The sequence below is a fragment of the Xenopus tropicalis genome, chromosome 7 (genome assembly GCF_000004195.4).
Source record: "Xenopus tropicalis strain Nigerian chromosome 7, UCB_Xtro_10.0, whole genome shotgun sequence".
Taxonomy (NCBI): Eukaryota; Metazoa; Chordata; class Amphibia; order Anura; family Pipidae; genus Xenopus; species Xenopus tropicalis.
In genome coordinates, this window is record NC_030683.2 from 69868943 (window position 1) to 69941031 (window position 72089).

Genomic DNA, 72089 nt, shown 5'->3' on the forward strand with positions numbered 1-72089 from the left:
ACCTCAACAACTTTTAGATGTTGTGTATTTTTGCATTAATTTTTTTTTTATGAAAAATCTGGTTTTTAGAGCAAAAAAATATGAACATTAGTGTAGGGCCCCTTAGGGTTAATATGTCCCTATGACTTCCTTGTTACCAGGCAAAAGCCATTGTATCTATTTTTCATATATACATGATGTACCTAATTGGCCCATAGGTTAGACCACTCCCTACTACACTTTAATATAGTGTTTGAGAAGGGGTGGATCTTTCTTCTTGGCCTTTAGCAGTTGACCTGGGTTGATATGCTCCAGGAAGCCTGGGATCCACACAGCCCAGAAGTGTTCAGCCCTAAGGGTTTAGGGACTTCTCTAAGTCATCACCCATGAGAAGTCGGGGAGCAGGAACCCTGTGAACAAGGTTATCTAGAGCAGGTTATTTCTTTTATAGCACTTTCTAGGAAAGTGAGTCAGTCAGTATTTAGCTAGAAAGAGCGGCTTATTGTTTCCAACCAGGAGAGGATAAAGGAGCAGTCTTCTAAAGGCTTTGCTGCTTTAGTAAAGGGACCGCAATAATGACAAGGGTATAAAGCTATATTCTATCCCTTATCCACGTCTGCTGTAGGGAATCCCTGAAGATATTCTATACTGCCCTTGCTACTCCCCATGGTGGTGCATCAGTGCTCTGGCAATATCATCCTTTGTACCTGCTCATTATTTGCTATACCTCTATCAAATTGTAAGTATTAGCAACCCTGAAATCTGATAATTTGTCTTGGACAAATTAAATGTGACTTCAGTTTTGTTGCAAGGAGCTCCTGATGTCCTTATTATCTTTCATTTTATCCATACACGTACATCTGGCAGTGGGGAGTTGTAGTTTGACCACACCATTCCTAACATTATCCTTCCCCTTAGGCCCGTCCTGTGAAAAAGGAGTCCATTGTACCCCATGCTCTATCGCTAGCTGGATTTTGTCTTTTATAGCAAAAAAAAGGGGTTACATTAGTATATGTGCCCCATACTGAAAGCAGTTTAGCAATATAAAAACTGTATTAAATGCTTCCAGCACTAGATGCAGAAATAAAAAAAAGAAGCCAGTCCTACAAAAGCCAAGTACGATTTTTAGTACTGGGGGGGTCATTAATCAACACTGGGCAAATTCACTTATTGGTTGCTATAGGTTACTGTCCATGGGTAAATCTTGCCAGTGACAAATGAGCTGGGGATACCTATTGTTTAAAGAACAAAACTCTGATATTGCTGAGCTACAGCTCCCAGCATGCTTTAAGCCATGATAAATTTGGTCAACAATGGTAGGCCATGTAGTCCAGCAGCAACTAAGTAAATTGCAATTGAGCAACAGTGTTTAGATTATTTTAATGCGCATACAACAACAACAGTTTCATGGAACTATTTCATTTATCTAAAAATTTGACAGATTAACATGACAGCCAACATTCTCTCAATGTTATGAAGCACTGATTAGAATAAACTGTTTCTTGTATTTATTCTGCGATGCTGATTATCGTGATTTTTAAACAGTGCATTTTGAGTAGAGTATTACAAATAAAATGCCTGAGTGTGCAATATTCTTTTAGCACAAGCACATTTTTTCATAATAGATATCTGGAACTGAACAGTGATCGTTAAATGACCCCATTGAAAATAGCTGTATTTCCTTTGCAGAAATAATTCTATACCTTAAAAAAGCACTCACCATAATAATAGTGTTTTATTTAGAAAGATAAATAAAACACTGTTCTATCTGAATGATAGGGATGAGGTCTGGAAAAGTTTTAGTTACATGTATTAAATTATCTGATTTATAATCTAAAATTGTGAATAGTTTTTCCATTTAGCAAAGCCAACTATCGATAGGAAATCAAGATTTAACCTTTTTCTGATTCATAAGATAAATGAAACCCATAACTCAAAAATGCAGTTGACTACATATCCTCCAAGTACGGTAAGAAAATCTTCTGCAGTATGCAAGCGTGGAGGAATGACAAGGAATCTGAATGGCCAGCAGCCAGATTACACTGGTTTATGTTTAAATATTGGCAGATCAGATGTAGCTGTGATTGGGTGAGAAGCAATGAGTCAAGGTGAGGGAAAGCTGGGCTGGGGGTGGAGAAGGATAGGGATGTGATGTCACTAGAGAAGCAGTTCACTCCCTATCTTCTGAGCAGGTAGAAACATGAGGCAGAGCTCTCTATGTAATATAATGTTATTAGCTGCAGTATATACACATGAATGTCTCATTAAACTGCTGGCTTTGGGGATAGAACTACTGTATTTGGGCAGGCTGCTTGGTAGTTTCTTGCTGTTTATTTGCAGTTTTACAGCAGTTAATCTCACTGTAGTCACTCAGGCAGCATGGAAGATTTTCAGTTAGGCTCGTTGTGGCGGTAGGACCTTGCCAGACTACTGTGCAGGAAATTTTAGAAGAGGGAGAAAGGAGGTTCTCTCCTTCCACTGCACAGTGGGTTGATTGATACAGACGCTACTACTTCTTGTGCTAGGTGACAGCCTGCTTGGATTTCCTATCATCGATGCACTACAGATTCAGGCAGCAGGGCTGCTGAACCTCTATTATGGTGGGAGATGCAGCTCCTGCTGGTAGCAGAGTTTGGGGCCATCCTTTCTGTAGGTAGAGGCAGCCTAATACTCAGCGGTGGATAATAATGACATAGTGCTGATCTCAAGTCTACAGAAAGGAATGACAGAGCATAGTAGCGATCTCTTATGGAATTCTGGCTTTAAGTATTGTATAATGACATAGTGCTGATCTCAAGTCTTCAGAGAGGAATGACAGAGCATAGTAGCAATCTCTTATGGAATTCTGGCCACAGTTGGTAGCTCAGATTACACATTCCAAAGGGAGGGGGAAGTGATTTCTTATGCATTCTTATGGGAGGGGGGGCAGGAGAAGGGAGGGGGAGAGAGGAGAGAACTTAGAGACTCGTACCCCAAACTTGAAGGACCCCTAAAAGAGAGAAAGTCTAATACCGAAGAACATGTTCCCAAAAAAGGACACAAGAAATCCTATGTTTCTTTTGATAGTGGACTCATCAGCGTACTTATGGCTGTATTTACATAGACCTTTCTGATAAAACTTACTTAGTTTTTACCTCTTCTTCTCCTTTAACAACCACAGATCACTTTTGATTTTGTGTATCCTTATTACTGTCGTCATACAGTTCTAGCTCTGTATACTGATTATTCAGACACTATGACTGGCAATTAGAACAATCTAAGTTTGGTGACTGAGATAAAAGACTGTAATAAACTGACCAAGGCCACAAGGAACAAAGGGAATTGTCATCACAGGTTAAACAATCTGAGCCCTAACCTCTCACCAAAGGTAAATGTTCATTATTTATATACTGCTGACATGTTACACAGAGGTTTAGTAATTGTTCATTATTCACTTCAGTCCCGGAGGAGCTTACAATCTAAGGTCTCAATCATATTTACACAACACACACGTGCCACAAGTTAGTCTTCATCAGGAGCCAATTAATTTGCCTGTATGCTTTTCGATTGCAGGAGGAAACCTGAGTACCAAGAGGAAACCTAAGCAGTGCCTGCCATTATTTGAAAATGAGACCTTTTTTCTGAGAGAAAGACTTTAGTTTCCTTTTTTTGTGGTAACAAATTTTGCAAAGATTAGGACACATTGGGATAGGATCAAAATCTGCATCTCACATTGAGCTGGGTCAGCACCAAAACATCTGGGGAAGATCTAGATCTGCCAACAAAAGCAGAGAGCAGTGTTAGAAACAGCGTGTCTATGTAATTTGTCCCATATGCTGCCAGACGAAAGATATTCTGTCCATGGATCTGTCAGATGTAATGAAATATATTTTACAACATCTTAGGAGGGTTAAAGGACAAAGATTCAGACCAAAGGTCTTAACCATTTAAATGATGTAGAGCAAGGTCCCTTAGTGGATTTACCAGCTGGACTACAACTCCCAATCCTCAAACGACTTTGCATCCTGTTTCTGATATCAAGACATATAATTTTCAGAAAACAACTCCAGCAAGATATACTGTATACTGGATGGATGGCTGTAAGAGCAGTACAAACTGTTCTTACAGCTCTCTTTCTCTACTTCATGAGTAAACTGCCATGTTTTACCCATTTTGCTTTAGACTGATTTTGTTTAACCCTGCTTATAAAAAAGCTTTGGTCTAGCACCAAAGGTGTGCTCTTTTTGTGCTGTACAGCCTCTACATGTAGCGTAGTAAAGACTTTGTAATTCCACTGCAATAAAGACTGTAAAATAAACATGGATACTTGGATAAATAACATACAAAGAGATCAGATTTATCAACAGATTTAGCATTCTGACTTTAGTGGTTTTAGAGTTTTTTGGAACCCTGAAAAAACTAATTGCCACAAAACCCACAAATGTCTAGTCATTTATTAAAAGATCCAAAAACAAAAAGCATGAACAAATTAAAATGCGGAACGAAAACCACAATTTTTTTGTGGTTTTTATCTTTTTCTATGAATTTTCATGGACTTACAAATAAAAAGATGTCCAAAAACCTCTAAAACCACAAATTAAATAAAGCTTATTATATTTGCCTAGGACAGCTCCTGTTGACTTCTACATAACATCAACAGCTTTAGATAGCATGTTTTCATTTTTTTGCGATTTTGATGCATAAGAAATGGCAAAAAATTGTGTTTTTTTAACAGGAAAAAAACATGAATGTTTAAATTCCCCCCAAGGGAAACAGCACTGGAAAGCCTTGCAGATTCTTAATTAGAAGTAGATTAGTCTTGTACCACAGAATACACCCTGATCAGTTATGGAAATGTTCTTGATAGTGTTCTTCCCTCATATTGCCTTTTGCTTTAACGATAATGGGGAGTCAAAATTATATTGCAGTTAAAGCTCTAAATGTTAGCTCTGCAATAGCAATGTCACTGTCCTGCCTTGTTAGAGAAGCTCCTTCCCACATCAACCATTCGCAAAATGTTGCCAGTTTCTCCCAAATACAGCACCTAGACAGCTACATGACCTTTATAAAGGCACTCTGTGACCTCATTCTTTCCATATAAGTATATGCAGAGAGTTACCTTGAACAAAACATGGCCAATAAAAAGGCTATAACTGCAAATAACTTACAAAGGAATAAGACAAAGCTCTAATTTTCAGAGAATCATTGAAACATGATTCTCTTTTGGCAATATCCATCATTTTAGAATTAGACTCTGTTGTTATATGTTTCTGGGATACTTAGTTATGTGTAATCAGGCAATAATAGAAACCTTCAACACTGTATCCACCTTGGAAGGTCATATGACTATACTCACTGGGAGAAAAAATAACAAATACATATATGAAGTGCAGATTTACATTCTAACTTGAAAGTATTTACAACAGCTACTATCACCCCTGAACATATTAATAATAATAATAATAATAATAATAAACAGCCCATAAACGCTGTTTCATATAAATAAAGCTTTTCACCAAAATTCTAATAGTGTGTGTTTGAGGTTAAGGGTTTTGTCCTGCCCTTACTGAGAAAAATTCCTGTAAGAGTAAATTCCAACTAGGGGCTGGGTTGGAATAAATGTAATTATTCAGCCCTGTGCAGCCTGAGGGCTGATTAATTACATAAACAGCCTGTAACTGGTCACGTTAGAGGGTTGCCATACCATGACAGCATCACTGGCTTGTAGGCTGATAGGCAGACTAAATGCAAAACATATCCTATTCCTATATGCACCTACAAATATATTTTTGCTCCAATTATTGGCAAGCAGTTTTCTGATTAATTTTACTCATTGCTCTCTATTATAATGAAAAAATGTAATCTGTAAAATATGCAATATGATGAAATTGATGCCCCTTTACAAGGGCAGAGAAGAAAAATAAATATTTCATGCAAACTGCAAAAAAAACAAATTTGTAAAACTGTTTCCGAATCAAGACAGATTAAATATGTGATGATATCCATTATTCGCTTTTATGAAAAGAAAATACATTAGGGGTCAATTACAATGGAAAAAGCAGGGTGTAATTTACAATCTGGGGCAATCTGTCATGTTTTTGTACCCTGCCTTCCCTCTAGATGAATTGCCACAGGTCTTTGTTTCACAGCCACACTCCCATGAATACAGTGCTATATTCATTAGGGGTGGGCACAGAGAGGCGCACCCATAACTTGCACATCATTCAGACAAATTAGGGACCATTGAAGGCACAGGCTGCATCAGGGTGCTGTACTTACCCCATTTCCTATGTCAAAAACACACCCCTTCTGTCTGAGATCTTTGTAAATGACCCCAATGAACCAAAATCCAGTAGATGTAAAATGAAAACAAATAAAAGGGACTGACAATTAAAAACAAAAGATATAAAAAAAAAAAAAAGTATGGAGTGGTGACTCAGATTCATATGATGATTTTTTTTCTGCAAACAAAGGAATATTGATGTTTTATTTCTGGTTTCAACAAAATGATTTACATTTCTAACAACCACAGAGAGCTGGGGTAAACACTGTGTAATATGAGCTACATTCACGTGAGCAAGCTTTTATTCTTTTGTGGATATCAGCTGGATTTTAAAACAAACCCAAGCTAAATGTGAAGGGTGATAGAAAGGGTATTGCTAAAAAAAGATTTAAACATGCACACAGCAGTGTGTCGGTGTTGGAGTGAATATAAAATGCTCCTTTATTGCTGTTAGTACCACCATACTGGTACTTGAAATATAGTAAAAGAGCACTACATGCTTTTTCAGACTGCTAATAACTTCATTACCAGTGTGTATATCCACTATATTTATCATAGTTGTATCTAGAAACAAAAGCACTGGATCATTTCTAGGTTTGAGTGTTTCTCTCATTACTTTTTTAGCTTGGTATACTTCAGTTGCTATAGCATTTTTACAAAAATGGACATAAAAGCTGCCATTTAATAGACGTATTATGGATTGAAATGCTTGATACAATAAATTTTAAGCTAGGGGCATATTTATTATGCTGTGTAAAAAACGGCAAGAAAATTCGCCACACATCGCCAGGCTTCGCCATGTAAAAACGGCATAATTTTTTTACACGTTTTTTCTTCCACTGAACTTATGGAAAATAATGGCGTAATATCCGGCAATCAGACGGCGATCTTTTTCATTTATTTTGCACAGCTTTTTACTCCGTTTTTTCGGCGAATTAGTTTTACACAGCATAATAAATACGCCAAGTGTTTCTATAAGAGTTCATTGTATTCTGATTACTAAGAGGAATAATGAATGAAATATAGATCTCCATTCTCCTGCCATTGGGACAAAAAGAACACTTATCGCTATGTGTTATTCCCATTAAATGTAAAAATCTTGTTATTTATTTTGTTTGCTTTAGCCGTTTCCTAGGATAAATGTAACCAACTAGCCAAGAAGCAATGGCTTAGTTGGAAGCCCTATAAAATGTAATGTATAAATGATCAAGCATTATTAGGAGCAAAATCATGACCCTTAAGGTACATATACTGAGCCCTTCTGCTATTACCATTGTAGCGTATAAGCAGCTTGTACAGTATGTACAAAACTTCCTAGCACCTTGCCTACCATGGTACTCCCTAGCTTGCACATTCTAAATGATGTGCCTGTCATGGACGTTTTATACCAGGGATCCTCAACCTTTTATACCTGTGAGCCAAATTCAGATGGAAAAAGTTTTGGGAAGCAACACAAGCATGAAAAATGTTCGTGGAGGTGCCAATGTGAGCTATAATTGGCTATTTGATAGCCCCTATGTTGACCGGTAGCCTTTAGAAGGCTCTATTTGGCAATTACATTGGGTTTTAATGCAATCAAATCTTGTCTCCTAACCAGAAATTCAAAAATAAGCACCTGCTTTGAGGCTGATGGGAGCAACATCCAAAGGGTTGTCAAGCAGCATGTTGCTCACAAGTCACTTGTTGGGGATCACTGTTTTAGACAATGCCCATATGCCACCAAATTCTTTCCCCCAGCGGATTGTAGCACCTCCAAAGGCAGGCAACATTGCATACAAATTGACACACATGCAGTGTTATTTCCCAGAATTCCAGTGTAATCGTTGACACTAATTTGGGACACTAAGGGAACTTAGGCTTGAACAATCACAAATCTGCCCCTAAATCACCTTTTGATTGCGTGTTGGATGTTATATCTATTATTAGAGTATAATGAAGGTATAGAGGTTACACATAAGATTCTGGCAGCCATAAATACACTTCAAAATAATATGCAAGGCTGCCTGGTGGGCCAATATTCTGCTATTCCAACCAACATTTTCTTTATGGTGTGGCAATGCAAATGATTTAACTGTTGGAAACAGAATAGCAATAATTACACATGAATAAATTAATACTTGTTTGCCTTAAAAGGTGCAAAGAAGTTATGTGAACAAAAAGTGCTCAGAAGAGATTTGCACAAAAAAGGTAATCAGGTTACTTTGTAATGCACTCACATGGTACCCTAAGGAAAATCTATTCTAAATGCCTTCAGTTCCCTGCCACAATCCTACCTTATGATCCAATGGAATGTAATTCCTGTCAAGGGAAAGCCTCAGGCACGAATGACACAGGGGATTTTGCAAGTTGGATGTCAAACTGTGCTGGCTTGTGTTTCATTATTCTTCTAGTTTACATTCTCTGCTTAAACCTTTGTTTAGAAATGGATGAAACATATTATAGCAGCTTTTGACATCCAACAAAATTGCAGAACATCCCTAAGGGGATGTAACTGGCATCTTAGTGGCTCTGACTACCACAATATGGAGGACATAACCTCAGTTCTTATTTAATTGTACAATAGTGAATGCAAGCTAAAGAATTTGGCATCAGTCTATAAAAAGATCTTGAATAACTGTTAATTACAAGTAGATTAATGTAATGTAAGGCATCAGGACATTAATATTAATATTATAAGTTTCCTCAAAATAGGAATGCCCTATGATGAAATATTATGAACATGTAAAAAATATTCCTCAATGCCAAATCTGACAACTTTTTCATATTTATGGGGGAAAAACTTTTGGCAAAATTTGATTATTTGGGAGTGAAAGAATTAAGAACTTTAGATAATAACTTGATCATATTATTTCTTGAAGTTTGCTGATATTGCTCCCTTTGTTTAGAAGATGTAGTAGCTCCATCTTTCAAAATAACCAGAAATACTTTAGCTCTCTCTCTCCATAAAGGATTGGTCAGATTTTTTTTTAGATTTCGTTTGTTGTGGAGTCAGTTATTTAAGTTAGCTATAACACATCTACTAGGAAGAGCACCCCCCCCCCCCCCCCCCCCCCCCCCCGAGATACGTCAGACCTACTTGTCTTATTCCCATTACATGAAGTTTATATGTACTGTGAAAGAAAGGAAGTTATAAACCTCCCCTAACAAGTAACCAAGTTATTTCCTCAGTAACCCTTGGTAGGCCTTATCGGCACTACTTATATGTCAATTTCCATTCAGTATAGTTTTATCATTATATGTAATGAACTAATGATAATAAATATTCTACATGGACATTTGTTTAGACTGTGACCCTTTTTCACTTTCATTGGACCTTTACATAGATACACTATGGGCTATTATTTATTATTACCTAGGGGTTAACACTCTTGTAGTAGGAAGGTAGGATAATGGTGATATAATATTTCTGTGATGTTTGTATTTAAATTTGTTTGCACTCAAACTTGATAAAGGATTTATGCTAACCTGAAACATGTTGCGTAAATTAAAGAACATATGCAGTAAAACTCCTACCTTGTTCCAGCTTTTTATGTTCTATAAAATGTGCTTTATGTTTTATTCCTTTCTTATTTACAATGGTACTGTTTATAACTGGTATAACTGTTGTTTTTTCTCTTTCTTTTGTTTACTCATTTTGCCTTTTTCTTTCCCTTCTTTCAATTGTTATGTAAAATATCATAAAAATAAAAGAATAAAAAGAATTTAAAAATAAAATTAAAAAATAAAAGAATAAAAAAATAAAAGAATAAAAAAATTTCCATATCATCCCAGTTTACTTAACTTCGTATGTATCACTATTGTTTTTTTTACTTTTATCCCATGCTAATTTTCCTATTAGGTTTTCTCCATTCTGCCGCTAGTATCTATTTTCCCTGTTTACATAGCTTGCTCTCTTTGAAAAATGCCATCCTGTCATTCAGAAAGAGGTACAGAACACTTAGCTTTACATTTACACAGTGATTAGACCAGTGGCTTGACTTGTGGGCCTTGCTGCCCTTTGCAAGCTGTGTCTTTGTAATTAGATTTAGTTTTATTTAATCGGGTGCTGCATTCAAAGCTAACAAATAATTTAATCTTCTTTGTCTGTTGTTGCCTAATTACTCAACCTCATCACTCAGCTTGTGTGCTGTGTGATGAGGTTTGAATACTTTTCTTTAATACTGAATACTCTGTGATAGACAGATGTCCCTCATTTGGGTAAATAGTAAATGACAGCTCATATCTTAGCTTGTGTCTCAGAACAGGGAAACCCACCTAAGAATGCATCTTACCTACTATCTTTATTATTGTCAAAAAGTGTACAAGGCCTGCACACAGCCATAACAATGTGTGCTCACATACTTTCATTGCTATTCCAGCTAAAGGATGCTGTATACCATGAAACTAAATGCTGAAATTTCAGACAGTATTCTGAAATCATAAAAGAAACACCAGTACTGGTAGGTGTTAAACATGTTTTTTACAACCAAGGTGATTTAAAGTACCAGCAGCATCAAAAAGTACAAATATTATTTTTTATATTTAAAGTGGGCATTTGTTAATTGAGAACCTACAAATTAACTATTTCTTGGCAACAAATATCTTGTTTTATATAAGAGGAGTTTTTTATAGTCTTTTAAAGAGCCATAAATAAAATCATCTTCATGTGTAAGAGCAAAACCTATTGTATTCTACAGAGCTTATTTGTTATCTGCTATGTAACCTGTGCCATTTATCTCTATTTAGCTCTATTAGAGAAAGATCAGAGAACAGTATAAGAAGAGTAGGTTGTGATAATAAGTCAGCCATTAAATTATATACAGTATAAATGTGGAAAACAAAAATTGGTCTTGTATTTTATCACTGAGGAACAGTTTTATTAAATGAACATATAAATGTTTAAACTTTATCACAGAACATTAGAACGTTACAGCCTTAGAAAGCACAAATAACGAATTGCTAAAATATTTCAGTCTTACAAGAACAAAGTAGCTGCCATACTGTTTTTTGACTATTATTCTACTCATGTGTAACTCTTTTGTTTCTTGATATCTGTGAAATAAAAACAACAGCAATTACCCTTGGTTTAGAGAAACCAAGTGCCTAACAAGTTAACCTTACAGTTATTTGCCAATATCCACTCCTAAAGACATGAGATGTTCAGTACTTGTACTTGTCCAGTTTTCCATTACCTTTGTATGAATGGAAGCTGAAAATCTTCGGCACCTGCGGTGTAGATTAAAATCTGTGAATAATAAACTTAATTTAAGGCAAACGATTATCAGGGATTATTGTTCCAAAGGGGAAGTTGAATTTGTACAACAAGTTTATTTTTTTTTCTTGTACACAGCTACAGAGTATACATAGTATACATATGTATATACAGACACAGCCTTTTTTCTGGTTTTTCATTTGCAATTTTAAAAAGAGTGAAAAAGAAATATATATATATATATGAATATATATATATATATATATATATATATATATATACAAATAATGGAGCACACAGTTCCTCATTCAACAGTTGACTTCTGCCTTTGGTAGTTCTCCAGATGGCTGGTAACATCAGACTCTTTGGTTGATATAACATAAGGAGGCAATCAGTGTCTACTGGCCAAAATGCATTACAAAATAATTACTTTTACAAAATATGACAACTAAGCTCTGAAATCTAGTCATGCCTTATACTGAGAAATCTCTTAAATGTTGGAAAAGAAAGGCAAAAAATAGCATTGGAGCGACAGTGAAAAGACCCCACTCCCAAAACAATTAATGACGCATCAGTCATTTTCTATTCACCTGTGTTCTATCCATACTGTAGGGACTTCCAAAAAATGTGCTATTTTAATCAGTAGGCTTTTCTTTACTTCTACAGTACAATGTATTGTTTATTAATAGAGATGTGCAAAATTATTGTAAAGCAAATTTGCTAGTTAATTGCCACTTTTAATCATTAAAAAGTTTTCAGATTCTTTCAGTTAAGCAGTTTTTTTTCCTCCAAATTCATTCTCCTATTTGCTCAGCATGAGTTAAAAGACAACAACACAAAATGTGTTATAAATTGGCTTGTCATTTTTGTACAAAATGGGGGATTTTTTTGCCACTTTGTAACAAAGTAAAAATAATATTACCAAACAGTAACACAAATGTTCCCTGCATTACATATACCCAGATTTGTATCAATATGGGTTCCTGTGGGCTGCAATAGTTTAGCTTGGGAAAGGAAACCTATTTGATATGAGTTAGCACCTTGAAAAGTAAAGTCAGGATGAAAAGAAACAGTCACAGTATACACTTTCAAGCTAATTTTGACCTTTAGTACCAAGATATAGACATTTTAGTCTTTCAGTAAATTGACTGCTACAATTTTAGTGGCTTGAAAAGTTAATCTATAAATGATCTTTAGAATGATGTAAACACTGGGACTCTAAAGGTGGCAATACAGGCCTGTAAGTGAGCACCTTATTGGATCATAGATTCAGCCAGAAACCTGTTCTAGCTGAATTCAATTTGTATCTGATCTAGGATGGAAAATTCCACTGGGGTGAGCATTACATCAGGCAGTGGATGTGATCCTCTCCAAATGGATATACCAGGGTCCACCATGGATCAATGCAATTTGGCCCAGGATTCTTTGTTGTTCTCACAAAACAAGATATTGTGTCCTTATATGGCTAGCCTAAGGCAATCTATTTGTTTTCCTTTTTTTTCACTGAGCTCCAACGACTAGCCTGCATATAAGTTGAATAGAAAGGAACATAGATACAAAATAATACCAAATGAAGACCAGCTGCAAAGTTGCTCAAATTACATGAATCTACACCATACTAAGGGGCTGATTTACTAAGACACGATTTCGAATCCGAATTGGAAAAATTCCGATTGGAAACGAACATTTTGCGACTTTTTCGTATTTTTTGCGATTTTTTCGGCGTCTTTACGATTTTTGCGTAAAAACGCGAGTTTTTCGGCGTCTTTACGATTTTTGCGTAAAAACGCGAGTTTTTTGTAGCCATTACGAAAGTTGCGCAAAGTCGCGATTTTTTCGTAGCGTTAACACTTGCGCGCAAAGTCACGCCTTTTTCGTAGCGTTAAAACTTAAAAGGCACGACGTTTCGCGCAAGTTTTAACGCTACGAAAAAATCGTGACTTTGCGCAACTTTCGTAATGGTTACGAAAAACTCGTGTTTTTACGCAAAAATCGTAAAAACGCCGAAACACTCGCGTTTTTACGCAAAAATCGTAAAGACGCCGAAAAAAATCGCAAAATTACCGATCATTACGAAAAAAAACACAATCGGACGCATTCGGCCCGTTCGTGGGTTAGTAAATGTGCCCCTAAGAGTTAATTTAGAGGTGAACATCCCTTTAAACATTAAGGCCTGACCTAGTGTGAAATATGAATTATTAAAGCCCCTCCCTCCTCTCCATCATCCTGTCTAGGAGACACATAGAGGTAGATTAACTAGGAGGTTTGTTTAACCTCTATCAAAGAAAATAGTTGTATCTTTCACATATGCCAGATTGACCTACTGTTTTATATACTATAGGTAGCCAATATTGAATATGGCCATGTTCTAATAGCTATACATTAATGGGACCTTAAAAGTGATCCATATTAGTTTATAAATATAGCCAGAAAATCCCTGAATGAAAATTTATGAGGAACATTGTTAAATATGATCAAACCGCTGCTTATCAAATATATTACACAAGGATTGGATTTTGGCCAGATTATATACAAAGGCAAAGAAAACATTTTCCTTTACAATGTAAATTCTACTCTAATGTAAAAGCTAATCTCAAGCACATTCTGGCTACATTGATAACTCTGTGGGAAAGATCCACAAAATATTTACCAGTAAATAATATATACAATTTGGATTGTTGAGCACATTAAATCAGAAAAAAACATGTAACAAACAAACAAATGAAAAGTGCAAAGCATAATCCAGGGCTTTTGTCAAGAGTCTCTTATGTTAACGCCAATATCTCAATTTATGCAAAGTATATTTTATTTCCCTAAGTACAATGGGCTTCTTCATTTTTTGAACCCTTATAAATGACACATCTGTAGTACATTTATATATATATATATATATATATATATATATAGTGCAGCAGAAACTGGTTCCTTGCTCCAGATTCCAACTGTCCCAATAATGTCAGCAAGGCCGAATATTACAGAAGTCCAGCTCCTGAGGCTTTCTTTTCAGATGGCAGTGCTCTCTTGGCAGTGTTACTCCACCATCTGCACTGCATCTCAACTGTCTTCTTTTAAAACCACGGCCACAGCTCTTAGAGCAGGATGACCATTCTCCAGCATCCCACACTGGGCAAGGGTCACCACAGGTCCTTCTTTCAGATGGCCGAAGGGCTGCCTGACAGTCTGATGCCAGCTGTTCCCAAGGATCGCGACATTCAATAGTCCGAATCTGGTGTCCAGTACCACAACTTACAGAGCAGTCTCCCCAGTTTCCTGCTATCCAGTTGGATTGAGGCTTGAGCCTAGGTAAAGGCGGGGGTAAACCTGCTAGGCTATTACTTATCACCTGTCCAACTTTTCCATCTTTCTTTTCTCTAGGGATATAAAATGAATACCTTAAACGTGGAGGTGTCATTTTTCCAACACATAGTACCTCTATTGTCAAGGATTCTTGAATTACATTGATAGCCTGTAATGTTTCCACAGCAGTTCCTGTCCCACTGTATTTCAGAAGACTCCCTCGGACAGAAATGTCCCGTTCTCCTGCAGCCACAATATAATTCCCATTCAACAGGTAACGGCCTTGTGCATTCTTTACTGCTAGGTAGTTGTCGTCATTTATCAGGCCCTTGTAACCACGCTGCCGTACATCCAAATTACTGGCTCCAGCTGGAATTGTCACCACAAAGTTATAGCCATGTCTAAAAATAATAATAAGTATTAGTTCCTTTTTGCAACACATGCAGGCATAAAAATGAAACAAGAGCAATATATTCACAAGAACATGCTCCACAAAATGTGTTGTAAATTGGCTTGGCTTTGGTAACTAAATACATTTTTATCGGAGTGGTAAACTCACATAGGTTTGGTGAAGAGACCAGATATCTTTTTGCAACTTTTATTATCACCTCCACAAACTCTACATTTATCATATTTTTTTTTTGAGCCAAGTTGCCCATCGCAGCCAGCTTTAATGCATTTTCCCTGTACACAGACAGATGTGGCATCAGGAGAACACGGTGTCCCATCGACTACCTGTGTGGTAAGAGAAGAAGTGACTTTATATTTTCTTGGCACAGCAGTCCATATTCATGGTACATTTGAAAACAATAAATCTGTCTGATATGTTTACATATTAATTTCCAAAACATTCTGTTGCAGCACAAAACAACAGCCCTGTTACCCTAGAAAGTCCGTCCCTAGAAACATGCCAAATATTTAACTGTTGACTGTGTAATTTTATGGAAAAAAACTATTATTTGCAATGCTTGAGATGAGGAAATAAATATTGATGACTTCAGCAATGCTACATTTTTAAAGCAATTTAGCAACTATTTATTATGTGTTCTTAGTGTAATGTTACTGTTTGGGCTAGTGTAGGTGAGCCATTTCATTAAACAAGAAACAGTTCAAGAAATATATTTTGGAATCTTTTTTCAGTACTACACAATCCATGTTAAAGGTACATACTGTATGTCTGCATGTATGAATGATTACAGCATATGCATCAGGGCATGAAATATGCAGTGTGCAGGGCTAGAAGTAAAACTAGGCTTGAGGGGAATAATGTAAAATATGTAATTCTTTAGAATAACAAGGCAGTGCAAGTGTTAGAATAAAGATATATATTAATTAATAATACACTTTTTGTTTTTTGAAAATGTGAGTTGTCACATAAGCTGCTCCATAAAATTACTGAAGGGAAATTCACAAACCAGAGGTAATTTTTTACCAAACTGTAACCCGCAGGAAGCCATTAATAAGTTCTGGTTGGTCAGAGCAAAATTGTTTGCTATTGGTTAAAGGTTAAAAATGAATCTGGGTAAAATAGACTGTGCAGAATAAAAAATATTTCCAATATAGTTACTAAGGCAAAAATGTAATCTATAAAGGCTGGAGTGAGCAGATGCCTAACATAATAGCCAGAACTGTACTTTCTACTTTACAGCTATCTAACCTCTTGGTTAGTCAGTGACTTTGGGGGGGGGGGGCACATAACTGTTCTGGCTGTTATGTTAGGCATGACTGACTGATAACAGTTTAGAGAGCTGTAAAGGAGAAAGTAGTGTTAGACATCTCCCCACTCCAGCCTTTATAGATTACATTTTTGGCTAACTAACTATATTGTGCAATCTATCTATTTTACCTAGTTTCATTTTTACTCTGAACTTTTCATTTACTATAACTTACTCCACAGTTATCAAGTCTTCCCAATACATTGGGCTTGAAATAAATTTATATTAAGGCAAATGATATATCAATCCAGCATTATAACACACCCAAGTCTTTCAAATATGGCACTTGAAATTATGTACACTGATCTTTTTATGTGCTTTCTGTCTTGCCAAAATGAGTTTGCTGTTTGACATACATTGTAAATTATTGGTTTATTGGGAATTGTTGAAAAATCCTCAGGGAGTATTGCTCAGTACTTATTAAAAAACTAGAACAAGATGTTATCTTCCTTTGTTATTTAGGTATAGGTCCCTCATATTTTTATGACTACTTTTTATTTTCACTTTGTTTTTTATTTTTTATGGGTAATACCTTTTTTCTTGGAACATACTGCCTAAACATCTCAGCCTGTATTGCCAGTTGGGCAACAGTTTAGACAAATAATCTTGTGATCCTGGTCAAACAAGGGCTATTGGTTCTGTTGGAAAATGTGTGTCAGTTGACCAAGAGGAATTGAAGAAAAGCAGTGGAACTTCCTTGACTTCCTGCTGTTCTGATCTTTCAGGCAGTTGATCTGAACAGAACAATACAAAGGTGGCTGTACATATGGCCACCCTTACCTATATTTTTTTACTAATCTTCTCGAGTGTCGAAATTTACTACACATCATGTAATGTTAAACATATTCAGCACCACAATATACACAAAAAAGAGTCATGAAATGGATGCATTATTATATGGATGCAGAAACTCACCTTTGGAGAAAGCACATAGAAGTATCCAGTGCCATTGGCCCTGCATATAAGCTTACATTTATCCCTTGGAGAGACACCTGAGTATTTTGGAACCCATCCTACTGTTTGAGTGATACGGTTTGTGCTATGATTGAAACCATTGAAAGATTCACATTGTTCTTCTCTGAAACTTTTACCTGTAGGAGAGGATAACACACACTTTTATACAATGACTCTTTTTACTATGTGGGTGTGGTTATATTTACCACTTTCTCTTAACAAAACTAGTTACTAGTAGGAGCTTCCTGCATTACCTATATTGTTTTCCAGGTTTTAGGCATATAAGGTCACTGGCACTATTTAACTGGCATGCTATGGACAAATGCAGACCAGGGACTAAAGTTCTTACTTTAACATAGACACCAACTTAACCTGTCTCTTTCATTTTACATTTCTTTTCATTTGACATCTCATTTCCTTTGACAATCATTATATTTGTCTCTCTCCTAGCATATCAGGGAATGTAGAGAGTAGATTTTGTAAACATTTTTTCTCTGTTGGATTTTTTTAAGGCTATCCTTTATGAGTTCCTTCCTGCCTATTTATAGCAGTTTCAGGAGGATGCATTATCCCTGCCTCCGGCTAAGGACTATGATAATATCAGCCTTAAAAGCACATGTGGCATTTTTAATCCTCTTAGACTTATAGTAGGAGAAACCTAAATGTAATCAGAACTTTCAATAGCATGTACAGAACATATTTGTTAACATGATCATAGATGTGGAAGGGGGTTAAGAATACAGTGTAATTAGGGGAAAACAGGTAAATTTACTCTGATGCAAAGAATGCTTAGAAATAGTGATGAGCGAATCTTTTTCCATTTCGCTTTGGCGAAAAATTAGCAAAACTGGTGAAATTCACACAAGGACAAAAAATTAGCGAATGGTTGTGTCAAAAAAGTAGCTTTCCAGCAAAAAAAAAATCACATTTTGATGCAACCGCAACTTTTTTTGACACAACCGCAACTTTTTTGAACACAACTGCAAATTTTCCATGGTGAAATTTTGCACCTGTTTAGTGGGAAAAAAATTGCTGATGGTGAAATGCAGAATTTCGCTGCAAATCCATGCCTGGCGAAAAAATTCGCTCATCACTACTGGGAAAGGCTACAATACACAAAAATTGCCATGCAGAGTACCAACATTATTAACATAATTATTATTAACATTTATTTATAAAGCGCCAACATATTCTGCAGCGCTGTACAACATATTTGGGATTTAAAAGAAATTATAAAAACATTAAGAAAATTGCTAAATAAGAGCTTCCCCTTAGAAGCTAAATTTTGCATGAACAACATGCATATCAACTTTTCTGACTTTCTAACTTACTCACCAGTTTCAGGGCAAGGATTTAGTGAACAAGACCTGTATTTCACTCTTAGTCCCTCACAGAAGGAGCCTCCATTAGAGGGTTCTGGGTTGTTACATTCTCTTTTGGCTAGCTGTACACCCCCACCACAAGTCCGAGAACATTGACCATAGGGGCTCCATTTCCCCCATGCTCCATCCACCTGGAGAGAAAAACAGACCTATGCTTGAACAAAGTCAAAAGGAACAGCCTTAATATAAATACAATAATTTCTTAAATAAGTACCAAAAAAAACTTCCAACAAATGCTTTGTACTACTGCAGCTCTTTTTACAGAAACATTTAAATGACAAAGAACACATAGTGCAGTTGTTAAGCCTCTTGATGTCAAACATGGTTTACACAATGAACATCACCACAGTTCATCATTCTTTAGCAGGGCCGGAACTAGGGGCAGAAGAGGCAGCTGCCTAGAGCGCAACGATTGGGGGCGCCAGGCAGGAACCTCTCCTGCCTATCCCTAGTTCCGTTGTCATTGCCCCCACCGCTTGTGATTACCCGGTGGGGGCAATGCATTATCGCGTTGCACCACGCCCCCCCCCCGAATGCGCATGTGCACCAAAACGCAAGGGGGAGGGGGAAGGTGCAGGGGCGAGGCGGCCCGCCCCTGTTCTGTAGTCTTACATAGTTTATCTTAATGGCAATTTCGACAAGGGAAATGGCACACACATCTCATGCTCATACTGGAACAAGCCAGCAAAATGTAGGAGAAAATGTAGGTGTGTGTGTTTCCAATAATACTTGCTAATATGTTTTAGAAATGTTTTGTGCCTTTTTATTGAATCTGCAGTGGAATACAATATATCAAATACAATATGAATTCTGTTTAAAGGAATACTATCATGGGACAACATGTTTTTTTCAAAACCCATCAGTTAATAGAGTTTCCCCAGCAGAATCCTGCATTGAAATCTGTTTCTCAAAAACACAAATGGATTTTTCTGAAAATTTCACATGGGGCTCGCCATAGGGGGTGATTTATCAATCCACGAACGGTCCGATCGTTTGTTCGATCGGACCATTCGTGTTGTCTGTGACTTTTTTGTTCCTTGCGTATTTTCGGCGAAAATATGACTTTTTCGTACTGTGCGTAAAAAAACGCCAGAAAATCGTATTGTCACAATGAGTACAAAAGTTTCAGATTCATTCAAGCTTCAGTATTGTGACTTTCCTTGGGCCAGGTTGGAGCTGCAGAGTGCCATTGAGTCCTATGGGAGGCTTCCAAAATCATGCACAGAAGGATCAAAGTCGGAAAGACTTTCGGATCGCCAATACGATATTATCGTGACTAATACGATTTTTTTGTAAACATATTCGTGATATTTGCGATCTTCAGAAATTATCGTATTCAATTCGAATTTTTCCCATTCGGGATTCAAACTCTTGTCTTAATAAATCTGCCCCATAGTCTGCCCCATAATTTATCAGTATGACACAGCCATGTGACCTGTGCTTTGATAAACTTCAGTCACACTTTACTGCTGAGCTGCAAGTTGGAGTGATATCACACCCCTCCTAGCAGCCAATCAACAGAACGATGGGAAGGTAGTAAGATGGAAGTAAGACATCCAAGTCCGGCTTGGGAATCCTCCAGTAGGAAAAACAATAAGTTACCTGAAAGCAGTTCTAATGTGTAGCGCTGTCTCATTCTGTAAGCTCAGACTCAGGCACAAGACTCAGACTCATGGCTGCCTACACACCAATATTACAACTAAAAAAATTAATTTGTTGGTTCAAAAATAACAGTGTAATTAGAAATAAAAAGTACACCATAAAAAATCATAACAGTTTCCCTTTAAGTAGAAATATATAGGTGTTATTTCAGCTACACTGACATCAGTAAGTGACAATAAAATAAAAATAATACATAAAATATATATATATCCTGTAAATGATATCTTAATAAATGTCTTAATTGTTGTTTAATGATGTAGTTTGCCACATGGCTCAATGAAAATTGAGAATAATAATAATAGTAATGTATCCCCTATTCTAAATTTTGAGTATATTGGAAGTCACCTTGCAGTTTCATGACCTGTATAAAATCACTCACCCTTTGGCCTTGTGCCTTTATACAGTCAGCTCAGTGACTTATAATATCTTTAAATTTCACAATATAGGGTCCATTATTCACTATTAAACTTTACTAGACTGGGCATACTGTACTCTGTGCACTTGTGTAGGAGAATAAAGTGATATTTATGTTCTACTTCATGCTTTTAACTACCATCAAAGGGTAGTTAAAAGAATGAAGTAGAACATTAGGATTGTTAAATATACAACCCTGATGCTGCTGAACTACAGCTGCTAGTATGGTTTAGCCCTTGATAATATGTTAATGATGCTGGGAACACAACAAACAATTCAGCAAACAGTGTTTATATCCTCTTTAACTAACCATTACTAATTAGAAAAATAAACACCACTTTTATTATATATTATTTTTAACCCTTGAAATAATTACAAAGCTGTTATTTCGAGAGAGCGTGCATTAAAACTGGGAAGAAATCAATAGTCTAAATAGAAGTGGTCCAACAGATTTCTCAGACTCCACCATGGTATTTCATGAATGGCTGTTCATATTTATTTTGTCACAGTATAGCATGGTAATCGCCTGCACTACAGTGAGTTAGGTGGTAATGGTTTGAATTTAATACACTGTTGTGCATTTTGATATAAATGCCTTGAATACCAAAACAAATATTTTTTTAGTTGTAATATTGGTGTGTAGGCAGCCATCTCAAAGCCTTGTGCCTGAGTCTGAGCTTTCAGAAGGAGCCAGCACTACACATTAGAACTGCTTTCTGGTAACCTATTGTTTCTCCTACTCCCATGAAACTGGAGGAGTCCCAAGCCGGACTTGGATTTCTTACTTTTAAGTGCTATTCTGATATCTACTGGGAGCTGCTATCTTGCTACTTTCCCAATTCCCATAGTTCTGCTGATTGGCTGGTGGGAGGGGGTGGTGATATCACTCCAACTTGCACGGCAGCAGCCTTGGATATCAATAATATGGCTAACCCCATGTGAAATTTCAAAATTAAATATAAAAAAAATTGTTTGCTCTTTAAAAAAAATGGATTTCAGTGTAGGATTCTGCTGAAGAAGCTGCATTATCTGATGTGTTTTGTAAAAACATGTTTCCCCATGACAGTATTCCTTTAAGGACTTAAATAAATATAAACACATTTCTCACCAACCTGGACACAAAATTTACTTTTGATATCTAAAGTCAGAACTCCACACATATAAAAATGCTAATACAAGATGCCATAACTTTGTAGAAACTCACCTTATAACGATTCACATTGTGCCTTTCTACACAGGCACCATTGAGACAGAACTTTCCATCACCACAGCTTGTTCCATCAGCCCAAGGAAAGTGACGGGTTTGACATACCAGCTGCCCCCGTGCCCTTCCAGTGCACCACAGCTTAGTACAGTACTGCATGTAAGGGCAAGGTTTAGAACCCAGGCCAAATGCCAGCTCACACTGTCGACTTAGGCTGTATCTCGCACCTGGCAGTTCTTCTGGCAAGGAAATGGGTTTTGCTGGTTCATCCAGAAGACATTCTCCTATATAATTAACAAATGTAAACATTATAACACAGACAATCTTTGGAAATCATGCTTTCTGCAATATGAGGATTAGTAGAGAACTTATTTAGAGATGAATATAACTTTGCTATGTAATTTTGCAGCACCTCCACTGGCTACAGTGTCGGACTGGCCCACCAGGATACCAGGAAAACTCCCGGTGGGCCCAGGGGTCAGTGGGCCCTTTTGCTCCTGACCATTTGGCCTATTTCAAGGCCATTCCCTGGGAAGAAAGAGGATAAATAGATGGAAGGATAGATACTAAAATGTAAATAAAAGAGACTAGGAGAATAAAGAGGTTGAGTGGGAATACAGGGTTATGGGAGATAGCTCTTAGTACAAGCTGATCCAGGGACTGGTCCGATTGCCATCTTGGAGTCAGGAAGGAATTTTTTCCCCTCTATGGCAAATTAGAGAGGCTTCAGATGGGGTTTTTTGCCTTCCTCTGGATCAACTGGCAGTTAGGCAGGTTATATATAGGCATTATGGTTGAACGTGATGGATGTATGCCTTTTTTCAACCTAACTTACTATGTTACTATGTTACTATGAGTGAGGAAAGGAAGAAATATAGTTTGGAGAGTGGGCCTAGGCTCTAAGGTTTTCTGGTAGGCCCCTGGGGTCCCAGTCCGACACTGATTGACTACCTTTATATAAATATGTAAAGAAGTTATTTAAAAATTGTGGGGCTTTCCCCCCACTCCAGGGAAGCTTAAACTATAGATGGGATCTCAGCCTAAAGCTAAATTGGGATAACATTTGAGGCTTGTTTTCTTTTACTGATCGCAAGTTCCTGCAAAAATAAAAATAAAAAATCACTAGCTTGTTAAAGTTATTTTGAGCTATGGGGATGTGGAAAAATATTGATCTAAAAACCTCTCTTAAAAAGAGAAAAGACTAACATACAAACATCAAATGGCATTTGTTATACATAAAGCCAAACAAAATAGGGGACACTTGCCATTTAATTATTTATAACCCAGCTCTAACTGTGACATTCTGCTAATGTTAAAAATAATTTTGCCATGCCATTAACTTTTTGCTTTTGAAAAGTGTAAACAATTATGCTGGCTTCTTATTCTATCCAGTTTACTCCATTAAGCTTTACTACTCCAAATGTCCCAAGCCAGATTTCATGTTACGTTTACAAATGTGACCAGATGCCAAGTATAAACTGTTTAAAGAGGCGTCAGAGCTAAGCCTGGGATTGGACTAAACTTTTCAGCTGTAGAAACCATTAGAGACTAGAGCCATCTGTTAGAATACCCCTCCTGCATCCTGGAGGCACCCTGGCTTCACACAGCTGTCACCTAAGGGCTGCATGTACAGCTAAGCACATAAGGCTACATTAAGCTCATATTGTTACATATAACAGATACTTAGAAAGCATAAAAAGTTCTGACCATTCTAAACTCCTAAAACTATTTCCTCTGCATGTCAAAATCATCAACTTCTGTATTCATTAATCAGTCCCCAAAAATGCATTAGATAATAGCCAGTTTTCAGCTAATATTAACAGCTTCTAAGATGTGTCTCAAGGCTTAAGCAATGAGCAAGGGAACATTGTAACACTACTAAATATATGCAGCACATATAATTTTTATGTGGAGGTTCATTAATGATGTCTAGCCTTATTCACAAGTAAAATGAGTCACAAACTGAGCATCTAAACTAAACTCTTATCCGTTGGCTTGGACTATTAGCATAGAATCTGAATCAATTTTGGTGTTGTCCTAAACATATTAACCTTTCCCTTTTATCTATAAGTTATCCACCCACTTAGAATATAAGCTCGGTGAAGAAAACTCATCCTTTCTCAAGTGTCTCTTAACACACTTAGGGGCCGATTTACTAAAGGTCGATAAAACGAGTGCTATTTATAGCATGCGTTAAAAATGTTATCACTTCTTATTTTTTGCACCTTAATGCACCTTTATGATTGATTCACTAAAAGGACACTTAAGAAAATTAAGAAGCGATGTTCTTTGCATTATTTATCTTGCGCGCTTTTCTTGCGCTATTTCCTGCCGCATGCAATATTAGCGCACGATATTACACACGTAACCATTACTTTCTGAAAACGACTGTTCTGAAAATTACCATTTCCCTGAATCAAATTACCATTTCCCTAAATCTCTCTAGGATGATCACATACTTGAAAAAATCCAACTGCAAACTCCATATTGTGTTGCCAAACGCTCATGAACCACAATTTTCTTTAAGTACCGCCTACCCCAAGTAGGTGTTAATATTCGCACAGATTAAAGGGATATTTTGCGTGTTTAATGCTTCATATGTGTTTGTGAATCATGCATTAGTACTATTTCTATTCGCTAATTAACGCAATGCGTTAGAAATAACGCTTTGCGATGATGCGTTTCTTTGCGCATGGGATATGTGGATTAATGCATGCGAAATGACTTTAATGAATCTGTACTTATTTATCGCATGCTTTTTAACGCAAAAAAGCATGCAATAAGCGTTATCGACCTATAGTGAATCGGCCCTTTTATACATTTAATGTTAGGAAAGTACATTTATGATAAGCAAATGATTAAGGGCTTCGGTGCTGCATATTTAAATGTAGAAGGGCAAAAAAAATCAAAAACTGTGATTTAACTTTTAGCTTTATTTATAATTCAAACCATTATTTCTCCATTTCCACCAGACATTACCAGCAGCAGAATTTATTCAGACAGGTAATGTTTGCCTGCCATCTTACCAGACTTTCCTCCAGACTGTCAAATGTTGAAATGCTATTTCAGTCTAGAGGAAGCATTTCTATTGTTTTAGAGTACAATGGCAGTGACCTTTGCACCACTCCAGCCAACGCTTGGCATTGCACATGGTCATGTTAGATTTATTTGCCTCAGATCACCCATAAAAATCCCACATTCTCAATAAATAGTACTTGTGCTGAGATAACTTCCTGAGGCAGTTTGAAACTCAACAGTGAGTGTTTGAAAAGTCCATATGTCATTTAAGAGCATCAGTATACTTTTTGCTCTATATTGTAAACTAAATATGCAGTATTATAAAATCATGTCACTAGAGGATATGTGTGAATTAGCAGTAGTTCGATCCACACTTGAAGATAAATATTTATTGTGGATAATTTATATATTATTCTAAAATCTCAGTTATTCCAGCTTTCAAAGGACCTCAATCCATACCTAGTTTAAATGTTCGTAGTTTGTTCATTTTAAAATGAAATATAAATGACTCCAAATGCATTATGTCACTTATGCATATTGCTTACCGTGCCCACTGTCCAAGAAGTCTGTGATGATGGCTGCGCTACATGCAGACCAGGGGTTGGCTCTGTCAATTTGTATAAGTGTTGGTGACATCATATAATTCTCCCTCAGTTTTCCAAATGCTTCTTCACAGACCTTCACATTATCATGAGGCATATTAAAAACATGACCTTAGAAAAGAAGAGGGTAAGTTGAATGAAGATATGAAACTATTTCAGTGTAACACGTATTGCAGTCTTGATAGCTATTTCACTTTTTATCAATATCAGCAGAACACTTAAAGCATTTTATAAATTCTTTTTCACAGAAACCATTACAGTTGAATCTGCTTGGACTGATTATGTATAAACAGGGAACTTGTACATCAAGTTTATGTTGATGTGTTTTTTATTTTTGTAAATTCCTGAATGAATACTTTCAATGCTTTAAATAATATGAATATAGAACACATCCTATTATTTATTTTGGTGGAAGTGAATGTACTTGTGTCTAGGTTTATATACAGCTAAAACTATAGACCTTTTTAGCAACTGACCTGTGCAGTGAAAGGAATCCAAATGGGCTGATGGATGCTTATTGAAGGCATAAAGCTAGCCATAAATGTACAGATATCATTCTAATGCATATATTGCAGTACACCAATCCCCACTACTATCAAAGCAGTATGGATATTGGATGATTTGGGAATCTAAGCTGTATGAATATCTTACCTGCTGATGCAACATATCTGCTAGTATATAGTGGATAGTAGTAGTAAAGAGAAGCATCTCCTCATCACTTCCTTTGGGCTGTTGAAACCAGGGCCAGAACTAGGGGTAGACAGAAGGGGCACCTGCCTAGGACACAAGAGTGAGGGGGCGCTAGGCAGGTATCTCTGTTGCCAACCCCTAGTCCAAGATCTCTAACCCCCACTGCCGATCACTGCCAATTCCCTTTCGCTGCCCCCTCTGCATGGCGAATGGGTGCTTTATGCAATGCGCTCCCCCTCAATGTTTATGCACATGCGGGGGGGCGAGGTGGCCTGTCTCTGGGGGGGCGAGGTGGCCTGTCTCTGCTTGGAACTATAGAAAGTCATCTTCCCTTACACTATAAGCCAGTGCTGTCCAACTGACGGCCTGCAACCAACCCTCTGTCTGGCCCCCCCACCTGTCTGGCTGCCTTGATGGCTTACCTTTGTGTAAGCTTGTGAGTATGGCACACACAGGCAGCATAAGGCAGGGATAGTATGGCACACACAGGCAGCATATGGCAGACACAGGCATCATAGGGCAGGCAGAGTATGGCACACACAAGCAGCATATGCCATACTCTGCCTACCATATGCTGCCTGTGGAAGGTGAACCTGGCAGGGGTTTGTTCTGGGAGTTTGTTAGCAATTGGAAATAGCCATTAAATGGTCCCTAAGGTGTGTAATTATACGCTGGGGGTTGCTGTGCTATCCACATGGGAGGAGGAGGCATATGGATTTTAGGGTGTGTCTTAATATGACATAATATAATTCTTTCACATATGAATGATGGTTGATATCCCTGCAGTGAGAACCAAGCATTTGGGTTTTTGCTGCACTACCACCATTGTGATAAAATGGGTGTGGTTTGAAGTGGGTGTGGTTTAAAAGGGGGAGTGGTCAAACTGGCTTCCATTAGCGGCCCTCCACCATGCATGCGAGAGAAATTCCGGCCCTCGGCACCACAGAAGTTGGACAGCACTGCTATAAGCCATTGGGTCCATGGGCAATCAGTTGTATAGCTCATGGGGCCATGTGGTGTATTGCTGCCCTAAGGTATCATAGAAAGAGTAAGCAAGGAACTAAATAAATAGGAGGAAAACTATTTATTTATATTATCTGCTATATCGTTCTGCCTTTTTACAAGCAGCCCTCGTCAGGCTATGATGCTAAAGTAAAATACAAATAACAGGTATTAGCGGTCAATGAGCATAATGTCATAAAAGTTGAAGAGTTAGATATAGCTCTAGTCACTTACAACAGCCAACTGGAGGATTGCACTTACTGCTCACCCATTTAAACACAAACTGCTATTGAGTTACTGTAACTGGGCAAACTTTGTTCCTTTTTATTACATTCTTCCAAAGTATTGGCTACAATCAGCATTTCTATGACATAGCAAGGAAGGTTGAAGTATTGCAGTTGTGCTGATTGAGATGGTTCAGAGTAAATATAAACATAGTATAATGACATGCCCTGTTGCTGAGGTGGTGATCTAAATAAGTAGAATGACAACCTAATGCATACTTACCAGTTTGACTTAATCTATAAATACTAGTATTTTTCTCTCACAGGCACATATGTAAAACATTTGATGGGGAAGTGATGGAGGGGGGGCTAGATTGGAACAGATCTCTGCTAATCTGCAAGAAGCAGTTAGGAATGCCAGAATACTGTTTGAAGCTGAAGTCTGTAAAATACCTCATATCTCATACATCACATTACAAATCAAAGAGTAAATTTAACTGCTAAGGAACAAGCAAAAGGATTTTACCTAATTTTTAAGAAACATCATTTATTTACAATTTAAACAGGGTCACAACTGGGGCAACTACATTTACAAGACCAGTTTGATTGAGCTTGTGCTCCTTTTATGCAAAAAAGCTTTTAGCCTATTTTATAAAGCTGAGCCTACCATCCAACTTTCGTATCAACAATATAACTAACAGAGAAATCTGATCTTTGTAGTTCAGCAGGGGCATCGCGCAAGAGCAGGGGTATTTACATCAATATTTGCAGCAAATTTTATGGTGCTCTATGAAAACAAAGAGGCAGGGACATCACAAAATATTTTCATATTACCATTAAACATACCATTAAAAAATTTTTTTATAGACTTGTAAAAATTAAATAGAATTTTGAAGTAGTGGTGTTCAAGAATGTTTTTTTACTCTGCAGAGCATGATGAAGGGGTTTTAATCTACACTAAACAGTTGTGCTCAAAGGTTAATATTCATGTGTGCTTTGTGATGCACCTGGAGCCTGATGTGTTGAACTGGCAGACCAAATAGCAACGAAGAGTAACACATAGCCACTAAGCAAATGCAAGACCATTAGGCACATAAATAGGAAAGACTGGAATCCAGCAGAAATATCAAGAGGCATAAACTTCCATTGGATTGATTATGCTTCTGATCCCCATAGCACCCTTTGGCTTTACTATTTCTAATATATTGTCACTTTATCTTTATTGTCAGAGGGATTCTGTACTTATGCTGTGCATAAGGTGCATGATGTCCCAAGTCATCTGAAGGTCTATGTTGTAACTGGCTAAATAAACATCTGTTCAATAAGATGAAACTTATCATGCTGCATGCTATATTTTATTCCTTGGCTAGTCGACTATGTTACAGCAATGGCAGGCAGGTAGTGTGTACACCAAACAGCTTCAATCTAATAATATTTTCCATAGCTGTTATAAACAAAGCAACATTCACCTTCAAGCATTTTTGTTTTAGTTAGCTTTGAATGCTCTAAAAATGCATAAAACTATTCTTCTTTGTTAATTTTCCATCATTCTATACAACATTTCTGCTATCTTTCTGCTCTCTGCCATATCTGAAGATGTAGCAATAAGTTAACTATAAACTGAGTCATGGATTTAAAATGAGATGGAATTTATAACCAGACAGAGATTTACAACCCCAAGAAAGCAAATGGCACATTTCTGGAGTAAACTACTCTGGTCTGTAACAAATTAAAAGAAAAACTTGACAGCATAAGCAATAAAATCCAGTAGATTCATGTGTAGCAAAATCCAGCTCATTTCCAAAGAAGGAACATGTGCTGGAAAACTAGAAGTGGAATTTTTAAAGGGAACCATCATTTGTTATTTCAATAGCATTTGTATTAACTTTACAGTAACTAAAATGTAGTTTTAAGTACTGTAGTGCAGTTTAGTGTAGCGTTCCATCTTACTTTTGGCTTGTTTGTGTTTGCTATTTGCTGTTTTTTATTGTAAGCAAAATGAAGGCTATGACATGCAGCATTAGTATCTCTTTTAGTAGTAATGATGCCTAAGTTAGTTTTCCAGTGACAGCTAGTGATGGGCAGGGCATTGCTGTGAATTTCTGCGTTTGTCATTGGCAGATTTTTTCGCACAACAGGCATCAAAACTGGGTGTGCAACAAAACATTGTCGCCTGTGTCCAAAAAATTAGTTGCACATGTCATTTATTTTGTTACACGTGTCATTTTCGTTGTTTCACAAATTTTTCGCTGTTTAAGATTCACAAATTCTTCGGCAAAGCAAAATGGGACAGATTCACTCATCGCTAGTGACAGCAATGAGCTGCAAGAAACCTTCAACAGGGAATTGTTGCCTCAAACTGCTGATAGCCATAGTCTTTTAGTTCCTGTTAGCATATAACAATAGCAAAGATAAAAGTGTCTTTTGTCGCAATTCTGTAAATTCCCTACCTTGCAGCACTAATAAGAATAAGAATTTGTCATTACAATAATTTACTATATAAACCAACATACTAATGCACTGAATTCAATAACACATTCTTTCAGAGTATCATCCTCTATATCTACAAAAATATTACTTACCCCTTAAAAAATACGTAAAAATGCTTGAGTACACTTTTGAGTACGGGAAGTAATATTCATTTTCAATATTCTCTTTCATTATTATGATAACAGAAGTTTTACATTGCAAATTTCATGTTTTTTTCCCTATCAGGTCTGAGAAGCCTTGCTGGGTGACTAGCTTGCCACCAAGGGGTTAAGTGATCTGTGCAGCAGCTTCTCCAGGTTTAAACAGTTCACTGAGCAGTTAAATACCCTTAGCTTTTAAATCTAAAAGAAGAAACAAGGAGGGAAATAACTGCACAGAGTAGTCAGAGATGCTGTCTGCATCAGACATTAAACCCTCTTCAGTTCAGATAGCCATCCAACACAGCAGCTCAGAGCTACAGCTCAGAAACATATGCTATTATTATTGTTCCATTGCTATCATCATGACACAGAATAGAAAATCAATATAAAAGAGCTCAGAATACCACTTTTACATTTATTTTTAAATACATTTAAATATTTTAAAGCAGTCACACTAGGCTAAGCTTTAGAAGCGACGACTAGTTTCCTACGTATTCAGAGCACAACACTCAAGGTATGATCATAATCTGGAAGAAGTTGTAACATTTAGTGAATAAGTTCAGAATGTGGTCAGCCACATACAGTACCTAGGGTAGAGGTGATTTGAATATCAATGGCAAGCACGAGTTTTGATGCTTTCTGTGATTGTGTTGTGTAACTCCAAATGTGCTTAGCTTACAAAAAGTTTTGTGACCATTATTAGTGACTCTGCATACTGTAGGCACAAGCATGAGAAGACATGAGACCCCTTTGCTACATTATAGTGTTCATGGGATTGCAACATTTATCTCCACTGAGACATCAATGGAAAATCCCAGTTGCTACACAGGAAGTTCCTCCATTCAAATAAAACAAAATAATTGAATAAATAGATAAATAACTGCATAATTAAGACTCTAAAGTAGTTTGTAAAAAGTACTGCCAGTACTTTTATGTAGATGTCAGCCCTAAACTCAAGGACTGTGCATTCTTCCATGAGAGAACTTCACTTACAGCTCATGCTCATGATCACTAAGCTGTTCCTTCCCTTGATAACAGTTCTACCACTTTCTCCAGCAGGAACTAATTTCTGGACACATACTTTTCTTTCTGCTTTTGATAAACTTAACTCTGTTGCATAAGATTTAAACAACACACTTGACTCAGCAACCTCTGCACATACTTAAGTGTGATCTGCATGCATTATTTGGATCACTTCTCAACGCTAGGTACATAGAGCATAAGTCACTATTCCCAATGGACTTTCTCACACTTTTACTAGCTTGTTCTAGCAGAAAGTACTGTGGCGATTTTATTTGTTTTTTTAATTTTTTAGTTGGTGTGTTGTTTGGTACAGCTGTTGTTTCCTTTACATCTTAAAGGAGCTGAGTTCAGAATGAGCAATAACGCAAATCAATTATTTATATAGTCAATAACTATAGTGATATTTTATAAACACTACTTGAGAAACATGTATCATGGAACACAAATTCCCAATACAAAGTTGATTGGGAGTACACATCAAGTTTGTGTGGTCAAGGATGCAAATACTTGTGTCTAGTTAAATGTAGTCTATTCCATTGCGCGTGCCAGTACTGGTAAAGAGTTTTGCCAGTAAGATGCCCCACAATCACTAATCACATTCATGTTAGCAGAAATAAATGGCTTATAATTAAAATGAACATTTACATAACAAGCACAGACCTTCTGGAAAACATTATATAACTATGGGGGTATTTTACCCTACTTATGTAAAACAATCCTAATGGTGCCCTTTCTTAATGATCAGAAATCATCTTAGTAAATTGTCTCACAGAGTGGTTCATGAATATGGAAATGAATGGGAAGCACACACTAAAAACAAATTAACAAATTCCTTATTCAGTTTAATCAGTGTAATATAGCCCTAGGGGATATTTTCTGCATACCTCTAATCACAAGAATGACTCAAAATTATTAGAATGATTTCAATCACCCAAACTGACCTGTGGACTTTCCAGCCAATTATTAGAGCTGAAATCGATGAATCCCCACTTGACACCACTTTGTGTCTCACTGTGCAAGTCATTTTGGTTATTTTTAAGAGGATCTTCTATAATTTTTCTTCTACATTGTTTCTATTGACTACCATCCATTGTTTCCTGATTTCTGTATTCATCATGCCTTGAATACATAATGGGTATGCGACCAAAGTCTTCCTTTGTGTTTTAGTCCACGTTGTAGTCGGTATTTTAATTTGCTACGGGACATTTGCTTGGGAGTCACTTCTTCTACTTTCGGAGCTAATTTTGAATACTAAAGCGAAGCCAAAACCACTTTCTCTGACCACAAGATTCCTAAGATCTCTGCTTTCTTTGGTGCTCTATTTTTACTAAAATATTTTTATTTCACTCTTGATCACTACTCTTGTTTGTTATAAAGCCAGCCTTGTGTAAAATATTTTTTTTTGTCTTATATATTTACACAAGGGATTCTGTGGTGCAAAATTTGGTGGATTTCTGAATGAAAATTCATAGATGAAATTGAATAAAATGCAGATTTTTGGGGCTCTGTGTTTCATTGATTTCTGTCTGTACATTTACATAGAGAACAAAAATCTGATTATTAACATTAAATTTGTGCATATGACATTTATATTTTGCCAGCTTTTTCCCTTTATGTGTTATTATTGCATAGCCTACAACTTATATTTTTCATGTACTATTTGTCTCTTACCGAGCTCATGCGCTGTTGTGAAAGCAGAGGGAAGGCCATCATCCTCTATTACTGAACAGCTTCGTTTTGGATCACACATGGTGCCAACATCTGCCATTCCCAGTGTGTCACAGGTAGAAGCACCGCAAAGATCCTGTAAGAAATGAAAAGGTGTCTTAAACTCCAAAAAGTATACAGTTCATAACAGCTTACAACTTCAATGATTGCTAAGGATATTAAAGTGAACTTTCTGCAAGAAGTTTATATGTACTTCCACAATTAGCCTATGTTTCTTCCAGGTGTTTTCCTCCCAGATTCCAAAACATACTAGTAAGTTGTTGGCTTCTAAAATGAGTGATAAACTTCTTTTGTATAGAACTGTAGAAATAAGAAATTGCAAGTCCATTATGCAGGGGACTTATCTGTGCACCACTGTCCAATGCAACCAGTGTTATATCTCACCTAGCTAGCCAAGGCCTTTCTAACCAAGATAGGGTTACAAAAACACACATTTTGTTCATAAGCACAAAATATTGCTTCTGTTATCCTACTGCAATTTAAAACTAAATAAAAGGCATTTTAATTCTCACTCTGTGGCTCTCTCAATATTTTTTAGTTACCAATTTAATTCATTTGATATTAAAAATGTTTCATCACTCTTGTACAAGAACATTTTGAGTTGAACTTACCAATGGGCATTTGCTATAACTGTGTTCATCATTTACCAGCATAACAGTAAGTTCAATTGAGGGCATGCTGTTCAGTTGATGCTTAAAAAGAATACCTTGAATATGATTTCAATGTACTTTTTGTCGTATAGCATCTATAAACCGTTCCTTTGGGTAAGTATTTATGAAAGTATTGTGTGAAATCGCAAGCAGGGGGAGTTCTGAAAAGTCTGTTCTAGTTTCAAGGGAGCGCAATTCATTTAAGAGACTGGAGTTCTTTGCAAATCACCCAAATCATAGTTGGGATCAGTAACTCTAACATCTCATGCTTAATATGTACTTCACACTGAAAAGGAAACATTGCATACAATAATTTAAGCATTGGCTACCCTGATGGAACCTTCCAGCTACAGGTTTTTGATGAAACTAAACATAAACGTACATAAAAATGTGAAATAGCAATAAAGGTCTATTTAAAAACACTAAATAACACTAAATAAAGAGGACATGCAGTGATATTGTGATTCAGCAGCAGACATCCTATAAGGTTCAACCAACCTAATAATTTTAAAGTAAGTGGAAACATGGGGAGACAACAGGATAAGAACAACATTCTAAAAAAAATCTAAAAATAACTCATTTAGTAATTAATAATGGTAGTTTTGATGGTGTAAAATTACTAACACATGTCACAAGCTTAACCAAAGAAGTAATTTAACTTTTTAAAGAATGCTTGCAGCCGTGAAGGGGCATTAACTAAGCCGGACTTTTTCAGGTCGATCTTTTTGTCGCTGGAAACCTGAAAAAGTAGCAGAATAAGAGTTGCGACTTTTCCATGATGTATTATACGACAAAATTGCAAAAATTCCCAATACAAGGTTTAGTAAATGTCCCCCCTAAAGTATGTTGTAAGAGCTTGCTAAACTTGTTTGCCCAACATATTTAATAGAAACATCCTCTGTTGAAACAAATCCTTTATAACACTTGTGAGACCTACTTTTTTCTTGGCTACAGTACATCTCAGGTTTTAAAAATGACTAGCTACATTTAATTAACCTAATGTTCCTATCAAAGAAAGCATCTCTCAAGGTCAGATTTCCACCTAAAAGCTTATTCTAAAGCCATTTGTTGAAAATAGGCTTCAAATACAACAATCTTGTCAATTTTGCCAGCATGTATAGTAGGAGCGGTAAGCAATTCGGCCCTTCAGAGCTGGTTTCATGTGACATGCTAGCCCAGAGGCAAAGTGTCCCTGGAAATTATTTTCAATGTTTGAAAGCTATGCAGGAATTTTACAGGTAGTAATTACACTATCACTTTGCAGCATACCATCATAAACATGTCATATTTAACCACATATATTATTTCACTGTTATGGAAACATTTGTCCATAGTGATACAGATTTTTACTATTATTTATTTATTTTCCAATTGTCATGTTATGATTGCTTCATGGGATAAGCTCTGCAGGGTGGGGTTTATATTTCATGCAACCTTAACAGCTGGATTTCATAGGCTTTGTTTTACTTTCAAATGAAATTTCTTTATTCTTTAGCAATGCATTGCACCACACTGAATTTGTTTAAACATTATACAGTACAATTATTATACCTACAGTATGTCACTGAAGATACATATATATGAATATACATATACAGTATATTAAGAACATATGTTTTTATACAGAAACTATTATATGCTCTTAACTTTACTACAGAACTTTCCAGGCAGAATTCCATAGCAATGACCTTTATAGGTTTTATAGTGGATGGCCACTCAGGATTTAGGCCCTGTTTATTATGTCATGATATTTTTTTACTTAACAACAACAATGGTTACCATGCATTAAAAGTTTAGTACTGCTAGAACACATAGCATAGGGTAAATGTAAAGATTACTGGTTTCTGTGTACCCAGAATTAAGATGCCAGTTTGGCCCATTTAGACCAGAACATCTGATTACAACAGAGGCACCATAATATGCCTGCCTTAAGTTTTGTCCTGTGTATGACCTTCATGGACTTACTGTCTTGTATCTATATTGAATTCCTCAGTGTACAAGTCTGGGCACTTCCAGGATAGAACATGGAAGAGGAACTTCTCCACTGGGAATAAATGTCCATCAAATGTTACATCCAAGTTATTAATAATCTTCTTGTTTATTTAATTTACTACATAACCTAATGGAAGAAAATTGACCCGTGTTAACAAATCTGCAGTCCACTGGACAATTCTGAATATTTAACATTTATATATGCTACTATGGTATTATTCCATAGCTTACAGCTAATATTCCTTAGTTTATAAATAAAGGAAAGCAAAAAATCCTGCTTGTAAAAAACTTCAAAACAGTTGCTACTTCTATAAAATATACCGTTGCATTTATGCATGCAAGTGCTATGTGCAAACAGGCCCGCATTTGTGGAGAGGCCACAAAGGCCCGGGCCTAGGGCAGTACAAACATGCCGCCCCGCCGCCAGTTTGGAAATCCGGCCCTGTGTGCAAAGTGCAATGCTGGACACAATACAGCATTTCAACCAAGAATAATGAGGAAAAACCTAAATTCCTTCACCTATTAGCAGTTATAATATTAGAGGGTAAGACACAGCGATGCATACAAAGTATGTAAAAATTGTTGGCCAGCTGATCTGCTGGAAGGTTCTGGGAAGCTGCTGGAGACGAAAATAATAAGTTACCTTTACAGGTTAGGACAAGGAGAAGACAAAAGCAAATCAAAGTCATGAAACATTATTCAGAAACAGCAACAAAGATCAAGGCTGAAATATAGGTTCAAGCTGCAAATTAAACTTGCTGCTTGAATTGCAGCAGGCTGATACATTATATAGCATCAAGAAGGGGTTGGATGGCTTTTAAGCAAGTGAGGGAATACAGGGTTATGGGAGATAGCTCTTAGTACAAGTTGATCCAGGGACTGGTCTGATTGCCATCTTGTCAGGAAGAATTTTTTTCCCCTCTGCTGCAAATTAGAGAGGCTTCAGATGGGGTTTTTTGCCTTCCTCTAGATCAACTAGCAGTTAGGCAGGTTATATATAGGCATTATGGTTGATGGACGTATATGTCTTTTTTCAACCCAACTTACTATGTTACAGTCTGGAGGGCTCATTTACCAATGTCAGGGAAGGGTGCAAAAAGCAGCTATGTCCCTGATGTGAGGGATCAGTGACAGAGCACTAAGGAGCTCCCCTTAGTTTCCTGGGGAAACTGGGATACCCAATGCTATAACTGGAAACTAGTAGCACTAATAATACATAGAGTATCTCCTTTATCCCCATTCCACTGTTCTTCTTCCTTATTTTATTTTCCTATATTCCAATATCTCTAGTGAGTAGCCTTCTGTAGCTTTGAAAACTTTGTCTGAGCAAAGTCTATGGCACCTTGGGGACGTTTGGATCTGTAGTTCCAATAGTTAAGACATATTGGATAACATTACAGGATTTTATCAACTTACTCCCTTCAGTTTGCCAGTAGATGGCAGAAACATCTTTGATCTCTTGAGACCAGGTGCCAACTGATGTTATTCTGCTAATTGCAAGTTTCAGCATTATAAAGGTTGTAAGGAATTTCTCATCAGAATTTTATTAAAATAAATCAGACTTTTGGCATTTCAAAATCTCAGGGGGGTGAGTCACTTTAAGTTATTCAGATTAATAATATCTCTTGTCTCTGTTCTAGTTCCTGCCCCCCCCCCCCCCACTGCCAAGTATAACATGAAATACAATTTGATTGCATAAAGTCAGCAGCAGATGTAAGAATCTGTTTTTTATATTAAACAGACCCTATATGACATATTGGCCACAAAGACAAAGTTCTCAACTCAAAAATATTGTGCAATTATTTTGCATTGATTTGTAGAAAATAGAGCTTCTAGTATCTTGAATTGCAAAAATATTAACATTCATTCAAATGGACACGTTCTGAATTCATTAAATCTTAGACACAGGAGCCAAAAACAGTAGAATATACGTCACATACAGTTATGGGGAGAAAAGATATGCAGTACAAATAGGGGTTACTTATGCCAATTCTGCTTAATGTTGGCTTGTTTATTTACTTCAATACTATAGACTTAAATCCTTTATATATCTATGTGTTTGTATTTGTCTTTGGTTTGTCTAATTCATCAGAATCACAGTTGTAAAGAGCAATTGCTTCAGAGTAGCCTATCACGTATGTCTAGAAAAGAAGTCAAGGGAAGTGGTTATGCCGTAATTTATACTTCAATCACTTTTTTTAGGATGAACATTTTCTTAGTGACATGTGGGTAATAGTAATGTTTGGCTGTTCAAATCAACATTCATTATAAAGTAGACAGTATATTCTAAGATAACTTGATAAAGCTTTCATATTACTCTTTGCGGGTTTTTGTAAATATTTCACTTTCATTCTGCAGCTCCCATGGTTGGAATTGAAACTATTACCAGCGTCCTACCTACCCTGGCAACCAGGGTTAGTGATGCCAGCAACCCATTTTAAATGAGAGATGGGCCAAATAGAAAGACACATTTCTCAAAAAACATGTAGATAAAATAAATAAAAAAATAGGGGCAGCTGTAAATTGCAAAATTCTGTGCAAAGCACACCTTCCTGCAGATTCTCAGTGGAACCGGAAGGGAAATGATAGGGATTATTCACAATAAACAGTATGGCCCTTGGCATTGGTCATTGGTGTTAGTGCCAGCTTATTATGCAGCACTTTACATGGATTTAGAATGGAGGAACAGGGATTTTACACTACTTTAACAAACAAGGGTTTACAGAGTAAGAATAGGATAGGAGGCCCCTACGCACAAGAGCTTACCATCTAAAGGGTTAGGGTACATTTGAAACATAAGGGATAAAGAAACAAAGTGGTCATTTATATTATATTAATATCTGATTAATTAAGATACATTGTATAAACTTCCCTTAACAGGTGAGCCTTTAGAGAGGATTTAAAAGTTTTTTAAGAAAGGTAAGAGTCTGATGGCTTGAGGCCATAAGTTCCAGTGACATATCTTGCAGAGGGTAATGGGATGAAATGATGAGAGAAGAAGAGAGGCAAAGGTCAGAAGCAGGGCATAGGTTTGAAGGAATGTATTTTGAGATCAGAGCTGAAATATAGGGAGGGCCTTGAATATCACCATTCGTAATTTATATTTGATTCTAGAAGAGATTGGGAGCCAGTGATGGGATATGCACAGAGGAGCAGCTGATGTATAGTAGAGAGATAGTGAATGAGTATATCAGAGAATTATTTTAGGTTCAATTTTCAGTGTCCTATATTGCTGGTTACATGCATGATTTATATTGGTTTACTTTGTGAGCTCAGCCTGGAGTCACAAAATAGGGTTCACATTTTTATCATGGTGTGCTTAACAAAAAAATGTGTCTTGCTCTGAATCTCCAGCCGTGACACATTCAATGACTTTATTCAGAGCTATGGAGAACTGCTACAGCCTATAGACTAAGCAGCTCCACATTATGTATAGCCAGCTTTATGTATTAACCACTTTCTGGTGTCTCTACCAGCCATTCTACTGTTAATTCTACTGAAAGGGTGATATCAGGGCAACTCAGATTATTTCCCTCCCAAAACAACTGCCAATATCCAATTATTTTAATTATACAGATTTAAGTAATCAACTGTGAAGAACATACTTTCTCCATGGGTCATAAATAAATTACAGATTGTTCTGTTTACATTGCAATAAATTTCCCGAACACAGGGTGTTATACAATGTCTCATGACATATTAATTTGCTACATGACAGCAAATGTTCCAAATTTGAATTTTTAATATATATTTGGGGGAGTATTAGGCATGAGTGAAATTTTCAGCAATGGCAACAATTTTTCTTTTGCAGGAAACAAAGAAAGAAAAAGTGTTAATAACAGTATTAGAGTGTTGCCAGGCATTTTGTTCTGCCAGGGAAAAAAACACCTTATTATTCCAATGGATTTGACTGAAGAGAAAAGCAGCTCATTGACTCCAATATATTGGGAAAAAATTCTCAGATTTTTCAGGGCAGTGAAACAGGGCAGTTTCGCTCATCACTAGTTAGCATAGATGGTATTCTAGCTAAGTGAGGAAACCCATATAAAACAGCAAATGGTGGTATACTATTTCTGCAGTTCATCTGTGGGAGTTAGATGTGGTTAAAGAACAAGAGTCAATAAATGAGATTAGAGTAAATAAATTAAAATTTACTTTCTATATTCAGACATGCACTTTATTTATTAGAAAAAAGGGAAACTTTCAGTTCTCATTTGCAATGTTGCCATTAATTAACACTTTATCTGAACGGCATACACATAGGGTATTATGATAAAATAATATTTTTTTAATTGTAGAATACAGACTCTCTTGTCTCTGTTCTCAATCACTATAAAATTTAAATAATTACTATCTCTTTAGGTATGTACAGTATACAACCACTGGCTTTATTGTTTTTAGAGGTTTCACCTATGTATTTGTTTATTACTGTTTTCCTTTAGGCATGTAAATAAAAGTAATTTATATCTACAGTTCTAAAAAGGTTGATTGGATGTTTTGTATCAGTAGAATATATGATAGTTCTTAGTGTACAGTCATATGACCTTTGACTGACAAAAGGCATTAATATTGTTGCATTACAAAGGATAAAATGTGTCAAAATGTCAGCTAGACCGGCAGGGGACAGGTTTAAACACAGCACCCTGACCCACCAGTCAGTCACCCAATCTCAGCTCATTTCTAACACTTCCAGTATTTTCACTCATTCCTGTCAGCACTTTCTCTTTGTATCACTGTATATTTTTACTAGAGCATACATTTAGAGAGCAGTACTCTGCATATATCTGTTCTGGGAAATATTTGACAAGAACTGCTTCATTCTTCAAGTGACTTAATTCTTGCCTCAAATGTGTAATCAAAACATCTATAAGAGATCTTTGCTATTTCCGATTGACTGTGATTGTTCTGCATTCAAAATGGCAAGTGGCAGCAATGGCATAAGCTGAGGAACACTGCAAGCTAATGATCCTTGTTTGTGCAGACAACTGATGTGATCTTTCCACAGTATCCATATTGACTTCTCAGGTGTTTGCACTGTGTGCTGGACAACATGTGGTTCTACTGATTATGATTTATATTGAACATTTTACAATAACCATTTTGGAGATTCTTATAATAAACAGAACAAAAAAAGTTGCAATTTTTTTTTTACCCCTGTTGCAAGCAGCCATAAACCCATCATAAACAAACATTACAGTATATAATAGAATAAACAAGAAAGCTCCTCAAGATCCTCACACAATTTTTAAAGCCTGGGGAATAAATTGGTATAAAGAAACTCACTTCCAAAGAATGTCAACTCTCATCTCTGACTTAAAATATATATATTTTTCCTGGTGAATATACATCCACAGTGGTGCTATCTGCACAATATGTCAGCACCTGTCACAAAATGGGAAGCACCTCATAAATTCCAAAGGAGAGAACCTATACCTATTCCATTTTCCCATTAACCCTATACTATCCTTCAGTTTAATGCCTACATTGTAGATGAACAAAAGTGAATTGACTTACAGAGCTTAAATGGTACTGCTCCCTGATAAAATTATTGTGATATTTTCACAAAAGAATTCACATGTGTATGGCTTTCTTAGTATCTATTCATAGTATAGTATTCAATTCAGATCACCTCTGGGGTCATACCTCTGGATATTGTCTTTCCCCTTGTTTGTACATTGAATGTGATTTTTCATGTTGCAGCCAGCTGCTCTTCTCTGTGTTATATTTCTAGCACCTGGTATTATATGCTTTTATTTGTGCAATACGTGCTTCAAGTATATTGAAAGAATTACTTTATTCTTGGGAGAAAAATAATGGGATCTTCTATAGGAGCAGGGGCCAAGATTACAATAGGTCTTCAGTATGAAAGATGCATCCTTGCTTTAAAAAAACCCTAATACATATATTTTCAAGAACAAATAGGCCAAATTCGCTCCTGAAGGGTGAGTGATTAAAAGTTTTATAAGAAATGACTGAGAACAATAAAATACCCACAGGATTCTATCATTAAATTGAGCCAAAAAGGCTTAATTGGTTGGTTGTATGGTGAAATATTCCTTTTCCTGCATATAGCATACCCCCTTTGACCTAGAGGTATTAGAGGTATTTAATCTATAATCCAGAATGCTTAGGACCTGTGGTTTTCTATATCTTTCCATAATTTGGATGTCCATGCTTTAAATTTGCTAATAAATATTATAAACCCAATAGGATTTTTTTGCCACCAATTTGAATTTCTGCAGCTAAGGCACCATCAAGTATAAGGTAGTCCGCTTAATTATTACAAAGAAAATGGAAATCATTTTTTAAAATTGAAATTATTGCCTATGGAGTCTATGGGGGGTGGCTTTCCCATCATCTGGAGCTTTCTGTATAATGAGTTTCTTGATAAGGGATCACATACTTGTAATCTGTGGATACCAGCTACAGTCTTAATAATGGTTATCATTTCTACATACCTGTCCTTGACTGAGACAGAAAAACCATCATCCATAAAACCAGCCAAAAGTTAGACTCTATGTAAAACAGTAACACAATAGGTCTAATCATATGAAGGTGCTATTTATATGTTGTATTTCTATTGTCACACACAATAATGAGCAAAAAGAGCTGGCTGTAGGAAACAAAACACAATATTGAGTTATACAGTTGTCTGCTTTAGTAAATGAAAAGTCTTGCTTTTCGTCATTCCATTATTTATTCAACATGGTTGTTTTGAACCCTCCAATTTCTGCAGGCAAAATCCACTTAGTACAACTTTCAGAGAGAATAATTATGCTTTAAGAAAATTGTTTTATTACTGCTTCTTTTTACTAGGTCACTTAGGCCTCATTAAGAAAAAAAAAAAAAGTCAGAGCAACACAACCTCCTCTTTTAAAAGAGTATACACTAATTATAAATTGGCATCATTCGGTATCATTCTCTTTGTTTCTTTAGGATTAACTATTCTATAGCTGATCTGTTCATATATGCATTTAGTTGTTATTATTATATAGAAAATAATGACAACTATTCATAGTTAACTGATCAACTAGTCTTGGCCCTACATTTCGAAACAGTTGATATGTGTAGTTAGGACTACAGGAAACTCCATAAGTATGGATAATGGTAAACTAACAATTTTAGATGTAATAAATGATTTAACTCTGAGAAGAATGTGTAGCTTAGAAGTGCAGTTAAAAGACAGGCCTACACTGCAACTAGGTGCAAAAAGTCAACTCCTCAAATTCATCTTGAATTTGTTTCAAGGTAAGAATGTAATAGAGTGCCAATAAAATAAAATCTGATCCTTACAGATATATAATGTATACCCTGATAAGGAAAATTAGAAGATGTGGATTGTATAAGAGTATCTATCAACAGTATAATTAGTAATGTTATACAGGGGTATGGAAGAAATCCCTTAGAAATTAGTGCCAAGCTATCTTTGGATCAACTGAAGCAATCCTGTTTTTTAGCCCTGTTCCATAATGTCTGTTGATTAGCTTGGTTTAATGCGTAGGTTTCCAAGCTGTAAGGATTCAGGGGAGGAAGATTTGGAGCACAGACCAGTAAGGATGAGATACGGGGGGCAACATCTATTTACTATACTAACTGTATACCAAAGGGCAGGTTCTTACAATAGAAAAATGCAGTATAGTCGAGTTAGAGACTTGCTCCTTGAATGATTACTGTGATAAACAAAACCAGGGAAGGGCCACGTTTTACTGCTGATGAAATGGAATTTATTTAATTGAAGAATGTAGTCTAAGGTAAGAAAAGCTACATAAAGGTCAAGGAGAACTTGCTTTGTTTAGTATATTTGATAGAGTGAACAGCCTGAGCATTGAATGGGGAAAATAAAGTTAACAGAATGGAAAAAGTTATGCAGGACAGTATTAGAGATTTGTTTTTCAATTATAAAAAAAATCACTAAACGTAGTAGATGCAAATAAGCTTGCATCACAGTCAGCAATTTGCAATGGTTCTACCATCGAACATTCATTGTGCAAAACAGTAACATGTTATAAAATGTACCTTTTCAAATCAAAGGAGAAACAGGTCCTTCAATATAAATGCAAAACAGGATGTTTAGTTGATATGATTTGGGAATTGTTTATTTATTCATCCTTTAATCCTGACCAATATCTTGAGATCTTTATTGAGCTATTGTTGCCTCTTCCACTAGCATTCTTTTTTCCTATAAACATATTGGAACTAGGTATTAATAACAACTTCATATATTAAATAATAAATATTCTACATAGAGTGAGCTCAGGCTCCTGCTTTTTTGAAATACTGATTACAACAGCAGAAAAATATTGGTTTGAGGCAGGTTGAAACTGGGCCAACAGGGCACCAGGAAAAAACCTGTCGGGCCCCACCAGCCCAGACCCGATCCACATTGGGTGCTCCCCCAGGCCGCCAGTCTCCCTCCCCAATTCACTGAAGGTAAGTTCAATTTACACGCACTCAGGGGAGGGGACAGGTGGGTGGTGGGGCTCCTGGGGGGTGTGGAGGCCAGTGGTGGGGGCCCTTGGGGGATGTGGTGGCCCCCACGTTGGCCCGTGCACCCTCCAGTCCAACCCCAAAGTGTATATATTGGGGGGGTTGGGGGGCAATGGAATCCTATATAAATCTGAAAGAATTTTCTTTCTATTTTGAGTTTCTCTGTGCATCAGACCATTAAGACTTGTTTGTAGAAAATTACACTGTGTATAAATGTATGAGACTTTCTGAGCTGTATTTCAGAAAGGGAATTATCTGAAATTTTCTATATAAATAAATTATGCTGATGTGGTGTCACTAAATAAGATAAATACAAAAGAATACAAAAGAAGAAAAAAGGATATGTAAATGTTATGGTGAAAGGTACTGTAGATTACCACTCATACCAGACTCACCAAATTTACTTCAGACTTTAAAGTAGTTGTCCAACAGTCTGCATTAAAATATGTTGCTATGGGAAGTAGCACAGCAGCTATTTCAAATACAATAACTTTAGTTTATTGGTAATAGTGGGCGGATGTCATTTAAGGATTCTACAGACCTACTAAATGAAAATCTTTCTTATAAAAAATAATACTGTTGTTGAAAAGATTCTATGTTTTTGCAAAACACATACACAACAGTAGTTATAAATATCTATATCATGTATTTTCACTTTTTCTAGTCCTGGAATTCAACCACAAAGTTGTAGGTTTATGAAAAAGGCCATTTATTAGTTATTTTTGTTTTTTGCCTCTAATTGAGGCCTTTGTTAAAATCAGTTAATTAAGATAGCTGCCATATAAGCTTAGAGATGCTTCAATGAACCATTTTCAACTAGAAGATTTCTGTATACCTTTGATCTATGAGAACATGCAGATTATAAACAATAAAAGAATTTTAATGGCAGAAATATAGACAAATACAATATGTATTCAAGTATAGACTTGTATAAATAAATCTGATTAATAAACATATGACTTTAAGAGAGGTCTAATAAACTTGCCTGACAAATGTTCTTTCTGACAAAAGAAATGTTTCTCCTATCCTCATTATTTTAATTAGAAACATCAGCCTTCATGGCTATGAAAACTCAAGTCCTAGTGCATGATCATAGACTTTCATCTCTGGATTTCTATTGATCTCATCCAGTAATTTTTGATAATAGGAGCACTGGCAGCACAAATGTAAAAATATGATAAGACAGGGTGTTCGACCATGAACATTTGAAATTATATTATGCATGCATTCTTAAAGGAACAGTAACACCATCAAAAGAAAATTTATCAAAGTAATTCAAATATTAGGTACTGTAGCCCTGCAGTGGTAAAACTGGCACCTTACTATAGTTTATATAAATACCCTGCTGTGTAGCCATGGGGGCAGCTATTCAAACTGGAAATGAGGAGAAAAGCACAGGCTACGTAGCAGATAACATTGTATTCTACAGAGTTTATCTGTTATCAGCTATGTACCCTGTGCCTTTTCTCCTTTTTTTCAGCTTAAATGGCTGGCCCCATGGCTACGTAGCAGGGTATTTATATAAACTATAGTAGCGTTTCTAAAGCAAACACACCAGTTGCAGGGCAATAGTACATTACATTGTAATTACTTTAGCACATTTTTATTTTTAAGTCTGTTCTTTTAATTAGGAGGGCTTTAAAAGTCACCTTGAAATGGAGATTGTAAATTCTTTGTAATGGATTATGGTTACGTGGCCTGTTTTAATGCCACTAATGATATTGATCCACAAAAACATTAGTGGCTTTTGCAGTCCCCTATCTAATCTGTTTATAAACACTGACCACTACAGTACATAAAGTGAATTTGTAAAAGATAAAGTATTAGCTTAGTACAATATGTTTGAAATAATAATGTATCTATATTGAGTTACTCAGTAGCCAAAAACTTGCAATATATTTTTCACATTCTATACTATTTGTGTACTATTTGTACAACAAATAAGCAATGTATCATTATAGATTACCAATATTTATAGGTCTGGCCACCTGTGGATTTCTAGTCAGTATTGTAAGGCCATCTTACATCTTACATCTTAAGGCCATCAACTCATTTAAAGAAAATCAATAGGCCATTTTGCCTAATTGTCTAGAGTACTTTTATAAAAATCACCAATATATAATTGGGAAATGTGTTTTGTGTACACTTACATTCTGCCCTAATGATATTATGACATGCGTGTATCTGTTACATTTTTGGGAACAAACTTGTTGCACAAAGATGAAGGTTAGTTGCCATTGGACATTTTGCTAAAATCCCCTTCCATATATGCGGTCTCTTCACTTCAAATGGCAAATGCACAGACACTTATGCTAGATGTACATATCTACTTACTGAAGTTCAGGGTCATATACCCTGAATAAGAAGTGACTCTCACTGAGGAAAGCCATGCTACAAATATTTTAAATTGTACTCACAATCCTGGTAAGGGACAGGTATATTAAACTGAATGGTATAACAAATACCAATGTAAATAACAAATTGACATTAAAATGAGCCATGCCAATAAGCAATCTTATTTTAAACCAAAGATTTCTAGGGTTTTTGTTTAAAAGACATGTAAAGCCTACATTTTCCTACAATGTATTTAAGTTGGGCACATCTCCCCACCTTAATGGCATAATTTGTACTGTATATATGCCCTCTGTTTGTCAGTGCCATCACATTTTCCTAAAACAAATAGCAGCTTTCAATGGTGACCATTTTCCCTCTGACACATACATTTAAATCTGCAAACAGCATTCATGCACAAAGATCCTTATTTAGTGTAAATTTCATCAAGAATGCAGGCTCACACAGACAGAACTTCCTTTTATAAAAATGTTCTGCTTTGATTGAGCACTGTAATGGTTAAGCTGAGCTCAGGAGAGGAGGTTTAGAGGGGAAATATACAGCTAGAGCAGAGTTTCTATGGGAACCAGCAATGTCATGTCTTCATTGGCTGCTAGACTGGAGGGTGTGTTTAGTAATCTGAGCTGAGAAGAAATGAGCATGCCCACAAGCCAACAGCCAAAGTAAATTCCTGAGGGAGGGGGCGAGTGGGTTACAGGAGGAGAAGGAAATCTAAGTGATTAAGAGGATGTTGCAGTCTTACTATTAAACTCTGGACAACTAGAGTGGAAGGTATTGAAAGACTTTAAAGAGGCTGTTCACTGATTACATTTTTGTGTGTGGGGTTTTTTTAAAGGAGAAGGAAAGGCTAATAAAGAGTTAAGCTCAAGCTGCAGGTATACCTTCAGTTGTCTCAATAGAGCCCTTAAGTCTCCCCATATTTCACCTGTTCAGATGATCAGAAGCCAAACAGGAAGAAAAAACACTGAGCTGTGTAAAGAAAGTTCCCATTATGCCTCACTCCTGCACAGACACCCAGACCAAGTGAACATGCTCAGTTAGTAAGACTATGAGTCAGCTTCCTGCTGATTGGCTCAGATCCACATTCGTAAGGGGGGAATGAGTTCTTAGCATTCTTGAGAGAGGGGGGAGCATGAGAGAGCAGAGAACAGAAAGCTGCGTGTCTCTGGCACAGGAATTACAAACACAACTAATCAGAGAAGTCAGTGCAGCGTTTCTGTGAGTGCTTATGGCTGTATTTACATAGACCTTTCTGATAAAGCTTACTTAGTTTTTACCTTTCTTTCTCCTTTAATCTGTAGTAATCAATCACTCAGATACTGGGATCATTTAGTGAAAACACCTAGCTGCCAGTCAGTAATGTTCTTTCATAATTTAATCTCCAGCAGACTGATTTAAGGTTATTTCTGAATGTTTCCCATGTTTACCGACTGGGACAAATTAGCACTGTAGTAGGAAATGAGCCCTAATTTGTATATTGTAAATATGCAGTATAATAAACATATGTTTTCTTTGTACCAATATATGAACACATTAGAAATTATGCATCAAAATAATGCTTGCATGCTATGTTTATGACCATTTAGGTTCGGTTCATTTTTATATAATGCAAACAGGAGTGCACTTCTGGATGATTTTATGTTGTATAACTTGTTTCCAGTGCTACATATCATATTGTGTTGCGGCGTCAAAAAAGATTGTGAAACAGTTGTCTGTAGAACTTATAGAGTTACCATAACTCTTAGAAGAGTTACTGGAAACACAACACATTTTACAACCCATTGAATTGTACGGTAAATACACTCAGTTTTTATGAACTTCACACACACCTGACAGTGACCTACATAGTTGGTAACAGATTTCCTTTCAGCCACATTACTCTGGTCAGAGTTCAAGCTTATTTATTTCTTGGCTTTAAAACCTTATTTATTGAAAAAAGGCAGGGCAAAAAATATAAAATGAGGTTATGGAGAAAAACATAATAGACATCACTGTTTGAAGGAGCACAGCCTTGGTAATAAACAACACATTCTATTTTTAATTTGGAAATGTACTCCAATGTACTAAACTAGTAAAATACTCACTTGCTAAAAGTTCACATATTACGTTTGCCTTCTTAGAACAAATGGGAACTTCAGTGAAAGTGGCACCTCTCTGTCACAACATGGCATCTATCTATTTTTCTTCAGGGAATTCCTGGAATTCTTGCTTCCCTATGCACTTGCTGCCTGCAGCTATTTGGAGAAAAAACCCATCAGTTATCATCACTACAAGTTCCCAGAACTCTGACACAATCCTTTTAACCAATACATAGCAAGAGGAACCTTGAATTAAAAGTCAGTTTTATTTTAATATGTAATATTGCAATTTTATTTATACTTCAGTTAATGATATTTTTCAAATTGCTAATTTGATGTGCATTCCTATTTATCTTATATAATATAAATACATTTTCACATGAATGCAATTAAATGCAATGCTAAATGTAATTTTAGCAAGTAATAGAGAAGCTATGATGAACTATGCATTACTAAACTAAACAATGGATATCTGTCGAATGAAGCCCCTAAAACTCCTGACCCTTGGTATTCTATTTGGTTTTTTTTTTCATGTATAATAATTTAAGATGGAAAAATACTAGATACCATAGTAAGACAAAACATTTTTTGCCTCTTTTTTTCACTCTTATAATAGGCTGTGTATCTCAAGTGCACTTTAGCCCCAGGTCAAGTGTCGAGAGTGATAATGGGAGTTAGAATAAGAATACATTGGCAAAGGCTGCATGCAAAAAAAATCATTTCAAATAGATCTTACAGTACTTTAAGAAAAGTTTTGTGGACTTGGGCAGAGCTGTATTCTCTTTCTTGAGATGTGTGTGAATCAATGGAAAAACATCTTTGATGCCCACACAGCATGCAATACGAAGATTTTGAATTAAACTAATTCTGAATGATTAAACAACAAATCATGCCACTTTAGTCATCTATGTCTACTACTGTTTGACCACAGTGTCTTCTGGCGTCTACTTTCCCCCCATCCTCCAGATCTCCTACTTTTTTTACCATCATTTGTTGGTTAATTGATAGTAATGGGATACAGTGTAGCACAGTGGATTCTAAATTTCTAAAGCAATTCATACACTAGGAAGCATTGTTTCTCATGTTCCTGCCATTTGAAACCAGTACAATAATATTAATAAAAATGGCATATTGCACAGTCCATATTGAATGCATTTTCTGTTGCCAGTCATAGTTGTATCAAGATGTATAGTTCACAGAAAATAAAGAAATGGAAGAAAATGACTCGGCATATTTGTAATCCATGTAATGCTGATAACAGCATTTCATTTGTAGCAGACAATTATAGTTGACTGGAAAAATATAATTGCCTATATTTTTAAAAAGCTGCATGACATCAGTTATGATGTAAATCACTTGGCTGTTTAATGGTACAGAAACCAACTGGAACACACTATAACTACATCTGCACCTACTGAATGTCTTTAAATACTGTATAAATCTTTCATTTTCTTTCCAAGGTGTAATATTTCTGTTCCTTTAGGAGTTTCCACTTGCCAATTACTACATGCTGTCCACTGCCCTCACCCATAATCAATATGCTTAAAACATAAAGGGGTTATCAACGTTCGAGCTTCATTTATTTTATTTATTTATTTTTCACAATTTTATTTTTTTGTCATGCAATTTCAAATTATGGTTCAAAAACTCAAATATCTGGTATTTATTAAGTGCAAAAAAATAAAATAAAACCGCAAATGTAAAACTTGGCCATCTAAAAGCTTGTGAGTTTCTATAGAAGTCAATGGGAGTTTTCCTAGGCAAAGTCAAACCATATTTTAATTCAAGATATTCAAGCTTTTGAGTTTTCAACATATTGATTATGGTGCAAAGGATGTCTTGTCTTTGTCTGTATGGATTTTGTGGATACAGCCCCATTGTAGCCCTGCCTAATGGTTTAAAATTTAGTGGTGATTACAATTTTCCCTTTTTACCAGTTATGTTGATGGTTTTGGTTCATGATATTTTGCAGTACACTGAATGTCAAGATACGGGATACAAATTTGTGTAGATAATGAGTTCAATATCCTTTGAAAATTCTAATAATAAATAGTTTAGATATCCAAAACCAGTAAGCAAAGTATGTACTGTTTTCTTAATCTGCACAAATCTGGCTAAAAGTGTTTATTATATTTAAATTATAAACTCCCATAAGGAATATTAACAGTATTACTTTTGAAGGTTTGCTATTTTAAGACAGTGAACAGAAGTTCAAAATATTGACCCCGGGTTCAGTGCATCTTTCAAATTCCTTTGTAATCTTAACTTGTTTTCCCACCAGTGTCAAATAGAAGAAAATTGAATTTGAGAAAACAATATGGGAGTTAGTTTGACTTTGTATGGGTAAATCATATGTCACAAGTGTGCAAAAATAAAATGCTTTCCCTACACATACCCTACATGAGTACTACAAAGACCATGGCCCTAATTAAATACTACTCACAGATAGTCTCCACTTACAGAGAAAGTAAATGCAATTCTTAAGCTTCATTTATTAAATTTAACACCACTGATTCTCAAACAAGTAGAAAACCTGACAGTCATAGCTTGTCCAAAGTACCTTTACATAACGGTAAACCGCTGCCTGCTGAAAATCTGCTGAAGATCCGCTGAAAGGCAAAATGTAATCCTCTGCACGCAGAGATGTGCCAGCAAGGGAACTTTGGGCAAGGTACACTCACTACATTTATATTCCTTCACAAATTTGATCAGATTTCTTGTTTCACATCCCTGGGAGCCAGTAGAGAATACTGACTGACATTCATCATCAGTAGGGATTCCGTAACTAGACTTACTGTACTATCCTGTACTCCATAAGAGAGTGCTATCCTCACTCTTACCTTGCCTAATCCTCTTCTTTTATAGCAACTACCTCATAGCACAGACCATTCCTACCCTAATCAGTAACAGTATATACATCAGTCATGGTGCTCGCTATGGAATAAATTTGGCAAAGGGAAAAGTACTAACAGGAAAAAAATTCCACCCCACACTAATACAAGAAAAGGGGACTGAACACTTGTAGGGATGTATTGTATACATTTTCCATCTTTATACAGAGATCTGTATATCTCTATTATATAATCATACACTTAAAGGAGAAGGAAAGGTAAAAACTAAGTAAGCTTTATCAGAAAGGTCTATGTAAATACAGCCATAAGCACTCACAGAAATGCTGCACTTACTTCTCTGTCAAAAGATTTGTTGTGTCTGTAATTCATGTGCCAGAGCCACGCATCTCTCTGCTGTCTCCCCTCTTCTGCTCCTCCCTCCCACAAGAATGCTAAGAACTCACTCCCTCCCTTAGGAATGTGGATCTGAGCCAATCAGCAGGAAGCTGACTCATAGTCTTACAAACTGAGCATGTACACTTGGTCTCGGTGCAGGAGTGAGGCATTATGGGAACTTTCGTTACACAGCTCAGCGGTTTTTTTTCCCTGTTTGGCTTCTGATCATCTGAACACGTGAAATATGGGGAGACTTAAGGGCACTATTGAGATAAATGAAGGTATGCCTGCAGCTTGAGATTAACTCTTTATTAGCCCTTCCTTTTCCTTTAAGAACTTTGTCATCATTAGTTTTTGTTTACATAATAATGGACCATGTTACAAAGTGTCCACATATTTTCCTGCAGAGTTGGTACAATTCACTAGTGAAACACATTAAGCTTAGTTATAATTAGAGAAACAAAACCTGACTGGAGGATAGAAGCTAATCTATTATCAGCTTCAAGGTTTAGTGCATAATTGTTTCAAATTTAGAGATGGGCTTAACCTGAGGGCTAGAACTGGTTGTTATAGCTGACTTTTAATAAAGGGCTGGAAAACTATAAGGGCTTTATATACATTGATATAGATGACAAACATTTTTTTTCCATACCTTGTATGGCCACTCTTAACGTATGCATCTTTTCCAGTCATTGTGTTCAATCAGTCAAATACCCTGTATGATCAGTAAATGTTGCTTAATTTATATAGGTTTCATGCAGCAACACATAATTCTGTAATTATCTGACATGTATAATATCACCAGTTTATATTTATCACCAACCTGCCCCCAAAGTAATTTCACCAAACAAATTATGGAGGTGTCGGATAGCAGATGACCCAAGTTACTTAGCCAGCCCTGGATCCTCATTTTTACTTCTAACAGTCCTTTGAGTGTTTCCTTTATTGCCATTTGTTAACTATTATTTATTCTCAGGGGGTTCTTCACTGATTTCCCTGATTCCAAAATGTGCCTCTACTCTCTTAAACCGACGTGTAGCAACTCAGGTCTCTATGTCCATAATATGTAAGAACAACTCCTCAGTTCAACCCTCATCCCATGTCATTGAAACAGTGTTTTATTGTGTTCACTTTTTCACTTCTCCTATCCCACAACAAACTCAATCATACCACAAATATGTGCAGAACCCCTTATACTGTTTCTCTGGTTTCAACTTGAAGTAAATTTATATTATGAAAAGCACAGCTAATAAATGTATTCCCTATAAAATCTCACATGAGATTTACCTTACTATTTTCTTTCTTTTTTTTTTTTTAGTTTGTCATTAACATTGAAGAAAAGCACATCTCTGATAAAAATATGTTTCCCATTCTTTCATAATAATAAAGATTGTGTGTACTATGCAGTTTCCTTACCTGAAAAGGAACCAGAGAGATTTTAGCTGCATCAGATAGATTTTTTAAGCATTGTTCATATTTATGTATTTTCTCATTCTGTGGCAGAGATGCAGGGTTCTAAGCCTCAAGGGCCACAACAAACCAAATATAACAGTTCCCTTCTGTTAAGTAAAGGTGAATCCATCAATACCACTGAAGCACTAATTGGCACACCTGTACACAGGCAGCAGCTCTACATTCTTGTCTTAATAGCCCTCAAGGCTTGGGATTGTGCTCCTCTGTTCAATACCATACCCTTGAAGTGACTGAATGCTTGGAAGATCAATCTACCCTTTCTCTTTGTTTAGTTTATTTTGCTGTCAGCTGCCTGCTCTTTGTAAATGAGCTTCAATTTTTCATTTTCAGTTTTTAAATGCCATCAAACTGTATATGCACCACTATTATTCCTGTTGTCATTTCCCAAAAATTCTTGACCTTTTACATGCTCTGTCATCAAGCAGGCAGTGTTTGCCTCATTATTGTCCTGTCTGGAATGTTTGCACAGTTGAAGCTGAATCTTACATCATCATCTTTCATTTGCAACATGTAGCAGTTGTTCTCTAAAGGCATATTTGTTGCATAATAATAGCACTAACTATGCCAGACTGTGAACTCAAAGAATCTATCACTTACCATTATAGTATTATTATTCATTTTATTGTTGTTGTTACTATTTTTAGTTGTAGTGTACATTTTGACTAGCCCTTTAATAATCCCTGTTTAATGCTTCTCCTATTTGCTAAAAATCATGGCAGGTGCACTTTTCACCCTGCCCTGCACTAAATAAATAACTCCCCTCAGTGTTCTGTAGCTTACATCCTTCCCAGCTTCTTGCTGTATTCCTAAGCTCTAAATTGGACATAAGTGTCTTTCTCAAGTCTTAGCCTTGGTGCACATGAACTGTGCTTACTCCCTCATTCGCTGTGCCCATTACAGGCTCTAGGCCTGTAATCGTTTCTATAAATATACAAAGATTTGGACTACTGTGGGCTATAAGTTATATGAACAAAGTTGGTGTCTGAGGCCAAATGTGTTTCATACTAATCTCCTGAAGCTTTATACTGGTAATTACCAAATACATGTATTCTTTACAATCAGGCATGTTTCTCTAGTTTACATAGTTACATAGTTACATAGTTACATAGGGTTGAAAAAAGACCAGTGTCCATCAAGTTCAACCCATCCAAGTAAACCCAGCACACCTAACCCACACCTACCCATCTATACACTCACATACATAAACTATAAATACAACCACTAGTACTAACTGCAGATATTAGTATCACAATAGCCTTGGATATTCTGATTGATCAATAACTCATCCAGGCCCCTCTTAAAGTTTCCCCTTGAAGTTGTATTTAAAGCCCAGCCAGTAATTGTATTCCCAAGAGATTTAACATACTGTAAACTGGGCAAAAATTAAAATATCACACACTTTCATTACTTCAGTGACTGTGCTTTCACAAAATTTTTTTAGCTAAACATTAACTGAGATATGCATTATTAGACATTAAAAGAAAAAAAAATAACAAAATGGAACTTATTCTGTCCATTTGCTGTTCCAGTAAGCCTTTTGTTTGCTTCATACTATTTTTATACAAAGAATTAAAAAATCTTGGCAGAGTTCTCTCTTGTCTTTTGTATATTTAAGGCCTTTGACAACCTTCTTACAGATAATTAGTTTCCTTTTAATTTTGCTATTGCTAACAGTTTCCTATATATCATCTCCACATTTTTCATTTACTACCTAATATGTGGTCGCTTAGCTTGTGACATGTAATGATTTGGGGAACTTTTTTCATTCTCCTTTAAGAATTTCATAAGGTCAAAACAGGACTACACTCCCACTTATGTCAATAGGTAATAACAGTAAGGAAAACTGCTGGAAAACTGCTGAGATGTGCAGTTGAATTAGTAGCTATCATCTTTGGTAAAATACAAAACTCTGGTTTTGTAATTTCTTAAGCTTAAAATCCACAAAGTTGCAACAAAGTAGCTCTTGACCCAATTCAGCCACCATGATGCTGGGTGAAATCAGAATGATTACATTGTTCAGCCTTCAGGCCAACAATAATGGAAGCCAATGCAGTCCTTGCCCAGACAGGTGCTCCTGCGGGAGCCATACACAGGCCAATAAACTGCCATCTGTAGAGGTGAAGCCAACAACTTTTTCAAGCCTGTGTATGGCCAGTTTCACTTATGGTCCTTTCTGGCAATTCTATATAATGTATATTTACTGCACGAATTAAGATTGTGACAAGTAAATATATTTTCACACAAAAGCTACTTTTTTTCTTTTTTGAAGGTTACAGGCAACAACATTCACCCATTTAATTAAATGATTTGACATTGTATTTATGACTTGCCATAGTCTGAAAAAAATCATATGTTTATCTTGGCCATGTTTAGGAAAGTGCTGTGATTACACACTTAAATGAGACTGCTTTCTTTTACACATGATTACGCTTGTTACAATTTAAAGCATGGCGGGCTTTTGTTTAATTACCTTTTTACTGTATGTGACTGCAATGAAATCAGCAATGAAAGTAAAACATTGACGTCAACAATGAGTCATGTTATGCGTTAAAATGAAATGTTTTTATAGGTGCTAATTAAGTTGTCAGAGTTTATTCAGCAAAGGCAGAAACAAGTACCACCTACACAAGTGGTGACTATCGTGGCACAGCTGGTAAATTCAGAAACAAACAGTTAATAAAATGGGTGGATTTTGACCACTCCTGCACCTTACAAGGCAGTGCAGAATAGTTTCAATCCCACCACCCCCAGCATTTCCCTCAAGTGTACCAGCTGCATTTCCAGCACATTCAGAGCCTGTGCACAAGAAGTGACGTCTTCTGGTGGATTCACAACTGAGCTCTAGTCGGCTGTAAATCTGCAGCGAAATCTTCACAGATACAGCAGATTTTTCCACAAGGTGTCATATTAAAATTGTGTTATGCCTATGCTTTGTATCTATTTTCAATCTCTTGGGGTGGTGTGGTTTCTGTGATGGTTACTATGAAATGCGCATTTCAAGTACATTTGGATTACTTATTTCAATTGATGATTTTCTTCATAATTTATTCTAAGTAGAATCCATTGCCAGCTAAACCAGTTAATACCTGCACATGTGAGAGTCCAATTTCATTTGACCAGAGTCCCTGCTTTGTCCTGTCTGCACACTCCATGTAATGTGCTACTGAAGCAAACTGGAGGACAGATGTATTGCTTCGGCTGCATAATAACACTGAAAAAAGGGGGGGGAGTTACTGTTTTAAAAAAATCTCTGACTTTAACAGTCTACAGTTAGGGGGAATGTAATTAAACTCAGTAACAAGAAAATTATTCGCAATGTGAAAATGTATGCCTCTGTACAAATAATTTGCCTTTGCACAAATTTAATATTGGCTTTGCGGAAGCGGAAACTGTTCAGCGACCACTTCTGACAGTGGAAGTAAGTTTGCGAATTGTATTGTTTGCCACAGTGTGTAGTGTATGTAATAAAACTTCTTCATAAAAGTTGTATGACATAGCAAAATGCAAATTTTTATTCTTATTTGTGCCCATTTGTTTTCCAATTTTGACTTATATTACATTCCCAAATTAATGTTTGGTCTATTTTAAAAACCTCCAGCTAGAAGCCTAATCAGATTTTAATAGAGTATTGTATTCTATAAAATATGGGTCTGACTACAAAATAGCCTTTGGTTCTAATAGTGCAGAATAAGCCTCTGGATAGTAATACATTTAAGTATCTAGTTAGCTTTTCTATCTTTTCATGAAAATGACATTACTATTGTTTTATAGCACTGACCATTCTAACACTATCACAGTGAGTTAAAATAAAGTGTACTGCAGCCAACAAAAGCATGAATATATTAATTGTTTGAATATGATTTTGTTTGTCAGGATCATCTTGCATAAAAAGTGTTGCAGTTTGGTTTATCCTGTCTTCACATACTTATCATTCTACACTGTATAATGCATGAGACCTGGAACTGAACTCAAAAAAATGTACTTAAGTCACATGGCCAGTAAAACCAATCAAAATGTTTCACTCTGCCCTTCTTATGTAAACCTGCTAAACTCCGTATCAACAGTAGATGATATGTTAGGGAGATTAGAGCAATGTGTCATTAGTTACCTAACACAGAGCTTTCTCTTCTGTACTTCCACCTGTTGAATGATGGGCTTGTTAGGAAGATATGAATGAATGCAACAAGAAATAAAACTCCACTCAAGTTTGGGTTGTCATGGCCACTTTGCCCTGAAATCGCTTACAATCTATCATTCTGTGTATTACAAAACCAAATTCTTAATGTGTAAAATATGGAGCTCTATCTATAATGTGTGTACAAAACTGTCCAAATCCTGGAACATTCATAAATCCACGGTTATCATCTTCCATTACTGTAAATGTTATCTTTAGCAGTCACACATCATTTCTTTCCTACATCCAGAGTAACTTAGAGTTCATATGCAGAATGAATGAGAAGCTGCAATAAACATATGGTTATTTTAAGCCAGGGATAAAAGGAGACTTTACTGTGGGAGGATAATAAGCAGACTAGTCAGCTGGAGGAGTCCTTACCTGAGAACAAATTCTATAAAACTGCACTGTTTCGAGGCTTGCCAAAAAATGAAACTTAAATCCTGTAGCATTCTTACTGAGCTAAATTAGGCACACTAGATGTACACTCACTGACTTCTCATTTAAAAGGCAGACCAGAGAAAATTGTGACTAATGAATCATATGATTTCTAATTTGTCTCCAGATGAATCCTTTGGCTTTTTCCAAACCTCTCCAACTGCTGAACTACAATTCCCAGAAGTCTCTTTGTTGTGTGATGTTGCAAATGCATAGTCTGATAGGCTGATATGAGTTATTACAGAACAATACCAAAAAAGAACAATGTTCATAAGAACCTTCTGTCACTATATAGATTAAAACAATCTGCAAAATGTGATTGTTTCTGCTATATAGCATGATAACCTTTGCATTGCTACCAAATATCTTTACTGGAGCACTGGGGATTAGCAAATGGCTCAGTTATTTTAACTTGACCAAACCTGTGCTTATGCTAGACCCACTAACAAGAATACTTGAAAAGCCTGAACTACTAGTGACCCTTGAGGCCATTACTTAATAAGCATTGATTTAGCAGATGCAGGCCTTGTACCTTTTGAATCAATGAACATGTGACCTCCACCAATATCATATTTTGGAACATATTATTAGTAAATTAAATTAGTAAATCACTTGCTATTACTGTAATTGTAGTGGTTCTGCTAGGCCTAAGATTGTCACAGTGCATATTTCAAACATAAACTGCATAATTTCAGCTGTGCAGACTGGGAAAAGTTTATATAAAAGTTTACTAAAGTAAGTACAAACATATAATGGGTTTCCTTTAAAGTAAGAATGCTTCTTCTATATAAACAAATTTTCTTTATAATGTCATAGAATCCTATCTCCACATTAAAGAGGCTTACCATTTTGGTGAAGAGGATCGCTGTGTCCCAGTACTCAGGGTGCTTGTCACTTACTTTGTTCCATTTCTTCTGCCACCCACAAAAACTTCTTAGTGTCATGGCAGCATTGGTTGTAACTTTCGGACCCTTCCCATCATCAGTTAGCACCATAAATTTCACCACCACAATGTTGATTGGATTCTGGATACTGGGGTGTCTGTATAATCGAGCTGCTGTGGCCATCAAGGTGAGCAGGTAGTGTTGAAGGTCATCACCATGAAACTTGAGCATTGTCTCATCAGCTACAATTAGTGTCTCCACATACCTAGTTATGGATGCGAAACGCCGAGACCGGTGACTGCCTTTCAACCTAGTGCCATTCAACTGCTTTTTATTGTGAGAGCCCTTGTATTTGTTTAGAGCTTCCATAATACCTTGATTTAAACCAGAACCAACTCCACACCTGGACGTGGTGTCTACTGACTTCAAAGGTCCTTTTCTGCGCTGTAGCAGGTGCGGCCCCTGGTGGCTGCTTTGCAATTGGTCTCTAGTGACATTTTGTAAAGGTCTGATGAGATATTCCTCCCCTTGGTAGCCAAAAGCACCCCTTAATCCTCCACAAAGGCTCAGTGCAGCAAAAGAATCACGGTCAGAATTGACATCCCCTGAGTAGAAACAATGTCTTAAATCGGGTGATTGTTTAGGGATAGAGCCAGGGAAGTGCATAGAAAAGGCTGGAGCAATAAACTGTGCATCAGGGATCAAATTAAGGTAGAAATCCTCATAAAAAGCTGTGATTTGGAAAATGACCCCTAAATCCTTTGCATTATCATTTTCTTTTTTTAAATAATATCTTCCATTTAAATCAGGATCCAGCCTTTTGGGGATAACCACAACCTCCTGTAAGGAGGAACACAAAGAAGGGATGAGAAGCAGTAGATCCAAAGCAAGCAGAGAGGTGACAGCCAGATGTGTGCACATGGTTTTCGTGACTCACAAGTCAATGCATCCAAAAATAAACAGAGAATATATTTGACATGGAGTGAAAAAAGAGATTATGTGAAGAGAGACTGGAAATGCTGGTAAAATAGGAATTAAAAAAATAACAAAGTTCTCCAAGTCATGATTTTTTAAAATAATATAAATTATGCAGGAAAAATGAGCTGGGTAACTGGAAAGGTTTAGCTGAATATTCACTTCCACAAATTCCAAAAAACACTAAAGCTGATTTTGCAGCCAGTAATCCAGATGTTCATTCAGGCAATGCTGAGGCTCAGTGCTGGAGGCATTGTGTGCAGCTTCACTACCTGTCGATTCACAGGCAACATCAGCTTCTTCTAGGGCTTTATATACATTTCTGTCCTGTGCAAATAGATTTTTTTTTTTCCTGGGAGGTGCTGGAAAGGCTTATTGGTCTTGCCTCTGCCACTTGTAGCTCATTATCAGACACACACACACACTTACACACACACACACACACACACAGCCTCCCTCTCTCATTGCCTGGCAGGCTTTAAAGAGACAGATTTCTAAAGCCAAGCAAAGTTTTGCATCTGTTAAAAGCAGCTGTTTTCTCCGCTGTGCTGCCAATTTTCTTTTTTCCCGTTGCACAATGCTTGCAAACTATGTGATTTTTAGAGGCAATTAATGATTGTTTTCCCAAGAGGCTTCTCTTTTTCTGAGGATGACTTAGCTGAATGATATGCTTGTGCTGCATAGAAATGTTAGCAAAGTCTCAGGGTTTTTTTTTTTTTTTTTTTTTTTTAATCTGCTGAGATGAAGGAATGACTGTATTTACTGGATTAAGGGAGCAATGCTTTTTAATTGTTCTTTAATTGCACTTTTATATAATGTAAATGAATTTCATGATGTTCCTCTTTATTACATACCCTTTAATTGGTGCCAAGAATCAATGCTCTTATTTCCAGCTGCACATTTCCAGTAACAATCCCTATGTATGCCTTCATTATGTCTACATGAGAGCAAGCTCCCCCTCAGTGAAACACTGTTGAGATCATAGCTGCCATTTGCTACAGAACATCATTTAGCATTGCATCACATAACAGTATTCCAGCTAAAGTGTTTATATCCCCAAACCTGAACCATGTCAGAATGCAGTTTTGGTATCTGATGTGAGAACATAACATAATGTTGTAACTGAAAAATGATGTGTTCAGTCTCCCCTGTTGCTGTTTGTTAAGAAATGTTTAAAGGAAATGCCTGTAAGTGTTTTTAACTTGGCTTTCTAAATTTGCAGCCTGCTACTTGCTAAACATAGATCTCTGTTTTCCGTACTAACCTCTGACAATTACACACAGAACATTCAATGACAGGCAGCACAAGATTAGAAGCAATGTAACAGGGCTAGCACTTCACCCCATTAAATAAGGGTACATTATATTTCACATTTGCGTCAAAAAAGTAACGGTTGCGTCAAAAAAGCGAAACAGGAAAGATTCGCTCATCACTAGTATCTAACAAAAATAAATCACTGTTTTGTAATGCTTCCTGTTTCCATAGCTTACAACAGCGATACAGCAGGCAGTTGGGACTGCACGTTGGTGTAGGGGTTAGCAACGCTGCTTTGTGGTGTAGGGATCCTGGGTTTCATCCTAGCCAGGGCACTGACTGCAAGGTGTTTTTATGTTCTCCACATGGATTTCCTCTGGATACTCCAAGTGCCCCACAATATAACAAAAGGCACTAATGTGGGTGTATAGCACTCCTTCTTGAAAATGGCACTACTCAATGGGCAGCATCATGGGAGCTACTATACTTCTCCACCAAGAATTCTAATTGTACTCTTTGCAAAATGGCAAATATAGATATTATTTTTGTCCTGTGGTTCAGTGAAACGAAATTTAGCAGTGAAACTCTGACTAGGTATCAGCTTGGTTCCACAAGATGATTCATAAATTCAAAAATACAGTATGTTGCTTGGACTAAATTAAGGCATGCACTGGAAGATTCTCTGATAATCTGACTCTTGAAGAAGATCATATCCATGGTATTTCCCAGCCTCCCTAATCAATATCTTTGCATTCCCCAATCAAATGCAAGTCAAGTATAGGTATCTCATATATTCTGTGCCTCATTTCAGTCTATTAATTTTTTCTATATCAGGTACATGCGTGTTTATTTTTTCAGTCTATAGTATAAATAACTTCAGCCGGCAAAATGCTGACAATTATGCCCTGGGGCACTGCAAAGGGTTGCACTCACTTTGTTAAACTATTCTCTTTATTTAAAAAGACTTACTCCTAGTCATCAATCAATTTTGATTGATTTGACATTTCCCAAGCCTTCCAGGGATTTAATTCCTCAGATCTCCAAAAGAATGACTGGTCTGCGGCACTGCATCCCATGGTAAACTAAAGGGGCAACAATTTTTTATATATGTTTTTCCCAGTGTATTTAGTCAGCACTGAAATAGTATCAATATTGAACAAATCCACTTTCCTGGAAAGCTCATTCTTAGCTGATCTAAGTCATTATGGATCAGTGGTTGTGTTACTTATGATCATTATAGATCAAACACAATTGGCCACTGTAGTAGTAGTAGTAGTGTGTAGTATTGTGAATTCAGGTCTTTTTTTTTACCCTAAAGCAAAGAGGAAATACATATATAATTCATGCATTTTCAGCTTTAAGACTCTACAATAGTTTGGGTTGACAAAATCCCAAGTAGATCAGTTGTTTTATGCATTTGATTAGTGAAGTAATGTTTATTTGTGGTTGTACTGATTATGTCTCTGATTCAAAAAGATAATGTCTGTAACCAAAAATAGTCCTATATGTATATATAATTCTAAAAAAAATGTGGTATTTGGTATTCTTTGCACAAAGAATGGTAAATATATCCCTGCTTCTGTGTAACAGAAGGTAACTTTCTCATCTTTTCCATTATATTTTTATCCTCAACATGGGGATTTTTGACAACAAAACATTGAATACTACAAACATTTAGAGTCCCACTGGGAAAGTATTTTGAGGAAAAGTTCCTGTTTTTCTCCCAACATGGAAATATACTTTACACTGTTGTAAAGATCTGCACTTAATTCTAGGTGCCTTTATGAACAGGAAATTATCACAGCAAAGGAATTTTTCTTAAAAAGAATATAAACATAAACTTGCACAATCCTATTCAACAATGTTTGCTGAGGTAATATATCAATGAAGAGGTGGTGCCATGTGCCATGTTGGTTTGTCCTGTGAACCATGGAGCACAGACTTTCTGCTGAGGAGGATGACCTTGTACATCAGGAATACGATTAGTAGAAATATGTACAAAGTAATGTAAAGTTCCTAAATAGAACAGGGACACAAGGGTTAATGCACACTTCTCTCTAGGAGGCAAGATAGCCCTACAATCCTCCTTTTTTCTGCATTAACACCTACTCCAACAGTTCTTTGCCATCCTGCTTCCAGGAGGTTGAACGTCTTTTTTATTCTTTTATTTTCTATTTTCTTCACACAGCCTGTAGGACAAATATAGAGCATGCTTGGGTGCTGCCTTTATTGAGAAGTGACTGAAAGCATGCTACAGCACTGTAGGTTTCTTTCTCTCTTTATAGTTCTAAACGAGTATCTTTAGGATTGGCAAATGACATGCTAAAAGTGCTGTCTTTCATGTACTCTACACGGATATAGTTTGTTGTAGCACTGCCCAATGTCCCAGGCACTATATGCCTTAGTGCACAGCTCTACATGAGTATGCATTAGTGCTACCATCTGTGCAAAAAAACACACAACACCCCTTAGTTTTTTCCTCCTTTCCAATTTTGTGCCTCATCCAGGCGCAGTTATTACACAGCGGCCATCTTGCTTCAATTCCTGTAAGACCTCATAAATGTGTCACGAATGGCTTTGGGCACAGGAAGATTTCATAATCAGTGCCTTGACTGGCTGCTATCGGGTTCGGTTGCATATGCATGCTTCTCATCCCTGCTCTCACATGGGGTAGGTTGTCTCTCCAGGGTCTCTTTATTTTCCATGAATAGATGAATCTCCATATAACAGACCCCTGTTGTTCTGTCTCTCCTGATTACAGGCTGCCTCAACAAGAAAGTTTCTTAATTCGCCTTAAGATGACTATCCTGCAGCACAGTTCTCTTTCTCTCTCCTTATATCCCTTTTCTAATAAAATAACGATCTTTCAATGGCCTCCTATCACCAACTAAATCAGCCTAGCATAGCAGCTGAACAAGCTAAATCACCAATTCCAATCCCTGATTCTGTAGACACAAAAAAGATTCTAGAAATTATTCAAAAACTCAGAGAGTCAAATGTCTATAAAACAAAAATCTTTAAATACACCTGAGGAGCCTTCTAATCCTTCTCCACAGATGCTAGATTAGCTAAAATCTTTTCAAGCAACCATTTTAGGCATGACAGCTTAAATAGATAAACTAGCCACCATACTGCCCAACACACTCAAGAACATTGAACCTTCCACAGGTCCTGTCTTTAATCCCCCACCATTTTCACCTGGGGATTCCCAGAAACCTTCATCTGAGGAGGAGGGTGATTTGGAGTATGTGACTTGTGAATACCTGCCAGCAGCGGAACACCCACATAAATTCCAGTCAGAAGTGGTAAACACACTACTGTCTGATGTTCCAATTACTAGGCATTCAGGAAGAGCAAAAAGAAATCAAACATTAGACAAACGTTTTAGCTCCATACAAAAGAAACAATGTTGCTTTCCATGACGTGTGAACAAAACCATTTAGAAGGAATGGAACACTCCAGATAGAAGACTATCCAAAGACAAATGTATCGACACACCCCATAAACCAAATGCATCATGAGAAATGGGACGCCATCCCTAAGGTCGATGCTCCCATTGCTCGGTTTGCTGACGCTGTCCAATGATTTGGCGTATTTATTATAAAAAAAGGCACGTGAACATGCGCATCACTACCTGTTATAAAAGCCTTGCTGTGGAGGACTGAGAAACAGTGTGGCCAGTCTTCAGAAAGGTTATTGAGGTACACTTTGGTGTGAACCACCCCTTTAAATACCCAATGGACAGGAAATCTAAAAAATTCCTTAAGAATATGTTCTCCTGTCCCACTACAGTGTTAAAAAACAGTTGCTACACACACCAGGTCTTTCACACTAAAAATTAAGCAAGTTAAAATTGCCGCAGTGCAAAACCAGATCACCACAAGAAACTGCATGTGTCTCCTTAGACTTATGACATCCTCGATCAAGGTGATAAGTTATGCACAATTTTATATGTGCTACATTCAGCTGAGCTTTGTCATTGGATCAAGCTTCACTACCGCCTTAGAAACCAAGAAATCCCTTCGGCGGTGGTGTCAAGACTTTAATCTCACAAAGGGCAGAGTTTGCTCCCTGACACACCAGGCCTTTGTGACAACAGACACCTGCCTCCTGGACTGGGGTGGAGTCTACAAACATTGCAAAATCCAAGAAAATTGGTCCTGTCAACTCTCCATATTAACATCCTCTAAATTAAAGAGCTATACCACTTCCTGGCCACTGGAGTTAACTACTACTACATCGTCCAATAAACATACAATCAGACAAACCCCACAGCGGTAGAAAGAAAGTTTGCCAGCGCTTAGTTTGCCTTTAAAAATAATTTTTACAAAAAATGAGGTGTTAGTACCACACTTTGGCCAAAATATGTAAGCTCATACACTGTCTAATGACTTTGAGTCTGTGATGCAATTAAAATAAAGTCCACCAGAAAACAATGTGACTGAGTAGTAAGACCTATTGCACCTACCTTTAGCTCAAAAAGGCTCTAGTGGAAAAGCAGGGAGCTTTTAAGCCCCAGCTCATTAGCACACACATGGAAGTGATTCATTGGTTTAAAGGCTACATAGCAGCTAGAAGCAAAATTTGACTACAATTTGTACACAAAACACAGAAAGAAATCGCCAGCGCTCGGTCTAACCCACGCTGTAGTGTTGACCAGCTGCTAGAAACACACTATTGTGCCAGCGCTCGGTCTAACCCACAATCTGGAGTTGACCAGCTGCTATAAACGATAAAAATCCATTAATTATACACAAAGAGAAAGAAAGTTTGCCAGCGCTTAGTTTGCCCCACAGCGGTGGCTTACTTCAACCACAAAGGTGGCACCCTAAACAATACAGGTTGGCAGGAAGTAGAAAAAGTACTCAATTGGGCAGAACAACATTTATACTTCCTGTCAGCAGTCTATATCCTATATAATTCAAACAGGGAGGCAGTCCTTCTCAGTCATCACTTTTTGGACCCAGAGGATGTGTTCCATCAGCTCACTACACATTGGGGGATGCCCCAAACAGTAAAATAAGCATCTGGTTTCAACCACAAAGTGAACCACTACTGCTCCAGATGCTAGGACCCTCAGACATTTGCAGTCGATCCACTTTCAAGCAACTTATCTCCCATATAGCATTAGGTAAAGTATCTGGCATTTAGAGACCCCAAAAAGAAGTTTGTTCATACAAATTGCCCTGGAGATCTCTTTAGCTACTGAAAATTCAACACATTTACTGAATTTTTTGTTGGGTAAATTTTGTAATGTATCAACATAAAACATTCTAAATATGAACATCAGGGGCCTACTGAACAGTTTGATGCCCAGTATGCATAGATTTACCAAACTATGTGGTGTACAGAGGCACCCAAATGAAAATAGTGCATATGAATTTTAACATCTGATGCTCTGGCTGGTGAAAAATATTTTTTTTATGAAAGTACACATTCTGACAAAACAAAAATGGGTAAATACATCTTTTACTGCAAACTGCGAAACTAGAGAGCTATACTAAACAGAACGTTTTTTATGAAATTTCCGGAAAAAAAAGCTTGCATTTTACCCCATTATGTACCCAAATTTTGTAACGTATCAACATAAAAATTCTAAATATTAACTTCAGGTGTCTACTGAACAGTTTGATGCCCAATATGCATAGATTTACCAAACGCCAGGCATGGATTCATTGCTCATTGTCTAGGGGTTGGAGAACGAGCGGGGGGGTGGGGAAGGAGTGGCTTTAAAAGTCGCTCCTTCGCTCCCAAACCCGAAAGTGCAGCACAACGTAGAATCTATGTTCCGTGGCACTTCAGTCCTTTTATCCACAGAATTTAGATTCTACATGGGTTAATATAACAAATTGTACTAAGATTCTGTACTCAGAAGTAAATTGAAGTGATCTTTAGAGGTGTCTTTTGTCTTCTAAGAAAAGTACATTGAATAGACCTGGAGAGGTTTGTCTTCCTTTTCTGCTTAATTTCGTAACAATTAAAGGTAGGCTTCCTAAAAGTATTAAAATCAGCATGGAAGTTAATTATTACAGAAGCAATAAAGACCTGGTTACCGTAATAATGGTTTGCTTAATAATCCCTTAAGGATCCCATGCTCCCTGCCAGAGCAATATAATTAAGTACTTACTTAAAACATCTGTAACATAAAGCAATTCAGCAATTGAATATTATATAAATACAGAGCATCATACTCATTCTTTAAGTAAGGAGCATTTTCCATGTGTACAGTTAACAAGATTCATTCAACTGGTAAATGTCCAATAGATGAATGCTTGCATTAATCTCGTAAGACGCTTGACAGTTGCATGAGTCTCGTAAACTGTACAAGAGATTAATGCTTGCATTGCGATGCTGGTATCATCGCTTACGGAGAGAGTAAAAGCACTAATAACCTGCCTCGACTCATACATTGTTTTTAAAACTTTTAAGTGAAATGAATACTTTCAAAAGGCCTTTCAAAAGGCATTACCAATATCCTTCACCCGGGGCAAAAACGTTTGCTTTATTTTTCAGAATTCCTTAATGTTGACAAGGGAACCTTGTCTTTCATTTTTTATAATAGTATGGAAACTGGTATAATACTGTATACTTTGCTGTATTTTTCAGTGGCAACTGCCAATTTAAACCAGTATGTGGCTAAACCTGGGCTTTAGCTTATATTTTCAAGACAGCAGCTCTGCACTACTTCTGTGAAACATACAAGTAAATACAATATTACATTTTTAATTGGAGTAAACAGATCTCTGCATAGAGATATATGAGCATCAGTGAACATGTCTTTTATGACAGCATCACCTCTTTTGATGGCAGGGAGAAACAGAAGGTTTATGAAAAGGAAATCATTTTACTGGTAATTAAATAATGGGGTTACTGTCAGTTGCCCCCCACTCAAAAATGAACAGTAACCCCACTCCCTGCCCTTATATGCAAAAGTATGCCTGCTGGCTGTGGCAAGCTCTCTAATTTTACAGTTAGAAAGTTGCTGGGGAGGGGAATGTCTGTGTAACAGGTCTGCTTCTTCTATAGTTATGGACCTAATTATTGTCTAATATTAAATGACACGTTATTGATGCATTATTGCACCTCTCTGAAAGCAGTGGAAATGTTACAAGGGCATTTTGATAACCAATATCAGCAATCCAAATGCTGTGGATTATCTGCAGGCCATTTTCCATTGACAGTGCCAGTGTTTGTTTTTTTAAGTGATAAACACTTGTGCAGGGACTTCTCATTGATGTCGACGATAAGTGGACAGGCAAGTAGCAGGCATTTTGGCTCCAGCCATTGTTACAGCATAGAAATGCTATGGCACATGGCATAGAAACACATTCACTCTCCTTCCACCAATAGCAACACTTCAAAACACCTATAACAATCACTTTTATAGTTTATATGGATGAAATAGTGTAGGTCCATCCATACTGTGAAGCAATTTTTTTCAAAGTATTTCTAAATGGTATAATGAGATGGCCTATTATGTATTTTGAATGAGGGAGATTGAGATGGGATGCATACTGTATTCTTCTTGATGGCACGCAAAGGCTGAGGAACTGAATTAAAACTATATGATGACTGCTAGTACAGGTATGGGATCCCTTATCCGGAAACCCGTTATCCAGAAAGCTCCGAATTACGGAATGCCCGTCTCCCATAGACTCCATTTTAATGAAATAATTTAGAATTTTAAACCAATTTCCTTTTTCTCTGTTGTAATAAAACAGTACCTTGTAATTAATCCCAACTAAGATATAAATAATCTTTATTGGATGCAAAACAATCTCATAGGGTTTAATTAATGTTTTATTGATTCTTTAGTAGACTTAAGGTATGGAGATCCAAATTACGGAAAGACCCCTTATCCGGAATACCCTTGGTCCCGAGCATTCTGGATAATGGGTCCTATACCTGTACTAGAAAGTGGTGTCCCCTAGGGTGATTTCAGTCTCTGCTCCAACATGTGGATATATGCATAAAAAACAACACAGTTACAGTGCATATGATGTCAATCCAATGCAATGGCCCTGGTGCTACCATGAAAGCATCTTAAATCAATAAAAATAAATGGAGCCCTTATGGATGCAATAAATAGAAAAACATTTTTAAAAAATGTTGTTTAGTCATTAGATTATATAATGTAATGTAATTTAGAAATAAATATATTATACATATATTATATATATATATATATATAACAATGGAGAAAACACATCACTAACAGCACTGATTTTAAAAATATAAGAAAAATGCTTTATTGGTGCAAAATCTGCTGTGACTGAAACATTGATTTTGCACCAGTAAAGGATTTTTCTTATATTTTTTAAATCAATCCCATGTGTTCTTGTGTGTGTGTGATTTCAAAATTTCAGTATGTTATCGATCCATAATGCATCATTTTTTTTCTATAATATCAGGTTATCATGTTCAAACAAGGTGTTGTTCCTGCTGCATTTGCACTCCAATGCATCAAAACAAATGTAGTTGCATGTACACGTTTTGAGATAAGATGAAATTTCAGTTCAGAATTTTGAGAGTCAGTGTTGCATCATAATGACATTTGCGTGAGACTATATTCTACATCATTTATCTGCTATCTGCTTTGTAACCTGAGCCTTTTTTCCTTGGAATGGCTACCCCCACAGTTTAACAGTAGCTTATTTATTTCTAAAGCAAAATCACCAGTTTTACCAGTGTAGTGCAGAAGTGCATTATACTGTATTTTAATTACCTTACAACACTTTAATTTTTTGGTTACCCTTAAGGTCTTGCTAACACCATATTTTGACAGCCGTGAGGGCCAGTACCAATATAGGTATGAAAACCACTATGCATAAAAGCTCTGAATGGCCATCTCCCATAGACAGGCAAATTGTAATGTAGTTGCACACACTAAAGCTGGCCATACACACACTGATACAAGGTTTCATATGATATTTTCAGTGGGTGTATGGCAGATCAACGAGACGATCAATATGGCAAAAGCTTGGGATATCACTAGTGATGAGCAAATCTGTCCCGTTTCGCTTTGCCATAAAATTTGCGTCTTTTTTTGCACCCCGCACTTTTTTACGCAACCATGCCCTTTTTTGAAGCGACCGTTCCTTTTTTGACGCATGGCAAAAGAATTTACACGCAGTGAATTTTCCCATGGCAAATTTTCACAGAAATTTTGCAAAACAATTCGCCAATGGAAATGTGGAAATTCAATGCAAATCCATGCCTGCCGAAAAAATTCACTCATCACTAGATATCACCAATGGTCACAGGAAAGATCGAAATTGGTAAGATATGGCCACCTTAAATAAATGCAGTTTGGGGAGCTTTCCCCATTCATTTTGACCACCTTAGGTTTGGGCTTGTTTTGACTTCATTGATGCCATTTTAATCAAAAAATTTAAATTTTTAAAATATTTTCTTTTTCTCTGTAATAATAAAACAATGCCTTTCACTTAAAGATATAATTAATCTTTATTGGAGGTAAAACAATCCAAATGGGTTTATTTAATGTTTTAATGATTTTTTTAGTTAACTTATGGTATAGAGTTCCAAATTACGGAAAGACCCCTTATTCGGAAAACCCTAGGTCACAAGCATTCTGGATAACAGGTCCTATACCTGTATACTATATCTCACTAAATTATTTAAAATATTAAAAGAAAAGAAAAAAAGGTTGGCCTTTTTTATTTGTTTAAATGCTTATCTAACGTGAAGTGCATTTTATAGATCCTAAAAGAATAGTTTAGGGATTCCAGCTCTGCCAGTTTCTCTAAAGGTAGATCAATCCTGCAAAAAGGCAAAAGTCAAACCGTCTGCCTTTTATTACAAGTGAAATGATCTTGTAGTATACAAAATAATATAACTAGCAGAATAGGAAATTTAACTGACACAGTTCATTCTCTCTCTGTACCCATACTGCTGCAAACCTTATGCTAATAAAAACTCTTGGCATTCTGTCATTTTTTCATAGTTTAGTCTTTTTTATCCCAAATATCCTCGAATTTCTCTCAATGTATCCAAACCTATCCACGCTTGTGGGAAACCATTTCTTTCTGTAAAGTAATTTTTCCCTCTCTTTTCCCATGACCCTGACACTCTTCAAAATGTAAAAATGACCTTTTGTTTAATATTTCTTCCAATTTGTTCTTTTTAATAATAAAACAAATTTTGGAGTTCAAGTTAGGATATTACATGTTTTTCATCCAGCTGGTTACTCAGATTTTTATTCTTTCCTTATTTTTAAAAAAAAATTAAAAAAAAAAAGCAGCACTACTTAATGTTCTGTCTAGTTTTTGTTGTTTAAAGGAGAAGGAAAGGCTAATAAAAAGTTACTGTAGTCTCAAGCTGCAGGCATACCTTCAGTTGTCTCAATAGTGCCCTTAAGTCTCCCCATATTTCTCCTGTTCAGATGATCAGAAGCTAAACAGAAAGAAAAAACGCTGAGCTGTGTAAAGTAAGTTCCCATAATGCCTCGCTCCTGCACCGAGACCCAGACCAAGTGTACATGCTCAGTTTGTAAGGCTATGAGTCAGCTTCCTGCAGATTGGCTCAGATCCACATTCCTAAGGGGGAAAGTGAGTTCTTAGCATTCTTGAGGGAGGGGGGAGCAGGAGAGAGTAGAGAGCAGAGAGCTGTGTGTCTCTGGCACATGAATTACAGACACAAGCAACCTTTTTTTAGAGAAGTCAGTGCAGCGTTTCTGTGAGTGCTTATGGCTGTATTTACATACACCTTTCTGATAAAGCTTACTTAGTTTTTACCTTTCTTTCTCCTTTAAAGTAAAGAGTATTCTGATACTTCTCGTGTTTTAGATCTGCTATTTCTATTTCAGTGCACCAGAATGCATGGAAATTACTAAAACAAACCAGGAAAAATCTCAGAAAGTCAAGTAAGCATAAAAAAGGTATATGATATTCGCATGAAATAACATAACAGTTATTACTGAACATAAGACAGTGACCAGCAGATCTCTGTGCATTGGATTTCTCTGTCTGGATAGAGGCTGCACAGATCCCATACTTGGAGTTATAATTCAATCTCCAGATGCAGGGCCTCTGTACTTAATATGGCTCATTGTTTTTCTGGTGAATTTCTCTTGAATGCTGAAATATAGCAGAGGGGTCTTTATCTCAAA

General features: G+C 36.6%; 1 protein-coding gene across 1 annotated transcript; it reads right to left on the reverse strand.

The window, feature by feature from the left end:
* Positions 1-14216: 14216 nt before the first annotated feature.
* adamts15 (ADAM metallopeptidase with thrombospondin type 1 motif 15) lies at positions 14217-60096 on the reverse strand. Its single transcript, XM_012966928.3, has 8 exons — positions 58694-60096; positions 32921-33053; positions 25624-25791; positions 22061-22344; positions 18734-18911; positions 17360-17535; positions 15289-15464; positions 14217-15130 (listed from the first exon to the last, which is right to left on the reverse strand). The coding sequence occupies exons 1-8, from the start codon at positions 59651-59653 to the stop codon at positions 14389-14391; spliced, it is 2817 nt and encodes a 938-aa protein (XP_012822382.1). The 5' UTR covers positions 59654-60096; the 3' UTR covers positions 14217-14388.
* Positions 60097-72089: the final 11993 nt, after the last annotated feature.

Coding starts and splice junctions, on each gene's coding strand:
- adamts15 (XM_012966928.3), bottom strand. CDS start 59,653: ATGTGCACACATCTGGCTGTCACCTCTCTGCTTGCTTTGGATCTACTG. Junction 18,912..22,060: donor ACAATGTGAATCGTTATAAG/GTGAGTTTCTAC, acceptor TTTTCTCTCCAG/GTGGATGGAGCATGGGGGAA. Junction 15,131..15,288: donor GGTCTCTTCACCAAACCTAT/GTGAGTTTACCA, acceptor TATTATTTTTAG/ACATGGCTATAACTTTGTGG.